Genomic DNA, 67122 nt, shown 5'->3' with positions numbered 1-67122 from the left:
TTTTTATGCCCCACATCACTAATGTGGTAAAGGGTATTATAACTTATTGCATTAGGTCTTTTCCTGGACCCAGAATCACGGATCGGCTCATAATCACTTCCTGATTTGATTTTGCTACGTACGTCTGCCTATCCATGTTAAATTGTATATAAAGTACAGATCGCAATATTCAACCAATCATCTCCAACTTTTGCACAAACATTTTTTTGAGCTAGAGCCTTATGAAATTGTAAGACTTCGGTTCGTATTTGGATACAGCTCCAATATAGAGGTTTTGAGTAATATTGCAACTATGAAGTTTTTTTTACAGATTTACATATATCCCTAATATATTTAAATGTTTCTCCGATTTTTGTGTAATATTGGTCCCTTTTTTAACCCATCCTTACGAAATGCTCTTTTTGTAAGAAATTTTCTGAAATTTTATACCCAATTTACACTTATGGGGTCGTTTCCGCCCCATTCACAGTGGGATGGGAAAAAATTAGTGGAAATAAGTATGTCATGAACGGATAAATATATTTTCCCAAAATTTTATATGGTTATAGCTGAGGTGTTATCCAATCTTTGTGTTATTAGGGACTGGAAGGCCCGGGGCCCATTGGAGGACCTGAAAAGTTGGTCACCTCGACTCTACTTAAATAGTCTCGACTCTACTTAATAAATCCATCCCACTGTGCGGCTATTGCCTTTCATTACTTGCAATTATTAATTATAATAAATGCAAGTTTCGAAATATAAATAGCAACCTGTGTAATTAGAGAAAAATTATTTGCTTCGATTTGCTGAGAGTGCAACCCTGCATTCAGTTTACAATCTTCGATGATTTGGGTTTAAACTCAATAAACAAGCTACTCGTCAGTCAACCATCATAACCATAACCCAATGTAGGCAGACCATGTTACAGTTTCTGATGTGACCTAATATCAGTGCTTCCGACCCATGCGACTTATTGGGTATTCCCACAATTGTGGTTTAGTGTAAAAACAGCTGGAAAAGTGATTCATGATCCGGCCAAATTTATGATAATTTTCTACAAAATTTTTCGTCATCGACGAAGATGTGAAAAATAGACAAAAAACACAAATGCCATCCATTCGATTGATCTGTCACAAAATTTGTATTCCGCAACACAAGTTTATGTTGTTTCTGTTGAGTAGAGCTCAATTAAATTGAAATAAAACTCGCACTAGAGTAATTAAATTCAGCAACAAAATTTAAATAAAAAGTGAGATTAATCTCTACGAACGAAGCAACCAGCCCATCAATTGTATAGGACGACGAGCTGCATAAAAACATTGTAGAAAATTTGTTTGCACTATGTTTGAATTCAACATGGGCTTTTTGTTCAGGCTTTGTCTGCGTATGCTTAATTTTAGATGCTTGCTAACATGTCTAGAGTAAATCGAACATGTTTGTAATGCAAAGTCGATTCATTACGAGGCTATTTTCAATGTTAATAAAGTGCTTTAATTACTTCATACGTGGAGGAAGCAGCTTAAAAAAAAAGTTGTCCAAAGTATAGATTTCATGTTTTTTATTATTATTATTATTTTTTTTAATTTCTAAAATTTACAATGATTCTCTTGTTAAAATTGAAAATTTAATGAGATTTTTTATATGTACAAAATATGTTAAGATGAACTAGATTTTATTATGAAATTATAATAATGAAAAGTTCGACTGTCCTCAGTTGCCCCAATTTTTTTACGGTTGCATCTATTCTGCGTGGGTGCGCCCATAGTTCTATGCGACTCGCAATGATGCCGAAAGACATTATAACCTCCATCCGCTTCCTCTCAGTAATAGCTTCGTCTACTTACGCTTCTGATCCCCTCATAGAGATTTTGTCGCTCTACCGACCATTTCACCGTTCCACAGTGCACATGCGCGCTCGATGTGCACCCCTTAAACCCCTCGATTCTCTCCTTCTGAACACCTCGATTCTCTCACAGATCTTACCATTTCTCTCTTCTTTGTACGAAATAAACGTTTTTCCTCTTACAATTTCTCACGACACCTACCCTTCGCTTTGTTACTAATTGCAGGTGTTATGCGGCTGTTGTTGATGCTCTAAGATTTGTTATTAAGGTATCCAACTTTAAGCAAACGGAGCGTCGTTTGTGCCTGGACTCATAAGTGAGTAACAGAACCTACCGTTCAAACAAAGCAGGGTGTTTCTCCGTCTGTAATGTTGCCTCTCATGGCATAGGCGAATATGACATCTTTCGGAGGGTCGGTACCACACCACAGAGCTACCGAACTCAGCAGTAAATTGTTTTATGCTGGTTATTTCGGCATACTTAGTAGTACCTCCATTGGGTTCCATGGGGAAGGCTTTTGTTACTATAATATCAAAGTGGTCAAGCATCCAGCTTGGGTGCAGTGTTAGGTTTTATGTTTCTCATTATGCTTAGACAAGTGCTAACCTCTGCTGCGACAAGGTATTGGGTAGCCCAAAAAGTAATTGCGGATTTTTTAAAAGAAAGTAAATGCATATTTAGTAAAACTTAGAATGAACTTTAATCAAATATACGTTTTTTACACTTTTACACCGACTATATGAAAAATCCGCAATTACTTTTTGGGCAACCCTCTTTGCTTGGGGCACAAACAGGTGGCCTTGTGAATATCACGGTGTTGAAATCTGATGGTGCCAACTACCGTATTTTTTTGCCGCGACGAGGTCGATTAGAGGCTTATTGATAGGGTGCGGGTAAGAGCGTATCGGGGTTAGAGGAAAGAGATTTAGAACAAATAAAACACGCCGATGACTAGTTTTTTTCTATGAAAGGGATTGTCTTTTTGGTGTGTGATTTTGCAACGCAGGCGATAATTACCCTAAAGACAAAGGGTGGGAGATGCGCGATGTCTGCGGTATGAGACGGTAGAAAACGAGAGATGTCTGCTGTATAAGACTTAGAAAAACGAAGGAAAATTAACTGAAGTTGCTGCGTGGCGTCGTTTGCTATTGGAAGTCTCTCTCTACATCCGAACAAGCTCCTAAGCAAAGAGCGTAAAAAAGAATAAGAACTGGCATTAGAGCCCTATTCGGAATGACGAGTGACAAAGTTTAAAGACACAACATGTTTAAATTGCTTAAGATATTTCGTTTTTCCTTTTATTCCAACTTTAGGTTGCAAAGAAATAGAGGAAAATACGAAAAATTGTTCGAACGAATGCCCGAATCAAAACAGCAAAACCCGAAAATGTGGCAACCCTTAATGTGACTTCAATTGGAATACATGAAAAATGTTGTGTCTTTAACGGGAGTTATTTTACGTTATGGAAAGACAAAGCAGAAACCCTCTCTTCTATTTCTTATGCTCTTTGCTCCTAAGAGCGGTGAAGAAAGAGAAAGTGCTACAGTCCGGCTGAGCGAACAAGGCCAAGAAAAGGTTGTAAGGGAAACTCCTCGAATGGGACGAATCCTCCTACGGTTGGAGCTCGCAATCAAGTTCAAATCTCATCACGTGATCGTGCGTGAGCGTGATTGAATTAAAATTCTTCTTGCGTGAACGTGAATCACAACTCACGAGAAAATCAAGAACCACGAGATATCACGAATCAACAGAAAATCAGGACTTAGGGTTGGTATTTTTTTCGGCTTTCAGAAAAGTCGCAAAAATGTTTAGTTGTTTCGTAAGCGAAATTTACCAGCAATCAAATGTTTTTGTTTCCATGCCTAAACACTTTTTTTATCTCCATTTATTGTTTTCTATGTTTAATTTATTTTTTTATTTTTAAACCAATACAAAAATTATGCCGGCAATGGTAGCCATAATGGTTTTAAGGGTTGCTAATGTAATTGTGTATGCCATTTTCATCACTATAAGAATATTACTACTTTTTCACCTATATTTCTCCAGTTTTCGTCGACGTTTGCAAAAAAAAAAAAATATTATTTTCTTCATGGAACAATATTTTTTCAACCGTGATTCAGGAGTTTTTCGAGATTCGTGATTTTTCTCGTGAGTCGTGCGTGAGTAAAATTTTTGTTTTTTTAACCTCCACCATAGGATGGGGGTACACTAATTTCGTCATTCTGTTTGTGACTCCTCGACATATTCCTCTGAGACCCCATAAGGTATATTGTATATTCTTGATCGTCATGTCATTTTAAGTCGATCTTGCTATGTCTGTTCGTCTGTCTATCGAAAGCACGCTAACTTTCGAAGGAGTAAAGACAGCCGCTTGAAATTTTGCACGCATACTTCTTAGTAGTGTAGGCCGATTGGGACTATAAATGGGCCATATCGGTCCATGTTTTGATATAGCTGCTATATAAACTTGACTTCTTAAGCCACTAGAGGGCGCAATTCTTATCCGATTTGTTATGGTATGATTTCCAACAACTATGCTAAGCATGGTTCAAATCGGTCTGTAACCTGATATAGCTGCCATATAAACCGATCTGGTATCTTGACTTCTTGATATCAATATAATTATTTCCTTTTATCATATGTTTGCCTTAAAAGAGATACCGGGAGAATAACTCGACAAATACGATCCATGGTGGAGTATATATAAGATTCGGCCGTCCAGATAGCAGAGTTGGTAGTTTGTTTGAATCGTTTATAAACTATATTAAGTATGTCTGATTTCAGACTGCCTCTATAACCAAACCTAACCAATCAGACACCTATCTAGTTACCTTAAATTTTTTCTATTCCTTTCTTCCACATTCAATTTAAGCTTAATGATAAGTGCATCCCTAGGTTGGAACAGTGCATAGCCTGGTTTGAACAGTGTGCCAATGTTATACCTCCTCCACCCCCGACATGGTATACTTAACTATGTTTTAAACATGGTATTACTAAACTATGCGATTGTACTGAATAGACTACGCAATTCCAGAAGTGTAATCTTAAAAAACTGCCTTCCCAGATCTCAACCCTAAAGTAGAGTACTATTTTTCCGAATAGTTGTGAAAAACTTGAACAATGTATTTATTTTATATGGAGTTTGACAGTTGCTTACGAGAAAAGACAAACAAACCCCAAGGAGGTCAATGTTTTTTTGTAAATTATAAAAAAACTCACTCGTACTGCTATATTTATTTTGCGATTTGCGACTTTAATAGTGATTGTGGTGACCTAAGGAAAGTTTTGTTATTTTTCTTGTTTTGGATTTAAGTTGAATAACCATCAGTACCTGATAAAAAATGTAACTGCAAAATCTTGTTGAGCATAGTGTCGCAGCATTGGTTTACTATTTCCTCAACGCAGAACGCAAAACCGCTGAGTGATAATGCAGAAGAATGCCAATGCTGATGGCACTGGCTTAGCTCAAGAAAAAAAGATGATGAGGCGACGTCGAGACTGATATTGTATTTTGTTTTGAGAAACGGAAATGATTGAACATTAGGTCAAGAGTATTACATGGTGCGACGAAGGAAAACAAAATGAAAGTGAAACAAAACATTAGGGTTGCCATTGAGTTTTAGACGACAATATCGGTGGGATTGATGCAAAAGAAAATAAAAACTAAGAAAAAATAAACTTTTTGACTTCAATAGCTTTAAATTGTTGACTTTGAATGATTCTTGCAAATGCAAATTTTGCCAATGAACATTCCACTAAGGAACAGGGGGAAACTTCTCACATATCAATAAAAGCAGTCCGATTCAAGTTTAAGCTCAATGATAAGGGGCCTCCTTTTTATAGCCGAGTCCGAACGGCGTGCCGCAGTGCGACACCTCTTTGGAGAGAAGTTTTATATGGCATAATACCTCACAAATGTTGCCAACATTAGGAGGGGAAAGCCACCGCTGAAAAATTTTTCTGATGGTCTCGCTAGGATTCGAACCCAGGCGTTCAGCGTCATAGGCGGACATGCTAACCTCTATGCTACGGTGGCCTCCTGAATGATTCTTATTTCAACAAATAAAAAGGCTTTAAGTTCGGCCGGACCAGTGCAAAATGCATAATTAATGCCCCCATAACATCCATTTCGAAATACGGTCCGATTTGGACCAAATTTGGCACGGACATTGAGTGGTTTAGTGGTTTAGTAAGTACAATACATTGTTCAATTTTGTAGAACAAAATATTGGTCTTTTTGGTAGCTATATCCAAAATTGCACAAACCAAGGCTCAGTGGCTTCTGTTTCTGATCGATACTGGTCTGAACGATGGCAACTTAGGTCACCGGAGCGAAGGAGAAGGCGGTTGGAACTGGGTAAAACGATGCTTTATCAAGTTACCGACACGTGATTCTCTATTGGAGTGATCGAGGCACTGTCATCGGCACTCGGCTATGGATGGTTATAACAAACGATGGTTATAACAAACAATCAATGGTTCCTGTGTCACAGGGCGAAACGCTGGCTGCGTGATTCACTCACAGCGCATCTGACGCATTCGGATAATAAGGTCTCGGGTGTGGGGGGAAACGCTGGCTACTTAGGTTACCGACACGTGATTCACTCAAGGCAAGATCGAGACACTTGGTCAATAGCTCCTTCGCTCTTGTGTTTGCGGTACATTTGGCGAAACGCTGGCCATTCTCTTATGGAGTGATCGAGTCACTTTGTAACCGGCACTCGGGTGTGGATGGTTATAACAAACGATTAATCAATGGTTCCTATGTCTCTGGGCGAAATGTTGGCTACTTATGCTACCGAGACGTGATTCACTCACAGCGCATCTGATGCTTTCCGGTAATCAGGTCTCGGGTGTGGAGGAAAGTCTGGATACTTAAGTTACCGAGACGTGATTCACTCACGTCGAGATCGAGGCACTTGATCACCTTAGTTTGGGAGGAAGCGGTTGACACTGAGCGAAACGCTGGCTATTAAGGTAACCGGGACGTGATTCATTCATGGAGTAATCGAGGCACTTGGTCTCCGGGACGCAGGACTAAGAGTTTGAATCGATACGTAATACACTCGCGGAGCTATTAAGGCACTTGGTCACCGGGACTGGACCGTGGCTCGTGTGTCAGCAAGACACTGGACAAAATGCTAGCTACTTAGATTTTCAAAACGTGATTCACTCCTGGCGTGATCGAGATACTTGGTAGGTATAAGGTATCTCGATAAAGGTAGGTATTAAGTTCGTTAACTGTGGAAATTTTTCACAAAACATTGTTTCCCTTAGCGTTGGTATTATATTCTGTTTCGGAATATATGCTAAAACTGTTAACTGTTCCGCGAGCGGATAAATAAAGAAAAACGAACCATTGAAACCAATAAAACATACAAAAATTATGCCCGCAATAGTTTCAAGTGTTGCCATTTCGATTTTTTTTCTGTCATTTTCCTCACTATAAGCAGAGTACTACTTTTCCGCATATTTTTAGCCAATATTTCGCCGACGTTTTCTTTATATGGAGTTTAGACAGCAATCTGCTTGATAAGCTGAACAGAATACTCAGCTTTATTGTAGAAATATTAAAAAAAAACGTTCTTGCAATAAAAAGACGCATAGGCAACCCTCCCATCATCTGTTTTACCAACAGCATTATTTTGTTATCACGAAAAATTTAAAGTGGAAGAGCGAGATTTTCTAACAATAGTTAATGTATAATGTCATTACGACGATTAGCATATATATCTTCTCAGACAGCCATTAAATACCTGAAGAACGTATTTCTGAACATGAAAACCGCCCTCGACTGTCGCAGATCTCTCAACGAGATGGCTGAACAGTTCAAAATTCACCTGTTCTGGATGGCGGGCCACAGAGATATCCCAGGGAATTGTAAAGCGGATGAGCTTGCGAGACTGGGAACTACCCTACATATTCCAGGGATACTGGAATATGTAGGTATGCCTCCAGCAACATGTAAGCAAAGTTTTCAGGACCAGGCCCGAAGGACAACGAATAATAGATGGTCACAAATAGGGGGCTGTGAGCATTACAAAACTATATGGCCTAAACTATCCAAAACTATGTGGCCTAGTTTCAGTCATTGTGTCTGTCATGACAGGGCACTGTCTAATCGGAAAACATGCTGACAGACTGAAGGTTGCCAGCAACGACTTTTGCAGAAGCTGTGAGGACATCGAAGAAGAATAGACTATAGAACACCTCCTGTGTGTGTCGTTCACTAGCAGTTAGAAGGAGTTCCACTTTAGGTTCTTATTTCTTTGAGAACCCGTCTAATTTAGCGGATGTGAGCATTCGCAAGTTATTGGGCTTTTTAAAGCGATCTGGATGGATCAACGGTAGGAACTAGAAGGCATCTTCCTTCTTCTGTTCCTGTGGTATCACAATGGACGAAAACGTCTAAGTGAGTCTGATGGCAGGCTGCCACTTAAACCTAATCTAACAATAGTTATTTATTTAAAAGACGGCAATTTTTTTATAATGTTGGCCCAAGTTGAAAAACGTTTTGTCCACGCTTTTAATGAATATCAAATTTCCAATCAGTGAAGAACTTATTACCGCAAATGAACATGTTTTCATAGATTTTTTTTCACTATTTTCTTTTTTAATATGGAGTTTCACTGCGTGAACTGAACTTAATACCCACCACAACACGGTTCGGTACCATTGAAAATTCGACATTTAAAATAAATTGTAAGAAAAACATCGCGCAAGGTTTGCTAAAACTGCAGTTATATCTGTTTTCCCTTACTCAGCAGACAAATAATTGTTGTAATATTTTTTTGCCACTTTGAATAACAAATTTCGTTATTTGTACTATAAGAAAAAAAATTAATCTTTAATCGTTTCACCCATCTGCGAAATCTGGCATTTTCGAAAATTGGGGTAGGTACAAAATACTGTATTTTAACCATGTAAGCATTTTACAAAAGGGGTGGAAATTTGATGCTGAACTTAACATACACACAAACAAACACAAATTGAGATAAGAGTAGGCTCACGTTGGCATGACAAAAATAATATAATCTTCATGGATGGATGAGGGCCCTTTCACGTTTCTGAATAGGTGAATAGTGTATATAAATATGTTATCAATATTATCTACATCCTAAGTTGAAGAGTGTTCATATTCTGAAAGAATATGGATGCCCACTCCTCAAGCACTCTTATTGCGTTTCCAACTACTATATTTACTGTTATTATATAAGTATATGTTTTGGCAACACTGGTTGCAATAGCAACAAAGTCATCTGAAGCTGGCCTGATGAGACAAGAACAAAACACATTGAAAAAGCCGGTTGCCGGTGATGTCGGTGGCAACGACTTTGTGCATACATAACATATGCACGTACACACATATGTATGAATGTATCCATGCTGTTGTGAATCCAAGACTCAGATAAATAAGCATATATTAAGAATATGTTAATAAAATGTGTTTTATTTGTTGTTATAAATTTGAAAACAACAAAAAAAAAAAAAAAACGAATAAAAAAACAGTGACGCTTGATTTGGTGTAAATGTTGGTTGGTTTAAACGATAATACAGCGCGAATCGAGCAAACAGTTGTGAGAAACACGTGAACGAGAACGCCTAGCCATTCATCCCACAACGATCGACGGACTGGTCGACCGATCGATCGGTCTCAAGTCTATAGTAAACACTGATGGTTGGCAAATGGTGACAATTGCGGCGCGCTATTAAAAGTGTTATTTTTGCCGCTGATCTGATTTGTGGATCTGCATTCAATACTTGCACTAAGTAACTATTTAATCGTTCTTGTTGTTGCCGTCGACGTTATCATAGTCGTGGTCGTCAACTAACTAACGTCACTTTTACTTTTTTTAAGAACGATCGGGCAGGCTTTCCCGATGTCTCTCCAGCCTCAAAGTCTATAAATACAATTGGCAGTTTAGGAACATGTTTCAGTCTATCGACCGATGCTGGAGAATAAAAATAACTCAAGCGTTTTAATAAATTCTAATGGACCAGCAGTAACTTAAAAATTTTGGAAAAAAAAGAATTCTTCCTTTACTGTTGAGTGAAAGGCCATTAAATATAAGTGACACGCAATTTATAGAACGGTGATTTCTCAATAAAAAACGAAACTTTTTAGCAATCAAAGATTAGTAGAAAAGGAAGAAGAAGAGAAAGATAGACAACTTTTTTTTGTCAAGTGCCGTTTATTTTTAAATTATTCGAAAAAATTCGGAAACAACAAAAAGCACTTTCATTAAAACGGAGAACTGCGTGTGTGGCGAACTTGTCGAAATTAAAATCAAAATCAAATCAATAATTCCCCTCCCCAATAATCAAGTAAGTCTGAAGTATAATCTGAAATCTCTTTTAGATAAACCTCAAGTGGGGCACAAAAGAAACGCGAATGCGAAATACCACCACCAACAACATGGCACATTACCTCTCTTGAAATGTTTGTTTTTTTCTTTGGCTTGCATAAAAATATTGATGTGGCCGAGTACGAAGTTAGTTTCGTGTCAATTTCAATCATGTGAAAACATTAATCAGCATAAACAACTAATGACATAAAATCTAAAGTGTGGCAAACAAAAAAATCTCATTAATAGCCAATAATTGGGGTTCAAAGAAAGAAAAAAAAACATATGACATCTACAATAAGCACTTAACCAAAAAAAAAAAACAAAAATTAAAAAACGTGCTAGAATAAGTTATGATGCTTTAAGAAAAAGAAAGAAAAATGGCGCAAAAAAGAATTTCGTTTGCATACCAAAACTTTGTTTGGCCTTTGTTACCCTTGCTTTAGTGTTAGTGCTTTTACAAGAATGGAAAACAGCTGTTTTAGTAAATTTCCGTTTGTCGTAAATGGTGATGCCAAAGGATTCATACTAAATACCAAGTGACTTAGTTAAAACATTAAAATATTATTAAAAATTCCTATTCACATTTGTAATTTAAATGAAAATTTTAAACTACGATATAATTGTCTACTTTTATAAAAATATTCGCGACAATTGGAATAATTCAAACTAATAGTAAGTTATATGCAGATGTGTAAAGGTAGAGGTTTTATGTGAAGAAAGAGCCACGAAGAGGGTTTATAACCTCTAAAGACAGACCATTTTTCTTATATTTATATTTCTTATATTTCTCTTAAAAAAATATGTTATTTGTACTTTTTATAACCTTTTATCTCCGATATGGTTTATTAAATATCAGTAACACAAAACTAGGGTCATCAGCTAGGTTTAAAACCCGGGTTGTCAGTTCGGGTTTAAAATCCGATTAGTCTGGTTTTTTTTGTTAGAATATAGTAATTGGTTTGTTAAAATTTCGAATTTCCATTAAGTTGAATTTTAGAAAAAATTCTTGTAAATTTTGTTTTTTTAGAAAAAATTCTATCGATAATTTGTTTTTAGGAAAATGTTTTTTTTATGTTAATTTCTTTGGGAAATTTTCATTAATATTTTCCCTGATTTTTTATAACCACCAACGATGGGTAGTGGATTAGCAACACATTAAAACATTCATTTCCTACCCAATAAAGTATTTATATATATTGGGTTGCCCAAAAAGTAATTGCGGATTTTTCATATAGTCGGCGTTGACAAATTTTTTCACAGCTTGTGACTCTGTAATTGCATTCTTTTATCTATCAGTTATCAGCTATTACTTTTAGCTTGCTTCAGAAAAAAAGTGTAAAAAAGTATATTTGTTTAAAGTTTATTCTAAGTTTTATTAAAAATGCATTTACTTTCTTTTAAAAAATTCGCAATTACTTTTTGGGCAACTCAATATATTCTTGATAGTCGTAAAAATCTATGATCTAACCATGTCCGTCCGTCCGTCTATCCGTTTGTCTGTTAAAATATCGCTACAGTCTTTAAAAATAGAGATATTGAGCTGGAACTTCGCACAGATTCTTTTTTTGTCCATGAGCAAGTTAAGTTCGAACATGGACTACAACGGACTATATCTTTATATAGCCCTCATATAGACCTATCTGCCGATTTTGGGTCTTAGACCCATAAAAGCCACATTTATTATCCGATTTTTCTGAAATTTGAGACATTGAGTTGTGTTATACTAGTTGACATCCTTATTCAGTTTGGCTGCAGCTGGATACAGCTGCCATATGGACCGATTTCTCGATTTTTTGTCTAATTTCGCTGAAATTTAGGACAGTGAGTTGTGAAGCCCCTAGATAGAAATCCTTCTTGAAGATGACCCAGATCGGTCCAGATTTGAATATAGCTGCCATGTAGACCGATCTCTCGATGAAATTTGGCACAGTGACTTATAAAGGGTGATTTTTTTGAGGTTAGGATTTTCATGCATTAGTATTTGACAGATCACGTTGGATTTCAGACATGGTGTCAAAGAGAAAGATGCTCAGTATGCTTTGACATTTCATCATGAATAGACTTACTAACGAGCAACGCTTGCAAATCATTGAATTTTATTACCAAAATCAGTGTTCGGTTCGAAATGTGTTCATTCACCGTAACGTTGCGTCCAACAGCATCTTTGAAAAAATACGGTCCAATGATTCCACCAGCGTACAAACCACACCAAACAGTGCATTTTTCGGGATGCATGGGCAGTTCTTGAACGGCTTCTGGTTGCTCTTCACTCCAAATGCGGCAATTTTGCTTATTTACGTAGCCATTCAACCAGAAATGAGCCTCATCGCTGAACAAAATTTGTCAAAATTTCGAACCGAACACTGATTTTGGTAATAAAATTCAATGATTTGCAAGCGTTGCTCGTTAGTAAGTCTATTCATGATGAAATGTCAAAGCATACTGAGCATCTTTCTCTTTGACACCATGTCTGAAATCCCACGTGATCTGTCAAATACTAATGCATGAAAATCCTAACCTCAAAAAAATCACCCTTTATTAGGCTTTTCGACATCCGTGTCCTATATGGTTCAGATCGGTCTATATTTGGATATAATTGTCAAAAAGGCCAATATTGAGTCAAATTTGAACATTGACTTGTATTTTTTAGACCACCCAATGTCCGTGCTGAATTTTGTCCAAATCGAACCATATTTGGATATAGCGTACAAAGTACAGGTCGCAATTTTTATCCGATCGTCTTCAAAATTGACACAAGCATTTTCTTGGGCCTAATTGAAATTAGAAAGAATCGGTTCGGATTTTAATATAGCTCCCATATATATTCCGTCCGATTTTAACTAAAATTGCAATTATATCGTCATTTGTAGACCGATTATCATGATATTTTACACGAGGGGTTCTCTTATAAGTCTCGACATTATTGATGAATTTCATATAAATCGGCCTAGATTTAGATATAGCTCCCATATATATGTTCGTCCGATTTGGACTAAATTTACAATTATATCGTCATTTGTAAAACGATTCTCACGAAATTTTGCACTAGTGATTCTTTTATAAGTCTCGATATTATTAGACAGAACACATTTGAAGAAGAGTAGTTGTAAAATATAGTTTATTTCTAAAACCACTTTGACATTTCAATTTACGGCATTTGCCATTCAAGGTAGTTTCGTTGGGGGTAGATTTTTATTGTTGTGCTAATGACACTACCTCTTAATTGTATCATGCCTTGCACCTAGCGCATTTGGAAAGAGTCGCAAAGTACATCTTTATATATTGAACATCTGTGTGTAGCATGCAGCGAGTTCAATGCATTCATTCTTTGCTTCTTTCTTTTTGTTATTTTGTTGTTCACTCAAATTTGGGTAATGGTTTAGAGTTCCTATTGAGATTTAACCATGCATTGTAATGAATCATAGTTTTGACCAATGGGAATGAAGAATATCCGAATAGTAGATTCTTAGAGTGAGGCAATGAATGAAATTATGAGTGACTTAACATTAATGTATGACAACATATATGTGTATTAGTATGTAAGTTTGATTGTAATATTGAACTGTTTTCCTATTGGTTAAGAGTTGATTCATATTGAGTATTTTTGTAATAGAGAATAATGGATTGTACTCAATGCTAGAACTCAATGTGAGAATAAGATTTTTCATGTAACTAGTTGCGGAAAAATTAAGAAATCTGACTAGTTCCAAAACTTGTCTGCAACTGAACACCACAAAGAATCGCTCTCAATCATTACATTATAAAATGGTTCAACCTATTTAAAATCCCTGACGACCTATATCAATGAAAAATGTGTACGCATAGTTTTTATCGAATAACTTCGATTCTACAGAAGATAGCATATCTTTTACTGATGAACGGACGGACAGCACCATATCAACTTAGAATGTTATGGAAATCAATACATACGCTATATATGGTTCTAGATCAATAATACAAGGTGTTGCAAACGGAACGATGAATTTTGTATACAGGCTCTTCTAATAGTGAAAGAAATAAAGAGGTTAAATTTTTCAAAAAAAAAAAACGATCTCGATTATTTATCCCATTTGGTTATATCGTACCATAAACAGCCTTGACGTGTGGCGAGTAAGTAAGATCAAAAGAAAATGAGATCAAAACAAAATGTGATAAATGAGGAATTTTAATGGGAATTAATATATTCGTCGAATATAAAATAAAAATAGCTTAATAACAATTAACTAAATTAGATTCCAAATGTTCAAACCTATGCGTCAAAGATCATCCCATAACTTCCCATCTAAAACTACCGCTTGGTCGTTATAGTTACATATATACTCACAAAGGGGATTTTTAAAACATTAACATTCAGTAAGAGTAAGAAGCTTTCCGTTCGTTTGGTTCTTATTTCCCCAAGAAATATGCATGGATGGACGAGAATAACATTGAATGACACGTAATAAAATCTATTAAAAACTTGGTATTTATTCGTATAAGACAGACATTTGTTTTTGTTTTCTCTTCCAGGTTATCATAGGTAAAACACAAAAATAAACTAATCTCATTTAAAACTCGATTTTATATTCGGTGGTATTTGGAACACTATTTGACAATACAGTAGGTTAGAAAGAAAGTTAATTTTTCGAAATGTATATAATTCAACACTACTGTTTAATGCAATTGATTTACAAGTAGGAGCAGTTGCCCAACAACAAAAAATTAAGTGCACTATCTGTCAAAATCAGTGATTAGTGCAACTCTGATTTTGAGTAGGTTCGCGTCATTTTTCGTTGTTAATAGTAAATCTATACTGACTTACTATTGACTTTCTCACCAGGAGCAAAGACAAATTGTACCCAAGCCCATGATTTTTGCTTTGGACATTTTATATGACCTTGTCATTCAGAAGTCAGTAGTGACATTGTCAATAGTAAGTCATTAGGGAGTACATAGAGACATTGTGGGATATATGGGGCATTGTCAATAGGGACATTATATACATAGATATTTTTAATCATTTAGTCTGTAATTTTCGAACTTTTCACTAAATTTCAAAACTAGCTGAATAAGCCCTCAAAATTTATTTATTTGTTTAAAATATATATTTAGCAAAGAAAACAAGTAAAAAGGCGTTAAGTTCGGCCGGGCTGAAATTTGGATACCCACCACCTCGCGCATATATGTTAACCACCGGTGAAATAAATCCGATGAAAAATGCATTATTTATGCCTCCATAGTAGCTTTATCGATATATGGTCCGATATGGACCAAATTCGACATGGATATTGAGAGGTCTAATAAGCACAAGACATTGTTCAATTTTGTACAACAAAATATTGGTCTTTTTGGAAGCCATATCCAAATATAGGCCGATCTGAATCATATACGACACGGATGTCGAAAAGCCTAACATAAGTCACTGTCCCAAATTTCAGCGAAATCGGATTATGAATGTGCTTTTTATGGGGCAAAGAGTTTAAATCGAGAGATCGGTCTATATAGCAGCTATATCCAAATCTGAGCCGATCTGGGCTAAATTGAAGAGAGCTAACGAAGGACCTAACATAACTCACTGTCTCAAATTTCGCCGACATCGCACAATGAAAGCGCCTTTTATGGCCCCAATACCTTAGACCGAGATATCTGTCTATATGGCAGCTATATCCAAATCTGGACCGATCTGTGCCATATTGCAGAAAGATGTCGAGGGTTCTAACTTAACACACTGTCCCAAATTTTGGCGACATCGGACAATAAATGCGCCTTTTATGGGCCCAAAACCTTAAATCAAGAGATCGGTCTATATGGCAGCTATATCCAAATCTGGACCGATCTGGTCCAAATTGAAGAACTGCCGTATCCAAATTACTGATGTTAGTTGCGTTCAGCATTATCACCAAGAATTGTCGTCATCTGCCGTGTCTATTGAGTACAAACAAGAAGTTTAAAATTGTTTCTAGAGTTTGTACTACAGTAAAGTTATCTACTTACATATGGGTCAGCTTATGTCGCTATATAGCGTCACATGCTAAATTTATGAACCGCCAAAATTATTTTAAACAAAACAATTGAGAAAACGAGTAAAAATAAAATAAATTATAGTTGTACACAATTTGGTGACAATGTCAAATACATGGTTGATAAAAAAGCTGACTTGAGACACTTAACCCCAGACTTCCGAAAGGGTAGTTAATGCACACACACAACCAAAAATCGTTAAAAAATAGTAAACTTCGCGAAAAAAATTGTACTCAGCTGTTTTCTGTACACTACCTGGGTTAATATGGCTTGGTTCCATGACATAATTATCAGGTAGTGTATCGTAAACAGCTGAGTAGAATTTTTTTCGCGAAGTGCACTATCTGTCAACGAGATTTGGTTGTGTGTGTGTATTATAATTAAGAACCATACACGAACGAAAACGGAAAAATGGCGCGAACTAATGACATACACAAAATTAGAGTTGCACTAATCACTGATTTTGACAGATAGTGCACTCAATTTTTTGTTGTTGGGCAACTGCCACTACCTGTTAAAGAATATATCTAGCTTGGTTCCAGGGAATGCATATTAGGGTGGGATAATTTTGGTGTTTGTGAAAATCATAAACGTCTTTAAATTTCAAGAAAAACGATTGTCGTTAACACCCGGAAAATTCGGTTTTTAGTTTAAACCCATGGTTTCTTGGACAAAATATCGAAGTGGGATTTTTGACTTCACAAATTCATTCATTCTATTAGACATACATGCATGTATATAATGTGGTTCGATTGGGATTTTAAAGGGGACAAATGGGTCCGAGTTTAGAAGAAGTTCCAAATTTGGTCAAAATTAAGCATTCAATGTTCTGTTATGACTTCCAACATACAGTCCAAGTATAGTTGGACTAATCTCCAATGAAAATGGGAGTAATCTATGAAGTAAAATTAAGATCATTCATATCATGGTTTGTGAGGGTGGAAAAATTCCAAATTATAGTGATGGTATTAGGAGGCCACCGTGGCGCAGAGGTTAGCATGTCCGCCTATTGCGCCGAACGCTTGGGTTCAAATTACACCGTGAACATCAGAAACATTTTCGGCTGTGGTTTTCCCTCTACTAATGAAGGCTACATTTGTGGGATATCCTGCCATGTTAAAACTTCTCTCCACCAAGTGGTGTCGCTATGCGGCACGCCGTTCGTACTCGTCAATAAAAAGGAGGCCCCTTATCATTAAGCTTAAACATGAATCGGACTGCACTTATTGATATGAGGGAAGTATCCCCTGTGACTTAATGGAATGTTCATGAGAAATTTATTCTAGTTGATAGTGACCCCTAATTTGTATATCATATTAGTACTGTATTTTTAAATACGTTTTATTTAAATCGAATGTTGTTCTTTTCGGTCTATGTGGCCGTTTTGGGCGTGCGGCGAGCACCAGGACACTTGGCTCGCAATTTTTAAATCAGAAGGAATTCTATCTTTTCTTTAAATTTCATATTGTCTCGAAGCGTCTATATACCAGTTTGGAAAGGTTTTTGGGTGGGGCGTTCCCCCTAGGTAGTTCAGCCTAAATAAAAATATCTTATTTGTGTTTTTGGGTTACTATTAAGGTATAAACAAAAGTTTGCAGAAATCGGTCTACGCATCTCCGATATAGCTCAAGTATATCGCATATATATAAAGGGAACCTTTGTCTTCATTTAAGGTTATTTAGAAAATGGATTAACCTATTATTTAGAAAAAGGATTAACCAATGGTATCAACCTAACTTGGAATTTCTCACTGCCTCAGATTGGCTATTGCACTGTGTTTGTTATACCAACCGATCTGCAGTTTAAGCAATATTTTCTTTAAAAATCTTTTTCTTTGTTTTCAACCACTGTCCATGGTGCGAAGAGCATTATGAAAAAATTCCAAGATCCAATGATGGGTAATAAGTTGAAATTTTTACGATATGCAAAATTTGGTAAATGACGAATTTGAATATTTTTTTTGCGGATTTGTTTTCTTTGAATTTTATGCGATGAGAATTAATAAGATTGAAATGTAAATAAATAAAAATCAATAATTAGCAAACAACTGACTTGTAGAGAATGTGAACTCGAACTTCTTTAAAGAGATTTGCATGAATATGAAAAGTGTTAAATAGAGACATAAATTTGTGCTTATTGGTATCAATTATCGATGTGTTTTATACCCTCTAAAATAGGACTAATTTTGTCATCCCGTTTGTAACTCATCGAAATATTGATCTGAGATCCAACAAAGTACATATATTCTTGATTGTCTTGAAATTCCAAGTCTATTTAGCCATGTCCGTCCTTCCGTCTGTCGAAAGCACAATAACTTTCGACCGATTAAAGCTAGGCTCTGGAAATTTTACACAAATACACAAATATTATTGGCTGAAATTTCGAACGTGGTTTTTTATGACTTTTAAAGGCCACGAAAAGAACGGCCCACCTCGGTCTATAACTTGATAAAGCACCTATACTCCTACGGAGGCCACCGTAGCACAGCGGTAAGCATGTCCGCCTATGACGCTGAATGCCTGGGTTCGAATCCTGGCAGGAACATCGGAAAATTTTTCAGCGGTGGTTTTCCCCTCCTATTGCTGGCGACATTTGTGAGGTACTTTGCCATGTAAAAACTTCTCCCCATATAGGTGTCGCTCTGCGGTACGCCTTTCGGACTCAGCTATAAAAAGGAAGTCCCTTGTCTTTGAACTTTAAATTGAATCGGACAGCACTCATTGATTTGTGAGAAATTTGTCCCAGTTCCTTAATGGAATGTTTATGGGCAAATTTTCATATTTGAAAAGTCCTTACAAGAACATATGCAATCCCATGGCAGCCGGTTGTACGTACTGGATTGACCCGATGGAGTTCTTGATCAGCAAGGGCTGCCGCCTCAGTGTCTAACACACTGTAACAACAACAACATGTGATCCATGCAGGAGGGTATATAAGATTCGGCCCGGCCTAGCTTGACGCGCTGTTGCTTGTTTTTGTATGAAAATTATGGCAAACCTATTTTAAATCTACAAAGCCTATAAGATATCCAATTTAAAGCCGCTACATAAACAAATGATCTTGAGATCTGATACAAATATGTAAAATAAAATTCAAAATTTGAAGCAAGTTATGCTAGTTTGTTAAAAGAAATCAAAAGGCATTGATTAAAATATAAAAAAAATTCCAGTCATTAAATTCATCCTAGAATTTTTATCAAATCGGTAAAAAATGTAAATTTCCACTAAATTAGAAATTAAGATATTTGTTTTTATAAATGGGATAATAATGAGTTCAAATCTAATTTAAAATTAGTAAAGATGGGTAAAAATCGATTGGAGCTGACTAAAATAAAATATCCTACATTGCATTATACGCGAAATAAGGCGTTAAGCTCGGCCGGCCCGAACTTTGGATACCCACCACCTCGGGTATATATGTTAACCACCTTTAGTCATAATCCGGTGAAAATGCATAATTTATGCCCCCATAATAGTTATATCGAAATATGGTCCGATTTGGACCAAATTCGGTACGGAAAATGAGTGGTTTAATACATACGTACAAGTCATTGTTCAATTTTGTAGATCAAAATATTGGTCTTTTTGGTAGCTATACCCAAATATGGACCGATCTGAACCATATACCACACGGATGTCGAAAAGCCTAACATAAGTCACCGTGTCAAATTTCAGCGAAATCGGACAATAAATGCGCCTTTGATGGGACCAATATTTTAAATCGAGAGATCGGTCTATATGACAGCTATATCCAAATCTAAACCGACCTGGACCAAATTGAAGAGGGATGACAAAGGGCCTAGTATAACTCATTGTCCCAAGTTTCAACGAAATCGGATATTAAATTCGGCTTTTATGGCCCCAAGACCTTAAATCGATCCAATCCAATCCAAATCTAAACCGATCTGAGCCAAATTGAAGAGGGATGTCGAAGGGCCCAACACCACTCACTCTCCCAAGTTTCGGCGAAGTCGGACAATAAATGCGGCTTTTATGGGCCAAATACCTTAATTCGAGAGATCGGTCTATATGACAGCTAAATCCAAACCTGGACCGACCTGGGCCAAATTGAAGAAGGATGTCAAAGGGCCCAACACAACTCACTGTCTCAAATTTCGGCGAAATCGGATAATAAATGTGGTTTTTATGAGCCTAAGACCAAAAATCGGCGGATCGGTCTATATGGGGGCTGCATCAAGATATAATCTGGTAAAGCCAATCTTGGAACTTAACCAGCTTATGAAAAAAAAAAAAAGAATCTGTGCAAAGTTCCAGCTCAATATCTCTATTTTTAAAGACTGTGCGTGATTTCAACAGTCAGACGGACGGACATGGCTAGATCGTCATAGATTTTTACGACGATCAAGAATATATATACTTTATAGGGTCGGAAATGAATATTTTAATGTGTTGCAAACGGAGTGACAAAATGAATATACCTCCATCCTTTACAATTAAATCGGTGCAGTAGATCGAAAATTATGTGCATTTAAGTATTAAAGAAATCACTTTCTGGGTTATAGTAGGCCTATAACCCAGAATAGCACACCCTATATTATAAACATAGTGGCCAATTCATGCATTTTCTGAAAGCTTATATCCTCGACTTTTTGAGGAAACAACTCCTAACGTAGGGGGAATCGTCTACGACGTAAAGGGTGATTTTTTCAGAGCTATAGGAAAGTTTTTCAAGAAAAAACAGATAAAATTAAAATAAAGACTGCATGAAATCTTTACTAGAATCGATAGTAACGTCCATATAAATTAATGATGATTATTTCATGTTGACCGTGATTGCGCCTCAAATGGTTTATCCGCTTAATCCAATTTTGGCATATTCTTTGCAACATTTCGGACGGTATCTCACGAATACATGCTTCAATGTTGTCGTCCAATGCGTCAATTGTAGCGGGCTTGTCTGTATAGACATCTTTAACATAGCCCCACAAAAAATTGTCTTAAGGAGTTAAATCGCACAATCAAGGCGGCCAATTGACCGATCCCGAACGTGAAATAAAATGTTCATCGAGCTCGCCTGTCAATAAGTTCATTGTTACGATATGTGACACCGTATTGTTGAAACCACATGTCATGCAAGTCAAGCTCTTGCATTTTGGCCAAAAAAAAAGTTGGATGTCATCTCACGGTAGCGCCCACCACTCACAGTTACGATACGATTCGCATTATCTTTGAAGAAGTACGTTTCAATGATGCCACCAACCCATAAACCGCACCAAACTGTGACTTTTTCTGGATGCATTGATATCTTTGCAATGCTTCTGACTGATCTTCACTCCAAAATCGGCAATTCTGCCTTTTTTCGTACCTAATATGAGCTTGGTCTATAAAATAGAAGAGGCGCGCCATTACCTCTTTAACAGAGCACGCATTTTGATAATAAAATTCAATAATTTACAAGCGTTGTTCATTTGTAAGACATCTCATGGTTAAATTATAGACCAAACTGAAGATGTTTGACACTGAAACAAAACACGAAAACGTGCGTCAGCTGTTTAAACCAGTGTTGGCAAAAAGATAAAAGCTAAAAAATCATCCTTTCAAATACCTTTCATTTGAGCCACATATTGACTCGATCTGTCTGAGTCAGTTTGGGGTGCAGCGTTCCTCCAATAGTTTGATCGGAATTTATTTTGCAGATTCGTGTTTTTGGGTTACTTTTATAGAGCAAACAAAAAATCTCTTAAGTCATTTCAACCATATTCTATATTTGGCATTTTTAATGTCAAAAAATATGCAAACATATGCAAAATGCACAAAACATGCAAAAATTTCTTATCGGTTTCTTAAAGTACCTTCAATGGAACGAGTTTCTGTGTTTTTCAATTTTTTTCCAATTCTATGCATTTGCATACGTTTCCTACGTCTACTTATGAGGGAAAAAGTATTTTTATATTCACCACTATAGAAGTTGAGTTGAGATTTTGACTATCCACATTTTAACCACACTTTGAGAAAATGGTTTTTAGTTATAAATTTATAATAAATCGCAAACAGGTTAACCACCATCGAACAGTAATTATTTATCACTTCTATTTAAATTTTATACTATGGCAAAAAGTAGTTTACATTAATCAAATATACATTTTGCAATCGCCACCGATTTGAACTTAATTTTTTTGTCAAACTTTAGCTACATTTCTTATATTATAGTTTGTTTACCTCTCTGCCGAGTCGAGTGATTTATGTATTGTATATTGTTAAAAAGAATACATTTGTGAAAATCGAGTGTGTTTTGTTTCTGACATAGAAACTAGCGAATAAATCCAAAACTGCCACAAACTAACTCAAAAACTACTGAGAGGGCTATGAGTTCGGTTGGTCCGAATCTTATACACCCTCCATCACAAATTGATGAACGATTTTATCATAGACAGATATTTACCTTATTGCACAAACCGTTTGATTCATTAGTTGAACTCAGTATACATAAATTTTTAAGCGCTTCTTCAATTTTTGACACCTAGTTTCGAGATGCTATTATTTCCTTGGGCTTTCTATAGGACACTAGATCTCCCTTAGCTGGGGCTTTTTCTTTCGTTCTAGCAACATGATCTAGCCAATGTAAAGTTTGCAAATCAAAAAATCTGAAAAGAGTATATTTTTGAAATTTTGCACACGATCCCCTACAGATCAGTTCTAACCATTCCAAATTTGAAAGAAATACATAGTTACCCGTTCTCACACGGTATATTTTTTACAAGTTTTTTTCGATTTTCTCCCACTGTGCGGCGTCCATATTCTTCATAAACCTAAATGTGTTATGGATCGCTGACATGCAACGCGTACACGGTACATCACGATGGAGTTGTCAGTCATGTACGGTCTGCGAATACATTTACATAGGTAGTAGGCTGGCATTCCTTGATAAAGGGCAGTATACACCTCTAGCAAAGTTTTCGTTACCATAAGAAATGCATTGACATATTCTAAGTGAAATTTTCGTTGCCGATACCGTTACCGAAAATTTAGCTTGCAGGTACGCAGCTCAAATGATATTTTCGATGCGTAACAGGGTGACATAATAAGCATTGGAAAATTTTTTCTTGCAATTTCAAATAAAAATCAGGCCCATGCAATATGAAATTTAGCCACCGATGTTTGTCGTCATCTTGTATTCTACACAACTATTTTTTAGTGGCTAAACGAAATTTTTCATACCGAACGGTATCGGTATTTTCTCGCAGATCACATGAAATTTTCTTTGCATAACAGGGTGACATAATGGGTAATGGTGAATTTTTTTACAACTACGAATGAAAATGTAGCTTCATGCAACTTGAAATAAAGTTATTTGCAAATAAAAACGAGAGTTACAACACATACATATGTACTTTATTGGCCAAAAATGATTAAAAATCAGACAAAATAATAAATCGATGTCTGTCGCCATCTTGTAACTATTCTACATAACTATGTTCCAGTGGCGACATAAATATTTTAGCTGTGATCGAAAATTTCGCTAGACGTGTATACGCAGCTTAAGTTGAAAATTTCATTTCCAAACCATTCTTGAAATATTTTCTAATTAGTACATTAGGTGTTAATTCTGTATTCGGCCCACTCTAGGGCATAATATGTATTTGACCATTCCGAATATTAGCCAATTATGCATTCCCTTTCATCCAGCATTCATTTTTAATTAGAAAATTACGTTGTTAATATTTAAATTTGTAACTAAAATTAATGTTTTTACGGTGAATTTAAAACAAAAACTTACAGAAAAATTATAACATTTGAATATGCTAATACATTTTTAGCATATTAAACGAAAGCTTTCTAAAGGATTGAAACCAATAAATTCGAAAGAAACAAAAATAAAAATTTTTAATTAGAAGACGTCCATAAAACGTTAATTCTTTCTATATTGTAACTTTGATTGCTTGTAATAAAAACAAGTAAACAGGCGTTAAGTTCGGCCGGGCCGAACTTTGGATACCCATCACCTCGGGTATATAAGTAAACCACCTTTCGCAATAATCCGGTGATAGCATAGCAGTTATATCGAAATATGGTCCGATTAAAACCAAGTTCGACACGGACATTGCGTGGTCTAATAAATAAAAGCTATTGTTAAATTTTATAGAACAAAATATTGGCCTTTTTGGCATCCAAATATAGCTCGATTGGAACCATATACGACATGGATGTCGAAAAGCCTTACATAAGTCACCATGTCAAATTTCAGCGAAATTGGATTATAAATTCCCCTTTAAATTTTAGATCGGTTTATATGGCAGCTATATCCAAATCTGAACCGATCTTAGCCAACTAGAAGAGTGATGTCGATGAGCATAACACAACTAACTGAGCATAACACACTGTCCCAAGTTTTGGCGATATCGGACAATAAATGCGCCTTTTATGCGCCCAAGACCTTAATCGGCGGATCGGTCTATAAGGCAGCTACATCCAAATTTTGACCGATCTGGGCCAAATTAAAGATGGATGTCGAAGGGCCTAACACAACTCACTGCCCCAAAATTTCAGCAAAAGCGGATAATGAATGTGGCTTTTATTGGCCTTAGACCCTAATTCGGCGGATCGATCTATTTGAAGATATAGTCCGATATAGCCCATTTTCGAACTTAACCTGCTTAGGGACGAAGAAAGAATCTGTCAAAGTTTCTGCTCAATATCTCTATTTTTAAAGACTGTAGCGTGATTTCAACAGACAGATGAACAGACGGACGGACATGGCTAGATTGTCTTGGATTTTTACTTTATAGGGTTGGAAATTGATATTTAGATGTGTTGCAAACGAAATGACAAAATGAATATACCCCGGAATGACAAAATAAAAAAACCAAATTGAGAGAGGGGTTTTTATGGGTGCTGTATGAGGTTATATACCGATTTGGACTGTTGTTGGCATGGTTGTTAGAAGTCGTAATAAAACACCGTGCTAAATTTTAGCCAAGTCGGATAAAAATTGCGGTTTCTATGGGCTCAAGAAGTCAGAATAAAGAACCGCTTTATATGGAAGCTATATCCAAATCTGAACGGATATGACCCATTTGTAATCCCCAATGAGCTATATCAATAAGAAGTATTTGTGCAAAATTTTAAGTGGCTATTTTTATGCGTTCGACCATTATCGTGATTCCGACAAACGGATAGACGAACGGACATTGCTTTATCTACTTAGAATGTGAAGACGATAAAGAATATACATATATACTTTATGATGTTGCAGATCTATATTTCAAGGTGTTACATACGGCATCACTAGCTTAGTATACCCCTCCCGGCAAGGGATAGCTGTAAACAACACACAAGCTGGAACATTGAGGTCCGATCTGTGTGGTGTTCATTGCTGTCACGAGAAGCTAAGGTGCGAGCTAATGGTGCGTCCACAGGTTGCGAATAGTGCAGTCGCGGACCCGCTGATTGTCCGCGATATCGAGCGGAGAGTTTCAGTGAGGGGTCGGATGGCACCGGCTCTTGCACAAATACTGAGTGCCTATGATGCTCGATATGACAAGGCGAGTTATTGGCGCCTTTAAATAACTAATGGCCACCCGGTTCCCCCGGCGATCACCTACATCGATCATCTTGCTCACCTACAGGAGCTTGACGAGGATCGCCAACTCCACATGAAAATGTGGTTACAACAACAATAAAAGTATAACCCCTATCCTGTGGGGATGAGTATAAAAACGAACAGAGACTATAAACCCTAGGAATTTGTGTGAGGCAACTCTGATGAGCACTGTAAAACAAAAATAGGAAGATACTAGTTAATACACGTTTCTCATGCCCATTTGTGGGTTTTTATTTGGGGTGGGGCGGTCCCCGGATGCTTGAGTCCTAATTTTTATGTCAGATTTGAATTTAACTCTCAAATACTTTTAATTTAAATCCCTTAATGTCCCGATCGATGACTGTTTGTGGTTTTGATGGTGAATCGTTCCCTTTACTTAAGTTAGAGTGGCAGTCTATTTTCTACACAGACTCGCTTAAACGGTTTTATTTCATTATGATACTAAAATAGCGATAGACCAGGCATCTGCAGGGAATCAAAACCACAACCCCCTCAATGGCAAACGGAGCACAATACCAACTCGGCTACCGGGGTAACCTGACCAAAAAAAAACTTAAAATGCTTATATCTCCTTAACTTTGGATAAACAACAAAAAATGTACAAAATAGCCTGTGTGTCAACTTAAATTTGGTTATGGGATCTGTGTTTTTTTGGGCTGCTTAAATCAGTACCTCATCTACGATAAATCTCATTTGCAAAAATTGTAGAGTGTTTTGGGTTTGTAAATTTTTTCTTATTTACCATTGGTGTAGAATATTTGTAAAAGTTTTTATTCACCCATTTTTTTCAGTGTAGTGTAGAAAGCTTTTATTAATTTGTTTTGGCTTACGCTTTACAATTTAATATTCTAATACAAATAAATAATTCATATGTATTTAATTAAAAATGGGAGGTTAGTAATATTTATCTTTTAAATTGACATTTATCTTAATCTAAGAGATCAAAGAAAAGAAAAAAACGATATATGCGGATAAACTGAGCTTATTTTGTATCACCAGTGGTATTAGCATTAGTAATTTAATCTTGAAAGTATTTCATTTGCAACTCATAAACTCTGAAGGTAGTCCAGGATGCACTGAATAAGGTTAAGCCAAGCGATCAGACGACATACAAGTTTTTTCATTTTTGGCAGTACTTGACATTTAGGATGACAACTTATTCTCTTTTAACATTCACTCTTTGTTTGCATTTTCTCCTATTTGATGATTTTTTCAATCGACAGATTTTACATCCTCAATGATGTTTATGGGGCCTATCCACTTTATATTTTCGTACGCCGGGATTTGAACGCAGCCGTTCGGCATCACAGGCGGACATGCTAACCTCTGCATCACGGTGGCCTCTAATGGGTGCTATATCTATATCTGATACGATTTAAGTGAAATTTCGCTCACGTATGGGGACTTGAAATAAAACATCTCGACCAAAATTTTGTAAAGATAGGACCAAAAGACCTTTAAAGGCCATATAGGTTGAAAGATATATATGGGAGCTATATCTACATCTAAGACGTCAGATAAAAAATCTAATTACAATTTTTAAAAGATTCAGCATTAAATGCCATATCTGCTGAAAGATATATACGGGAGCTATATCTTAATCTTATCCGATTTTAATGAAAGTTTGCACACCTTTTAGGACGACATGACATGCAAAGATCGGACCAAAATTGTGGCAACCACGACCTTGAAAAGCCATATTGGAAGAAAAATATATTGGTTGCCCAAAAAGTAATTGCGATTTTTCATATTGGAAGAAAAATATATTGGTTGCCCAAAAAGTAATTGCGATTTTTCATATAGTCGGCGTTGACAAATTTTTTCACAGCTTGTGACTCTGTAATTGCATTCTTTCTTCTGTCAGTTATCAGCTGTTACTTTTAGCTTGCTTTAGAAAAAAAGTGTAAAAAAAGTATATTTGATTAAAGTTCATTCTAAGTTTTATTAAAAATGCATTTACTTTCTTTTAAAAAATCCGCAATTACTTTTTGGGCAACCCAATTTGTGAATCCTGAAGGTAGTCGTTGGACAAGGAGTTACGAACTGAATAGAGAAAAGAAGAAATAAAAGCGTGTGTTCTGCAGGGCAGAATCTTATAAGGTTCCGTTGACAAAAGGGAACAATTTGATCATCATGCTTCATTCAATTGTGAGCTTACATTTCTAATGGTTTAGTTACACTTTATAATTGAAAGTTCATTTGAGTTTATGTTCATCTTAAACTACGCTAGAAAGTTGAAATGTTGCCAAAGTGCTTATCAGTAATGTTGCCAAAGACTCCACATACCTACATATACTACAATAAAACTAGAACCTGTAAACTTAAATCGAGTATTTACTATATCTCCTACAAATTCTTTTTCTACACTTTTTAGTTTACCACGCTGTCAAAGTGTCGATACACTTATCTTGCCACTTCTTTCATAATTCGTTTAAATTTTCTTGTTGATTTTTTTGCATTCTACAATGTTATCTTCTCTTTCAATTCCGTATTAGTTGTAATTGTAGATGCAGACAATTCCCTTTTGATTTATACATTTGAATAGGTTTAGTAACTGTCAATTATAATTTAATGAGAAGGGTTATACAGGGTGGCTGATGAATATTGCTACAATGATGAATATTGCTACATTTTTTTTTCGGTGTATGGAATACATTTTTCTTTTATTCATGTTAAATTAAATTATTAAATTAATTATTAAATTATTATTAATTAAATTAATTAATTAATTAATTAAATTAATTATTAAATTATTATTATTAAATAGAAAAAAAGTTATTACATTTTTTTTTGGTAGCGGCTTTCATCAGCCACCCTGTATATGGTTGCAAGTTGCAACTTTGTATACATTAATAATTGGTAATTTAATCAGTTTTCGAATAAGTGAGAAGACTAATCCGTATTTAAATTGTAATAAAACAATTATCTATTGTTACAACGTGCTTTTACTCGGGTTATACTTGTTTGTAAATCTAAAAGTTCTGACATAACGAAATTAGTTGGAGTTCTTGTAAAGTCCCTGTATTCAATACTGACATCATATTTATCACCATATCAAAATTTAATGCAATGTAATTAAGGTTTGAGATGCAATTATTAAACTGAAAGGCGGCAAGCCTTCAAAATTAAATTTTTAATTAATAGAAATATTGGTGGGCGTAATTTGGTGGGTTAAAAGCATCTCGGTCTAGTCCCCATTTACAACATAACTCAGTGACCTTACCATTATTAATCATTTATTTAATCTATTACGACATTTCGGAGAATCGGCGAATAAGCCTGAGGAACAAAATAAATCTTTTAAAAAATTACAAAAATGTATGAAAGTTTATTCATAAGGTAGTTTAGGGAAGTTGACCAAAAATGAGGCAGGCCTTAAAAAAATTAGAAATATTAAAGATGACACTGCTAATAATAATTTTGAGAAACATTTCAACTATCAAGCGACTCTTTAAAAGGATCTTGTCGGCCTTTTTTCAATTAAAAGAAAAAAATTAAGAACTATTTTAAATGGACTTTGTAACTTATTTACTTAGTTTGCTTCATAAGTCCAACTTAGAATAGATTTTCAAGATCCTCGAGCTTCTGCGCTTCTTCTACAATTTCGTGGCCCTAGTTTAGAGATGTGTTTGTCCAATTGAGCTTTCCAACGGAATTTCGGTCTTCTCCCCTTCTGCGTTTACCATCAGGTTCATTTTCAAATACCTCTTTTAGCTAGAGCTTTTTCATTCAACCGGACAACATAAACAACGTGCTTATACAGCTCGTAGTTTATACGACCCCAATAATCTCCATCAACGCAGATTGACCCGTAAGAACGAAGAATGTTTCTCTCAAATACACCAAGTACTGTATCAATACTTGGGAACTATATAACAATCTAGTTCGAAACTTTATAACATAGAATGTATTGTCTAGAAAGAGACGGTTTTGTTTTTCAACGGCCTGTTTAATTCAAAGAAGCATGTATTAGCCACTATTATACTTCGTTTTATTTCGAAACTTGTGTTGTTAGCTTCATATATGAAGGTGTTAATCACATTATTGCAGAACACCTACGTTCACTTTCATTTAGTGCAATTTTTAAAAATTCTTTAGGTCTTTTTCAAAAATCATATATAGAATAATTTACCATTGACTATACGAAATATCTTATTTTACAAATTCTCTAAAAAATAAATTTTTTTTCTGGTTTAGCTGGCCTATTTGAGATGAATTTTGGATCATATCTGGGTAGCTTTCCTCGAGCGCAGTAGGAAAAAAAAGTTATTCAGCAATCACTTTTTTTCAGATTACTTCATTTTAGAAGCATAGTAAATGGTGATTTTTAAGAGTTTTTTAAAATTCAGAAAAATGCATGAAATCTTTATTTGAATCGATAGTACAGTCGATATTATTTAATGTTTGAAGATTATTTTATGCAAATGTTGACCGTGACTGCGCCTCAAATGGTCCATCCGATTAGTCCAACTTTGGAATACTCTTTCCAACATTTCGGCCGGTAGCTCACGAATAAATGCTTCAATGTTGTCTTCCAATGCGTCAATTGAAGCGAACTTGTCGTTATAGACATGAGTTTTAACATAGGCGCACAAAAAATAGTCTGAAAGCGTTTAATCGCAAGATCTAGGTGGCCAATTGACCGGTCCTCTCGATAAGTCCATTTGAAGAAGTACGGTCCAATGATGCCACCAGACCATAAACTGCACTAAACTGTGATTTTTTCTGAATCCATTGTTAGCTCTTCAATTACTTCTGGCTAATCTTCACTCCACGACCGACAATTCTGCTTATTTACGTACCCATTGAGCCAAAAAATGAGCTTCGTCGCTGAATGGAAGAAGCGCGCGATTACATATCTTAACAGAGCACGCATTTTGATAATGAAGTTCTTTAATTTGCAAGCGTTGTTCGTTTGTAAGACGATGCATGGTTAAGTTATAGACCAAACTGAATGTGTTTGACAGTGAAACAAAACACGAAATGTGCGTGAGCTGTTTAAACCAGTATTGCCAAAAAGATAATAGCTAAAAAGGTCACCCTTTATTATAGCACGAAATATTCTTCATTAAATTTCATATTAGTCACCGAAAAAAATAAATCTGTTGACATAATATATTTCAATTGAATTCTGCCACCATTTCAGTTAATTTACTACGTTGCATGCTATCCCAAAAATCTACATTAGGAGATTATACTGGTAAACAAAGAAAACAAATCTTTAGTTGTTTGACAGCTATATTTGTTGATGTTATTTGTTCACTTTCAAAAAGCCAACTACAGACAATGCAATTTTGATAACGAATTTGTATACCATCTACTATAGGGTATACTAATTTTGTCATTCTGTTTGTAACACATCGAAATATTGAACTGAGGCCCCACATTTATGCTATTTTATAGATCGTCTTCATATTCTAAGTCGATTTAGCACTGCCTATCCGTCTGTCCCTCTGTCGGTCGAAAGCATGCTAACTTTCGAAGTAATAAAACTAGGCGCTTGAAATGTTGCACAAATACTTGTTCTTAGTGTAGGTAGGCTGAAATTGTAAATGGGCCATATCGGCCCATGTTGTGATATATAACCGATCGGGTGTTTTAACTTCTTTAGTCCCTAAAGGTCGTAATTCTTATCCGATGTGGCTGGAATTTTGTATGTGCCATTTTGTTTTAACTTTAAATAACAGTGCAGAGTATGGTTTAAAACGGTTCATAACCTGATATAGAAATAACTTTTTATAGCCTGGTATAGCTGCCATATAAACCGATCTCCCGATTGCACATCTTGAGCTTCTAGAGGGCGCAATTCTTATCCGATTTGGGGGAAATTTTGCACGTGTCATTTTATTTTCACTCTCAACAACTGTGCTTAGTATGACCTAAATCGTTTCATAACCTGCACAGATGAAATAATTTTGAAAAACAACAACTTTGGTTGAAAAAACAACTACGAAAGTTGGCAATTTTCCTGCAACAATTTATTTTGAATATCATCGACCCAAAGTACGAATTTGTTGTTGAAAGGCACTCTTTGCAACAACAATATATCCATAAGAAAGACAAAATATCATCTAACCAGCCGCAGCATGTGCTTTACTTCGGGTGGTGGTGTGTTCATTTTCTTTGTTCGGCTCGCGCTGCTTTGTCTCGTTCGTTTTAGGAGTACTGCTGCTCTCGGAGTTTTCTCTGTCACTCTTACTACTAAATATTCGCACTAAAACAAATTTTAATAATTTTGGTGCTGGAGAGGATTGAACTCATGAGCCTACCGACATCATCTTCTTTATGATGAAATAACTCAATAAGTACTGTAAATATAAATTTTTTCTGACTACGAAATTCATATTTTTTATGCCGAATTTTCGAAAATAAGTTTAATGAATTTTTTTTGACCGATCGGGGGTCTCGAACCTGGGTTTGCAAGTCATAAATGGCATGGGAGTTTTTGAGAATTTAAAGTTTCGCTTACAAATTTGGTAGTTGATTTTTTCTAAGAGTTATTTTTTTTGTGATTGTGAAAAACTTGTCACATGCGATCCATAATGGAGGGTTTATAAGGTTCGGCCCGGCCGAATTTAACGCTCTTTTACTTGTTAAGTGTATCTATGGTACCACAATACTCTTAGCATATTGAAACAATTAGCACACTTAAACCTCTTCTAACGGTAGGTGTGAATATTTTGATTCTATCACAAAAAATTCCCCTAGACATCTAAGGTTTTTCCGTTTTCATTAGAGCCTTCATAACAAGGGGAATTTAGATGAATAAAATCCAGTTTTTTATACAATCCAGAGAAAGTTTAGCTTTTCGCATTTGTTTTTCAAAAGCTAGTGAACCCTTTAGATAATAAATTGCTTTATAAAATTGCATTTGAACTGAATAATAAATACGAAATTAATTGAAAAGTTATTGTTGCACACATAGTAGTTGAATTCTCCTCGTAAAGCACAGCGAGGAGATACATTTTTGAAGCAAATTCGTTCGAAGGAGTTTAATCAACCAAGAGTTATTCAAATTAAGAATATTTAAGGTATGTTCAATTATATTACTTTACTTATTTTAATATTCCAAACATGTTTTTAATTTAACAAAATTTATGTTTTCAAATTATAAAGTTGTTAAAAAACAAAAAAAAAAAAAAACAACTCAGAAAATAAACCACAGTACAATTAAGAAAAATTGTTTTGAAAAAGTAATTCGTATTCTTGTGGGCTTGAAGAAAATTCCAAAAGGTTAAGATAACGGAACAAACCATAATTCAAATTAATATAAACGATTAAAAGTTATTCAACTGAAGTATATTAAAAATATGTTCAATTATATTTTCATATTCCAAACATGTTTTTAATTTAACAAAATTTATGATATCAAAGTTTAAGGTTATTAAAAATCAAAAAGAAAATAACTCATAAAATAAATCACAATACAAAAAGTTGTTTCGCAAATGCAAATCGTATTCTGATAGGCTTGAAGAAAATACCAAAAGGTTAAGGCGACGTAACAAATCATAATTCAAATTAAATTGAAAATTAATATAAAACCAATAAAAATTCCGAGAATTCTTTTAAAATATTTCAATTTATGAGCATGGAGTTTTAATTTCTATTATCCATCATATTTTACCAAAACTCGAAGATAAAACTATTCTCCATCATAGTTTACCAACAAATAAAAGTATGCTAAGGGTCGAATCTTATATAGCCTTCACCATTGATCGCATTTGACGAATTCTTTCCCGGTATCTCTTTTAAGACAAACAAAGGATAAAAGAAAAGAATTGCTATGCTAATTGAATTGAGTGTTGTTGACAACAGTAGAAGTCTATTTCTAAAATTTCAGCCAAATCGAATAAGAATTGGGACTTCTAGGGGCTCAAGAAGAAAATTTGGGAGATCGGTTTATAGGTGAGCTGTATCAGGCTTAAGACCGATTCAGACCTTATATGACACGTATATTGAATAATAATTTTTATAATTACGCCCTCTTTAGGCCCAAGAAGTCAAGATCCCAGATCGGTTTATATGGCAGCTATATCAGGTTATGGACCGATTTGAACCATATTTGGCACGGTTGTTGGAACATCTTATGCAAAATTTCAGCCAAATCATATATGAATTGCGCCCTCTAGTGGGTCAAGAAGTCAAGATTCAAGATCGGTCTATATGGCACCTATATTAGGTTATGGACCGATTTAAACCGTACTTGGCACAGTTGTTAGACGTCATAACGAAACACGTCCTGCGAAATTTCAGCCAAATGGGATATGAATTGCGCCCAGATTGGTTTAGGTGGCAGCTATATCAGGTTATGGACCGATTTGAACCATATTTGGCACCGTTGTTGGAAGTCATAACTAAACATTTCATGCAAAATTTCAGCATAAGAATTGCGTCCTCTGCACAGATACTTCTAATTTATGTAGGTCGTTGGGAATTGCAAATGGGCAATATCGGTTCAGATTTGGATATAGCCCCCATATAAACCGAACCCCCGATTTGACCGCTTGAAAATTGAGAAGTCTCAATTTTTATCCGATTTGGCTGAAATTTACTCATGTCAGGTATAATCCGAATCGGTCTATAAACAGATATGGCCCCCATATAAACCGATCTCGGGATTTGATTTCTCCAGCCCTTAGAAACCTCAATTTTCATTCGAATTGGCTGAAATCTAGAACAAAGACTTGAGTTATGACTTCCAACATCCATGTCAAGTATCCTGATCGGTCTATAAACAGATATGCCCCCCATATAAACCGATCTCCGGATTTGACTTCTTCAGCCATTAGAAGCCTCAATTTTCATCCGATTTGACTGGAATTTGGAATAAAGACTTGAGTTCTGACTTCCAACATCCATGTCAAGTATCCTGATCGGTCTATAAACAGATATGGCCCCCATATAAACCGATCTCCGGATTTGACTTCTTCAGCCATTAGAAGCCTCAATTTTCATCCGATTTGGCTGAAATTTAGAACAAGGATTTGAGTTATATCTTCCAACACTTATGTCAAGTTTGATCCAAATCGGTCAATAAACAGATATAGCCTCCATATAAACCGATCCACGGATTTGACTTTTTGAGCCCTTAGAAGCCTCAATTTTCATCCGATTTGGCTGGAATTTGGAATAAAGACTTGAGTTATGACTTCCAACATCCATGTCAAGTATGATCCAAATCGGTCTATAAACAGATATAGCCCCCATACAAACCGATCCCCGGATTTGACTTCTTCAGCCATTAGAAGCTTCAATTTTCATCTGATTTGGCTGAAATTCGGACTTGAGTTATGACTTTCAACATCCATGCCAAGTATGAGCCGAATCGGTTTTTAAATACATATAGCCCCTATATAAGCCAATCCCCGGATTTGTCTTCTTAAGCCCTTAGAAGCCTAAATTTTCAACTGATTTGGCTGAAATTTGGCCCAAAAACCTATCATATGGCTTACAACATCAGTGCTGAGTTTTATTCGAATCGATCAATATGGTGATATAGGCCGCCTAAGTACCCATTTCATGATATGACTTCTTAAAACCAAAATTATAACAACTCAATTAATAAGGGTACATTTTTAACGGAATGCATGGTGGTGGTTACCCAAGATTCGGCCCGGCCAAACTTAGCACGCTTTTACTTGTTTTTTTTTAAACATCACAGCCAGACTTAATGGCACCATAGATAGAATTTTAGAATTTTAATTTGAGATAACCAAGTTAGAAACAATGTATAAATACGAGTATATAACTATTAACATATATTCGCCCATCTATCATACTTATTGAAACTTTTTAACTCTGAACAAAATACTATTAAAAACTGGTTTTTAATCGTTAATTAGCCAAACAATTAGTTTTAGTGTCTTAATCCCCTTAATCTATGGTATTCTAGCATACCCTTTACCTCTTTCCAACTTTGCTTGTATATAGAGAAACAATGTAGTGGCTTATTTTCACCTATCAATGGCGATACTATTCCCTCTATAATTACTGCCCACAATCACTGGCCACCAAGCGTGAGGCATGTGATGAATGAATTTTCTGTAGGATATGTCTAGACAATGTTTAAGTTAAATTAACATTGCCAATAGTAATAGTAGGCTTATGAAATAATCACATCTTCATGATTTAAAAAGAAATTCAATTAATTACAGATAAGTGTAATAGAAAAGAATTAATATTACCATTTTAATTGTGTAAAATTGGGATGATTTTAAACAATGTAACAACAAAAATAAATAAAACAAAATATGTATGTAACAAAAAAATAAAACTAAATTTAACGAATTTATCGAATATCATGAATAGAACCAATAGATTTCATCATTGCCAGTAAGTTCTATTTTAAGTTAAAACGCATTCATTTTGGCCGGGCCTTACTTTGGATACCAAATTTTTCGTAGATACTTCCTACTGATGAAGGTCGTTCGCCGTTACAAATGGGTCGTTTGATCCCGATTGATTAAAAAAAACTTAAATTTTTTTTTGCACTACGTTTCTGAGTATGGACATTCCAACTGTTCGAAAACAGAGCTTATTCAAAAAACAGGTGCAAGTTTTTTGATTCTTATTCACTACACCACTACTGTCGAAGTGGTGTAGCAAGGAAGTGAGATAGACCTCTTAACAAGCATAACTTTAATCACTTTATCACGATTAACTCAGAATCACTTTCTGATTCGGTTTAGCTTTGTCCGTCTGTCAGTCCGTCTGTCAGTCCGTCTGTCAGTCCGTCCATCTGTCGATTTGTTTGTGTGTCTGTCTGTCTTTCTGTCCATGTTATTTTATGTACACATTTATTACAGGTATCTTTTTTGAGATGAAACTTATTGATATTAGAAGAAATTGGATCAGATTTGGATATAGCTCCAATATAATGCTGCAATAAATTCGTGATTTGTCAATATCATCTCATATGACTCTTCTAAATTCACTTATGAATTTCATAGAAACCGGCTCAGATTTAGATATAGCGCCCATGTTGTAGCCAGTTGTCGATATAGCGCCAATGTTGTATATATAGCGCCCATGTTGTAGATATAGCGCCCATGTTGCCCCTGTTCCTTAGTGGAATGTTCATGGTCAAAATTTGCATTGCCCATGTTGTATTTAGAACTAGCTCCCTGGGTACCCCGATTTTTTTTTTATTATTTGTTTATTCATTTTTTCAGGCACTACAAGATAAAGATCTTATAAATTATAGTGCAGGACAACAAGTATCAAAAGTATATCCAACTTAATCTAATACAAAAAATATATAATTTTTAATAAAGATTGCGAACAACATATGTATGTAAATAAAATCAAAAATTGAGTGAATGAATAAGGAAAATAAAAAGAATAAAATGAGAATGTGTAATGTAACCGTTTCCAAATTAAAAAAATTTGTAAGCCTTTTTAGATTAATTGGTAGGGTATTCCAAAGACGAATGGATCCAATAAAGAATTGCCATTCGCATGACTACTTCTACGCCTTAGAGGAATAATCGTATTACGACTATTAGGTAAGGTTAGGTTGAAAAGAGGGTGCAGATATTAATCCGCCCCATGCCACTATGGACATACACCTAAGCCAGTAATCGGCTTGTTGTGCGCTCCAAAAACTATAAAGTAATCTCTAAAAAGAAAATTTTAAGTCAAGAATTCCGTTCTGACAAAATTAATTTAATTAATTGTTTTCAATACCACTCCCCTAAGTTGGTTCATGTCTGGTCTCCATCTAAATGCCGGTATCTGTTAGACGCGAAAGCCAGGCAATGACAAAGAAAATGCTCCAACGTCTCATCATCTTCCCCGCATGCCCTATACATGCTATCACTTTCCGCGCCGATTTTACATAAGTGAGATCGTAGTCCTATGTGTCCCGTTATGATACCAATAGCTATACTGACCTCCTTCTTGCTTCCTTTCAGTAATAGCCTTGTCTTCTCATGATCTGGATCCCCCCTAGGATTTTCGCCGTTCTACCGACCATTTCGCTGTTCCACAATCTTGCATGCGCATTCGTCGCCCACTCCCTCAACTCGAACTTCGTCGACCCGAAAGGCTTCGGGTTAACCAAATTTATTGACGGTCTTCACCGCCAAATCGTCTGTCCTTTAATTTCCCCTTACTCCTTTATGGCCCTTCTGGATCCTTCAGTGCTATGAAGCGATCAGCATGCTTACACTCAGAGTTGGTTCATAATGTGGTTGGCTACATTGAAGGGAATTTGGATGTGGGCGACCCCGCTTTTTGAAAACAGTTGGAGTCTATACATGGCGCTTTGGTGAACATGGATGTGCCCCACTATTTTAGTAAATTATGTTGATACGATACTGAAAGTTCGGATTATCAAGGCACCACTAGCAGAGGACTCAATTAGAAAAGTCCCGGCTTCGGGTTAACCAAGTTAATTGACAGCAGTCCTCTGGCCTTCACCGCCAAATCGTCTGCCCTTTCATTTCCCCTTACTCCGTTATGGCACCTAAACTATGCGGATTTTGCCATCCTCAGAGAAGGCGTTAATCTCCTTCATACACGCCAAGACTGTTCGTGACCTTACCGTCCTGGTTATTAGTTCCCTTATGGCACGACTGTCGGTAAAGATGTTATACTCGACGTCCTCGCTTTAGCACCACACCACTTCACGCCCGGATCTCCGCTTGCAGGACCGTATTATGGTCAGACAGTCTAAAACAGATCTCCGTCCCTGGGTTCTCAATGTAAACCCCCACTCTGTCCTCTAGCTTTGTTCCGTCCGTGTCAATCCAGCACTGCATGTGACTTTACCGCTCTGGCTGTTATCACCTTAATCGCAGGTCTCGTGTAAGTGCATGCATTCCCTAATCAGTTTCAGTGGTCACGTGTAATTGTGTTTCTTCTGCTTGTTTCCAGATAGTATCGATGTCTCTCTGACAGAACATAGTGCTGGGTCATTGTAAAGGTGCTATTACAGGACATGTGATTTACAAATGAGCTATCACTTTCTGTTTTCTCAAGACTTTCCTTATGTACGTCACTTGTGCTCTAATCGGTACGCCGGGTCACTGTAAAGGTGCGATTACACAGCATAGACTTTACAAATGTGCTATCACTTTCTGTATTTTCATGACTTTCTTTATGTACGTCACGTGCGCTCTAATCGGCTTGTATTCTCATATGTATTGTACATGTTTTTTATTGACATAAGCCAACCTGTATGTTTGATGAAATAAGAAAGAATTTCATATTTATTACAAAATATATTTTACGTATTAAATTTTTCCTACATATTTGGCCTTGTGCCTTAATGGAATGTTCATGGGCAAATTTGCATTTGCCTAATACGATGTGTACAACTTTCAGAGTTGCCACTTTTGAAAATACATACCTACATACATATCGTCCAATATGTGTATATGTATTTTATGGTCGAGGGCATGATAGCGAAAGAGAGGTTAGTCAGGGGGTGAATTCGTTTGAGCCCTACTAATAAACGAAACCGGGTAGCATACTATTGCAAATACTGGCAGTGTATGCCATCGACTCTTTGAGATGATGTTTAGGAGCTACCTTATGAATCTTGAGATGATGAGATACTATACTAATCCTAGAGATGTTTTTGGGAGCTGTTTTATCATGTGCAACGTACCAACTTGTTGGCGGGCGGTTCGGGTGGTTTTCATCCCCAAAAGACCCAAGAACTAAAGGCCAATCAGTCTCTCATCCTTCATTTTGAAAACCGTGAAGAGACTAAGCATGTCCTGGTATGATGCCGGACACCTGGATTCGAATCCTAGCGAGAACATCAGAAAAAATTTTAAATTTTCCCCTCTAGTGCTTCTTCTTACCAAACAGGTGGTGCACTGCGTTACCCCGTTAGGACTTGGCTATGAAAAGGAGGTCCCTTATCATTGAGCTTAAACTTGAATCAGGCAGCACTAATTGACATGTGGGAAGTTTTCCCTTGCTCATGTGCAAGTTCTAATTGGAGAGACTAATTGACACATGTATAAGGGATCTTCTGGATTCTTCAGTGCTATGGGGCGATCAGCATGCTTACACTCAGAGTTGGTCGGCTGATAGTGCCCTTCATAATGTGGTTGGCTGCATTGAAGGAAATTTGGGTGTGGGCGACTCTGCTTTGTTGGCATTCCTGGAAACAGTTGGAGTCTTTACATGGCGCTTTGGTGGACATGGAAGTCCCCCTAATTTAGTAAATTGGGTTGATACGATACTGAAAGTTCTGATTATCGAGGCAACACTAGCAGACGACTCGATTAGAAAAATCCCGGGACCGGGATTAGAACCGGGAGATCGGTTTATATGGTGGCCATATCAGGTCATAGACATATTTGCACCATCCTTGGCACAGTTGTTGGAAGTCATACCAAAACGACATATGCAAAATTTCAACCAAATTGGATAACAATTGCGCCCTCTAGAGGTCTAATCGGGATATGGACTGATTTAGACCCTACATGACACAGTGTTTGGAAGTCATACCAAAACGATATGTGCCAAATTTCTGCCAAATCGGATTAGATTTGCGCACTCTAGAAGATCAAGAATTTAAGACCCCAAATCGGTTTATATGGCAGCTATATCAGGTTATGGACTGATGAAGTATGGTCTAATACTTTGCACAGTTGTTGGAGGTTATAACAAAACACATTTAAACATTTAAGCCAATTCGGATTAGAATTCCGCCTTGTAGAAACTCAAGAAGTCAAGACCCAATATCGGTTGTCGGTATATGGCAGCTATATCAAAACATGGACCGATTTGGCCCATTTCCAATTCCAACTGACCCACACTAATAAGAAGTATTTGTACACAATTTCAGGCGCTTAGCTTTACTCCTTCTAAAGTTAGCGTGCCTTTGACAGGCAGAATGTCATGACTATCAAGAATATGCTTTATGGGGTCTTAGACGAATATTTCGAAGTGTTACAAACGGAATGACGGTACAAATGATTGAAGTCTTGATAAAAAATACAATAAGTTGTACAAAATACGAAACGTTGTAAACGTAAGAAATCGTACGTTTAGTACCGCATTTGGTACCATTTTGTACTTTCTTTACAGAGCTCTAAATTTTGGCAAGTAGGAACAAGTAGAAAGTGTATGTTGGGTGAATAAATGATTTTTTCACAAATCGATCATTTTGGAACCAAGAAGTAGTAATTGGTACAAAATAACTTATTTGCATTTGCAACAAAAGGAGACAGGTAAAATTAAAAATTGTCAATAAAAAATCATGGTAGGATTGACGTAAATACGAAAAGTTGTAGCGAAAACTAAATCCTGTAAATGGGGAAAACCGAACGTCTAGTACAGCATTTGGTACCATTTCGTACTTTCTTTACGGACTGAGCTGATTTTCGGGAAATTTATATTCATTTTTGGGACAAAGTCCCTGGGGTCCACCACATTCACAAACACAACTTATTTACCGATCATGCCATTATGGGACTCATGAAATGTTTTTGAAAGTAGAGCACGAATCTTATATTTACTTTAATGGCCAAGTGACCACCCCTGAAATACCCCCTAAACCGGAATACGATAATATAGGACTCAATACGGTAATATAGGACTCAAAAGAAAGGTATTTGGGAGTAGAGTAAAAATTTGCCCAGGAACCTAGCAGGGGAAAACGTCTCACAATCAATGATAAGGGATTTTTTTTTATAGCCGAGTTCGAACGTTGTGCCGCAGAGCGACACCTCTTTGGGGAGAATTTTTTACATGACCATGCATGTCATGGTACCTTGCAAATGTCGCCACCATTAAGAGGGGATAACCACCGCTTTAAATTTGGTTCTCGCCAGATTTCGAACGCAGACGTTCAGCTTGATAGGCGGATATAGGCTACAGTGGCACAAATTCGATATCTACAGGGCGAAGTGTCCCCACCATAAAATGATATAAGAGAGTTAAAGAAGGCGCAGCGAAGCGGGCCCGGTTCGGCTAGTAAATAAATAATTATTATGCAGCTGTTTTGTTACAATAACTAGCACTACGTATTTAAAATCTCATTTTATAACTCTTGATTTATTCTTTATAAAAGTGAAGCAAACGATTTACATCCATTTAAAAGCTATTAACTAAATAGTGGCAACAGTTTACTGTTTTTCTTTGTGCCAAATTTCTGCCAAATCGGATTAGATTTGCGCACTCTAGAAGATCAAGAATTTAAGACCCCAAATCGGTTTATATGGCAGCTATATCAGGTTATGGACTGATGAAGTATGGTCTAATACTTTGCACAGTTGTTGGAGGTTATAACAAAACACATTTAAACATTTAAGCCAATTCGGATTAGAATTCCGCCTTGTAGAAACTCAAGAAGTCAAGACCCAATATCGGTTGTCGGTATATGGCAGCTATATCAAAACATGGACCGATTTGGCCCATTTCCAATTCCAACTGACCCACACTAATAAGAAGTATTTGTACACAATTTCAGGCGCTTAGCTTTACTCCTTCTAAAGTTAGAGTGCCTTTGACAGGCAGAATGTCATGACTATCAAGAATATGCTTTATGGGGTCTTAGACGAATATTTCGAAGTGTTACAAACGGAATGACGGTACAAATGATTGAAGTCTTGATAAAAAATACAATAAGTTGTACAAAATACGAAACGTTGTAAACGTAAGAAATCGTACGTTTAGTACCGCATTTGGTACCATTTTGTACTTTCTTTACAGAGCTCTAAATTTTGGCAAGTAGGAACAAGTAGAAAGTGTATGTTGGGTGAATAAATGATTTTTTCACAAATCGATCATTTTGGAACCAAGAAGTAGTAATTGGTACAAAATAACTTACATATTTGCATTTGCAACAAAAGGAGACAGGTAAAATTAAAAATTGTTAATAAAAAATCATGGTAGGATTGACGTAAATACGAAAAGTTGTAGCGAAAACTAAATCCTGTAAATGGGGGAAACCGAACGTCTAGTACAGCATTTGGTACCATTTCGTACTTTCTTTACGGACTGAGCTGATTTTCGGGAAATTTATATTCATTTTTGGGACAAAGTCCCTGGGGTCCACCACATTCACAAACACAACTTATTTACCGATCATGCCATTATGGGACTCATGAAATGTTTTTGAAAGTAGAGCACGAATCTTATATTTACTTTAATGGCCAAGTGACCACCCCTGAAATACCCCCTAAACCGGAATACGATAATATAGGACTCAATACGGTAATATAGGACTCAAAAGAAAGGTATTTGGGAGTAGAGTAAAAATTTGCCCAGGAACCTAGCAGGGGAAAACGTCTCACAATCAATGATAAGGGATTTTTTTTTATAGCCGAGTTCGAACGTTGTGCCGCAGTGTGACACCTCTTTGGAGAGAATTTTTTACATGACCATGCATGTCATGGTACCTTGCAAATGTCGCCAGCATTAAGAGGGGATAACCACCGCTTTAAATTTGGTTCTCGCCAGGTTTCGAACGCAGACGTTCAGCATCATAGGCGGACATAGGCTACAGTGACACGAATTCGATATCTCCATTAGGGCGAAGTGTCTCCACCCTAAATTGATATTAAAGAGTTAAAGAAAGCGCAGCAAGCAGGCCTGGTTAGGCTAGTAAATAAATAATTATTATGCAGTTGTTTTGTTACAATAACTAGCACTACGTATTTAAAATCTCATTTTATAACTCTTGATTTATTCTTTATAAAAGTGAAGCAAACGATTTACATCCATTTAAAAGCTATTAACTAAATAGTGGCAACAGTTTACTGTTTTTCTTTTATTTTTTGACCCTAATTCCCGGTGTAAATTGTCGATTTCCTATTCTATGCATTTAATTTTAATTAAACTTAGTCTAATGGCGAAAAAAACATGCATTTATCTGGTAAATATTCATTAAATATGAATATGCTTAGGTAAACAAAAAATACAAATTAAATTATATAAATTGTTACCCTTAAAGATATACTCTGCAATGCACTGGACAGGGAAATGGACTAGGCACCTTTTGACTTTCAACGTGTCATATTGTTTTACGACGCAAGCATATGATAGGAGATAATTAGAAATTATCACCTTCAATGAAAAATAACAAACGCAATTTTTTTTCAGAAACACTTTATATTTTCACGTTTACTACTACAGATTGATTCCTTCCTAGTCTAAGTGATTCATAAGTAGTATAAGTGATTAGTAATTATTAACTTATTTTGCTACTTAAATCTTTGATTAAGTAATTTTAATAAGACTTACAGAGGTTTAGTAATTCTAGACACACTTTTGTAAATGTCAAAAGATTGCAAGTTAAGTTTTATAATAGCACACAAATTAGCCACCATGTGTCTAACATTAAAAAAAGGTTTCAATTAAAGTTGTACATTGCATTATTCCATGCGGAGTGAAGTCAAAGAGCCTCAAGTTCGGCTGGGCCAAATCTTATTTAGTGATTACGATGGACAGCATTTGACAGGTTCCTTTGGTCATTATTATTAAATAATAATGAAACCCTCGAATTGTTCAAGAAATCAATATGGAAGCTGCATAAGGTTCTAGATCGATTTGAACTATACTTGACTTTGAAGTTAGAAGCCATTACAGAATTTCACTTGAATAATTGCAGCCAAATTTTAATTTATAACAAAGAAAACATTTTTTTGTTTACCCTTTTAACAGTTTTTTTTTTCTAAGTGTATTTTGTATTTTATGCAAAAAAAACAATTTTAAATAATTCACATTACCAGAAATTGTTTAACATATCATACATTTACGCTACAGAGATTTTAAGTTTGTCATTATTGTGGCAAACCGCAAAAGGGGTGCCCCTCAGGGGAGTAAAAAATTCCTAACAAGTCTTAAATAGTTGCATATTCGTATATTTTTTCAGTATTAAACGATGACCAGTTTGCTAAGGCCCCTCTACTAGAAGTCATGTTTATAAATATATTTATATAATTTAAATTAATTGCAATTCTAGTTAGATAGATAAAAACAAATGTTTGCTTTGTTATAATCTAATGCAAAGTGACAATTTTTATGGACAGAGATTGACAGTAAATAATTGTTGGAATGACCATAATTTGTTATCATTTATTTGTGAGGTTAATATGAATTCTAAAGTTAATAGGTGTACCACTAAAGAAGGGCGCCCCGGAAGCCGAGTTGGTAGCGTGCTTGAATAACTAGTGCTGGAGTCATGATTTCGATTCCCGCCAGAAGCCTTGATCTGTTGCTACTGTGGTATCACAATGGACCAAAAATTGTCTTAGTGTGTCTATAAAGGACTGCTACTCTTACCTAACCTAACCAATCACTAAGGAGGGAGTTAAGAATTGGGATGTTTAAGAGGTCGAATCTGAAGATCGATTTACATGACAGCTATTGGAAATCATAGCACAATACAGAGAAGATCAAGGCGAACGGAAGGACTAAATTAGTAGAACCTTTCACAAGTAGCGTTTTGAAAAAGAGCGCTCTGTCTTCAGTCCTTTTCCTATCGCTCCTGTCTCCCTACACTGATTCCCTGGCTTAGGGAGATATACTCTGCTTGTATCTGCATTTCATATATACCTGTGGGATGGAGGGACACGAAGGTCATTTTCATTCCGTAGGCATGAAAACACTTCCACACTAAGGCGAAAGATTTTCGTCCTATTAGTCGGTCATCCTTTATGCTGAAGACTCTTGAGAGGTTGATAGAAACATATCTTATGGCAAACATTCCTGGAGATCGCCTGTCGCGGCAGCAGCTCAAGTAGCCTTCGTTAGTCTAATCGGATGAAAATTGCGCCCTCTATAGGCGCAATGTCTCTTAAAGGATACAGTCAGTGTCGAATTGCTTATTTTTGTTTAGTTTTGCCAAAAATTAACTTTTGCGATAGTATCCATGGGGAAAATATTAATCCATATTCAGCCGATAAATAAAATGTCTATAGTGCCATCGATATTTTGCCAGCTCTACTCGTTGCTTTCTAACTTTACAGCCGTTTTAAACTTCTTAGAAGGACATTCAAGAAGACCGATCAATTAAATCCGCAGGCAGGAATCCTATAACATATATGTATTGCTGAAAGCTATGATACGACTATCGGAATTGCTTTCTAAGTGGCCCCAAAAAATTTCATAACCAACAGCATTGTAGTCAATTTCATGGCAGCCGGTTGTACGTACCGGATTGACCCGATGAAGTCCTTCATCGGCAACGGCTGCGCCTCAGTGTACAACACACTGCTGCAACAACAACAACAACCATCAATGTAGTCAACTTAAAACTCTGATTTAGAGATAAGATACAGGAACTTGTAACTGGAAGCATTTAATCCTTCCATAAAAATTTCTTGATCAGATCTATAAAATAAAAGTTGTGAACAGAACATTAGCTAACACAAAGAACTTGTTCTAACCTTTGTTGAGCCTGCTTGATTATATATAATTTGTGATCATCTATGATATATAATCAAGGGTGCTCTTAATGATTTATTTGCAATATTATTTAATAATTTGCTATCAATAACTTGAACTGGTCATTGACTTGTTTTAATTGAGGACTCGACGATCTAAAATTATATAAAAAAAGGAAATTATTATTAATTGACAATCAATTATTATCCATAAATTACACTATGATGACTTGTAGTGATCGTTGACCATTTGATCGTTTAACTACAGAGGAATAGTAAATATAGGTAACAACTGATCTCTGCTGGTGGTGGCCTGTCGTAATGGATATGATGTGTTATATAACGAGGAGTTCATTCTATGAATGCGAAAACGACAGAAAATTTTTTACCTTTTCTATACATCATGGCACTCGGACCCTTATCACTGAACTTAAACTTGCATCGAACATCACTAATTGATATAAAAGAAGTATCCCTGGTGTTACTTTGAAAAACATGGGCAAATCTGCATATGGAAATACATAACAATACTTATAATATGTCACCATTTACACAATTTCATTTAATAACTTCGTCATTTAATAAAATTGTATTTAAAAGGCATTGTAGACGCTAGAATTGCTACAATTGCTTTCATAACTCATACGTATTTATTTGCATTTATTAAATGTTGATGTTAATGGCTGGCAATAATGGGGGAAACATTAACAACAATGTTTAGTAACTATTGTTGAGTTTTAATTTATCTGCGCTGCAGAATAAAAACCCGCCTTGCAATTAATCCAGAAGCTTGTAGATACGAAGAGTAGGTGTAGCTCCTTTGATTCGATCTAGTAAAATATCAGTTCATTTGTTTTTTTGTATTGTCATCACTATAGCGGCTTTGTGTAAGCCCCCTAACCCCTCCCACCTATCAAGTTAGGCAGGTGAGGAACCACTGATTGATGTCGTTGACATAAAACAATTATAAATGATATGTAAGGTTAAAGACAATCATTTCAACATGAACTCTCAATGAGCTCTTAACTAGAATTAAAAGGTGTAAATGAGCTGTCATAATAGGTTTCGCAATTTTATTGCCATCATAAGTGCTGTATTCTCCATGTTTGAGACAGCTAGAATTATGCAATTAATTTGAAACTGATGTGCGCGCATGAGATGAGTGTTGCTCTTCTGAGACAAATAATCGGATGAGTTAATAATACGCAGCAAACGCGTATTAACAATTATAACAGCTTGTGGGCCATGCTATGGAAAACCTATTGCAATTATTCTCATTACGAAAACTAACCTTTCCATTGTAGACGGGCCGTAGGCTCGAAATGGGGCCTGAATCCTAGAATAGTCCACTGACTCTACAGGAGCCTGATTAGACCAATACCTACTTACGCCTCAGTAGTTTGGTGGACTGCTATGGAGAAAAAGTGCAATAAAAGGACCATACAACAGGTACAGAGAACATGTTCTCTTGGCATAGGCGGAGCGATGAGGTCCACGCCCACTAGGGCACTGGAGACTATTCTAGATATCCGACCCTTACTTAACCTACCTTTCTCCAAGGGAAAGGGTGCCAAAACTACTCATCCCAAAGGGAAAGGGTACCATAGCTACCCTTCCCAATGGGAAACGGTACCAAAACTACCTCTCTCCAAGAGAAAGGGTACCAAAATTACACTTATCCAAGAAAAATGGTCCCAAAACTATTTTTTACCAAGAGAAACGGTACCTAAGCTACCCTTCTCCAAGAGAAAGGGTACCAAAACTAACTTTCTCCTAGAGAAATGATACCAAAATTATCCCTCTCCAAGAGAAAGGATTCTTAACAAGGGTAATTAACCTAAACTTTTCCAAGAGGAAAAGCACTTAACCTAAACTTCTCCAAGAGAAAGGGTACATAACCTATCTTTCTCCAAGAGTAAGAGTACTAAAAATATCCTTCTTCAAGAGAAAGAGTACTTAATTAAACCTTATCCAATAGAAAGGTTACCAAAACTAACCTTCCCTAGGGAAAAGGGAACCAAAACTACCCTTCTCCAAGTGAAAAGGAACCAAAACTAACCTTCTCCAAGGAAAAGGATACCAAAACTAACCTTCTCCAAGGAAAAGGATACCAAAACTAACCTTCTCTAAGGAAAATGATACTAAAACTAGGCCTCACCTTTCCCATTAGATATCATTTACTATGAAAGTTCTCAAAGATAGGTTGAAGACCTTGATGAGGTAATGGATTTACGATTATTCCATATTCTTCAGTATCAGTGCAGAGATTTCGTGGGCCCATTGCCCCTTATTCAGCTTAGCGCTTCTGATGAAATTTGTAAGTTCGTTCACTATAAATTGAGGTGGTTGTTCATCGACAAGAAGACTTAGAATGTCGTTCTTTTTTCCTCTATAACACTCACAATGCCCAATTAATTGGCGGTTGAACAACCTGGCGCATCCTTTCCGAATAGTCAGTTTTACCTCGCCAAAAGTGTATGAGGTCATCTTATCTACTCAACTGGAATTCGAGAGTGAACAGTAAACCACTTGCTCTTGAGTAGCAATGCTTCCAGTGCTCTAGCCATAATTTCTGCTAATATTTCTTGATCATCCTAATACTTTCCAAATTAAGGTCCCTGATTCTCACCAGAATGAAGCAGCGAGTCCCCTAAAGCCACAAATTAGGAGCTGTGAAAGTTTAAAAATGGTTGAGCCCAGCCTTAACAAGAAAAGGTCTAACACTTTTTTTTGTCGTTTTTTAGAACTTAACACATGTGGAATCCTAATACGTATGGTTGTAATAATTTAGCCTGATGCTGTATACACTTACGAATGTTGATGATTATATTCGTCACAAGCCTACGCTATAAAAATCTCTGGGTGCATAAATAAATCAAGAAGACAGTGACTTTTAGAGGCAATTTAAGGCAACAAAATTTCAAATTCAGATAATCCTTTATAGCTTAAATCTGAAAAGTGATGCTCAACATCAAAATCACACTCTTCCCTTGATAAAGATAAGAGAATGTATTAAAGTTTTTCATTTTGTGTAGATACTAAAGGACTGTTGAAGACATCCCAAGTTGTTGTACAGATCTCTTAAATTTTAATTTTATTTATTCTTTGGTAAAAATTTTTTATCGCCTAGGAGTTTTTTTGCGAAATTTTTCTTTATCCGAAGGACAGACAGATCAGAACGACAGACGAGTAAAACGAAAAATCCCATGAAATGGTTTGTGTGATTCATTGTGATTGAATCGGACTCGTAAGTATGGGAATTGATAATTTAAAAACAACTTCGATTTCTGAGGAACCTTGTAACCATAATTACGAAAACTATGACCAAAGAGAAGTGTGGGGTGAACTGATACAAAAATAGCTAATAGAGTAGAAATTAATCTGAGAATGTTGTAACAGTTTAACTGTTACTGTTATAATGGTTTTACCCCCATTATGTCACTCAACTCGGCCACTCGGCCGTTAACGAATACAGAAACAATTTAAAGCACTGAATAATTTATTAAGTTCAAATTCTAATATGTGTCCCCAATTCCTTTTGTTTATTTTTGTTCTTAAATTCTATCGGGAAAATTAATAATTAAATGATATGTTAACAAGCATACAATTTATTGCAATTATCTAAAAAAAAAAATCCTGATGAAAATTAATTCAAATTTATTCAGTTCGCATTCGTCACAGCGAAAGAAGTAATTTTCATATCTAAATCACTGTGGCCAGTCAGAACGTGCTGACCCCAAGTTTACCCCCTAATAATTATAACAAGTCATAATACAGTCAGCAATACTAACAAGTCGTAATAAAGTCAGCAGTACTGCTTTGTAGCCCATCGAAATTATAAATCTTGGCTAAGTCTTTCACATCACTTTCGATCAAACCAAAAGATTTGGCTAGTCGCTGACTGACGTTCGTCAAAGCTAGAGTGATATTAACTTATAATTGGATTCTGCTAACTGCAGCCTTACAAAGTAGGCAGTTGTTTTAATCAATTCTCCATACGACTTTTCTTCGCGTTCTAGATCTAGCACCACCTGCAACAGTCCCTGAAAGCGGTTTGAATTGACAAGATGCCACATCGATCTTCCAAAATGATATTGAAAACAACACGAAAGTATATGAACTCCTGCTATGTGGTCCTGGGAGTTATCATTGCAGCACTGGGTAGTATTTGTCTGGTATTTGCGAGGCCGTTTATTGAACGTTTCATAGATTATGTAAGTAGGAACTTTTTCTAGTTGATCAAACATTTTCTAATTTTTAATTTCCTTTATTAGAACCTGCAACTAAGACCCAATGCTGAAATTACCAAAATGTGGAGCCATCCAGATGTCAATGTATCCATAGATTTTTATTTTTTCAATTGGACCAATTCCGAGGAGTTCTATTACATGAAAACAAAACCCAAGGTAAATCAAATTGGGCCCATCAGCTACACTGAGGTGCCAGTGAAGAAAATCTTCAAATGGCATCCTGAGAACAATACCATGGACTATGGCAAAACCCATTATTATTATCTTGATGAGAAGAGAACGGTGGTTTCTCTAAATGATACCCTGATATCCATTAATGCTCTTATGGCGGTAAGTACAGATCTTTTGTGGTTTTAGTTTTTTGTTTTCGAAAATTTCAAAAATGTATTTCGTTGCAGGCGGCTGCTTCTAAATCAAGAAACTGGGCCTATCTGAAGCGCACCTTAATCGATATGGCTTTGAAATTCTATAAAAATGGTGCGATCTGGAAGAGAACTGTAGATGAATTCTTTTTCAAGGGTTTCAACGATGACATTGTTAATCTATTGGCAGTATTGCCTACATCCATGCGCACCTCTTTGGGCCTATTTATGCCATGGGACCGAATTGGTTATGCCTATGCGGTAAGTGATTGTCAGTTTTTGAATTTTTTTTTGTCCTTAGAAATGAAAATCAAAGAATTGGTATTTAAATTTAAATAACTTAAAATGCAAGTATCTCCTTAAATTGATCGCTTCGGTAGCCAAGTTGGTAGCGTGCGGTTAATCGATTCCCACTAGAGGCCTGGTCTGGACTAAAATAGTCTAAGTGAGTCTGTTAAGGAAATAGAACGTCAATCTATCCTAACCTTAGCAAGCCTTTATGCATAAATTATGTGTAACTGAATAACAATATTGAACTGGCCAACTCCTTATCCATAGTTCGCAAATTGCAAATTTTGCACATGAACATTCCACTAAGAAAAAAGGGTAAACTTGTGCAGTTCGATTTAAGTTTAAGTTCAACGACAAAGGGCCTCCTTTTAATAGCCAAGTTCGAACAGCGTGCCGCAATGCGATACCTCTTTGGAGAGAAGTTTTACATGGCATAGTAGCTCACAAATGTTGACAGCATTAGGAGCGGAAAACCACCGCTGAAAATTTTTTCTGGTGGTCTCGCCAGGATTCGAACCCAGGCGTTCAGCGTCATAGGCGGACATGCTAACCTCTGCGCTACGGTGGCCTCCATAGTTTATAATTACTTTACAAGCCACCACCATATGTCAAGGCATTGCGCTATGCATAAGAACACAATGCGTTTATTTTGTTTCGATTTTATATTTTTTTAGTCCTTAACAATGGAAAAAAAAATCATGTGAACCCTTAACAACGATTTGTTAATGTCAGGGCTTTATGAAAACATGAAATTATGCTGATATTTCGGGTCTGTGTAGTTGCGAGCTTAAAACAAATAAAAATGTTTTAATTTCGACTGAAGTTAATATATCGTACATCATAGATCTCGGTAGTTAAATCCTCTGGAAGATTCAAAATTTTATAATAAAAGGCAAGAATTGTGTCCTGTAGGTTTTCAAGATGTCAAATGAGGATATCTATACTAGGGTGATGACTTTTTTATAACCTAATATCCCTGTATCCTATTTTGCTGTTGGGCAGTAATTCAGAGCTTGAGATAGTGCTTCAATATCTTCAGAGCGAAACATTTAACCACTGAACCAATGATCACCCCATGAGTAAGAAATTAATGAACAGGTTTTGCGCAACCGATTCATGGTTTCAGGCATCAGAATAAATGCAAGAAGAGCTAGAATGCCACGAGAGTTCGTGCATTGCCGATGTTTGGAATCTGGTTAAACTTCACAAAAAGGAATTTAGACCTCTCGGTGAAGTGACAGAAGACACGAGTGAAGTGGAAGATAAACTTCATGTCGTCTCTCCAGCCGCCTGTTTCCTTAATCTGAGTTTTACCATTTCTGAAGGCAGCTTTCAATTTACCATAATTGCTTATCAATTCCTGCAAAAAGAAGTACTCGATGTAGTCGACCCATAAAGCTCATCGTGCGAGACAACGTAAAGAGCACGAAGCAGCACATGATGTTAGCAACTGATGAAGTTGGGTGTGGCATGACTTCTCTATTCTAACATTTGCTGCAATCGAACTTCAACGCCTGTCTTTTTGTCGTTATTCTCGTTTGTTGTACTGGCAACAATCATCACAATTGATACCCACAGGTTGAACTCATCTAACCCAATCTGGGGTCCTACTGCAATAGTTTGAGCTATCCCATATTTTAATTTGAGTGCATTCAACTTTATTTCTTTGGATTCATTCTTCAAGACTACGGCCTGATATTCAAAGCTCTCCAGGTATTTGCCGTCAAGGTGCTTGCTCCCCTTCTCCAGATAGAGGGTGCTTAGCAAATCTTCACCCAAGCAGTTTCCTTGCATATACCCTTGTGGATTCCTGACTGACTGGAATTTCCATGCCCTCAGCGAAAAGCTGGTGGCAGACCTTTGTTGCTACGTGAGACGGCACCTTTGAGCTTGTAACAAGGCGTTTAGCAATGCCTGTTGGGGTTTGCTTCCTTCTTCTCGTTGATGATGCATTGTAATCCTCCCAAGAACTATCTGTACTGTTGTCGAATAGGTCCGTGTGACTTTGGGAATAATCAAGTATCGCTGAGTTGGTAAATGGAAAAAGTCGCTACGGGCAATGGTGTTTGCTTGCATGGGTGGATGGTATTAGCACAAGCAGTTTTGCCGCTGAAAAAGCCAACGTGGACTTTGTTCTCAACTTTTAAATCGTGGAAGTTCTCATCTTCTTTGCACATCTATTCTATTTGGTTATGTCAAATAATTCAAAGTTATATTTTTTCTGCAGCGATCGTTGTCTTTCAGAAGTTTTACACAAATGGCTTGATCATATATGCAGGAAGTTCAAAACCTTGCTCCATAGGGACTTAGGCTCTATATCAATTACATCGATCCTCTCTTCGTTATTTTGTATTGGTCTTAAGAAGTTTAAAGCGTCCAGTGACGCGATTTTTCATGGGCATATCACTTCGTTCACCTAATGGTCCATTAACAATTGTCGCGTTGCATTCTTCTTGCCTCAGGTTTCCTTGTTCTTATCCGTCTTAAAAGAGATCTTTTCCAATGAAATCTTGTTCGTATTAAATAACTTGAATGCAAAAGACCTTACCATTATTCAGGTTTCTCTCAATTGGTTGAATGACACAAATTGTTCAATGAACACCAGTTTATACTAGATATTTTCAATGTTTTACTAACAGGTATATACGAATGGGAGCATCTCATTATACTATGGCCATATACCTGAGTTAGCACGTGTAGCTTGCAAATTTGTCGAAGCTTCTAAGTTTATGGCCCCTGAAAAATGTGGTTTCTGTAACAAAATCATTCGCACAGGTAGCCAAAGGAAAAACACTCATCATTAAAGAATTCGCTTTACTTTTCCTCCTTAAATTGAATGTAAACGACGTATGTATAATAAAAAACCAAAGGGCAAGAGTTTATTAGTTACTTATCACAATCATAAAAAATAGCACAATCTCAATAATTTTCTTTAAATCTGAGACTAAAAAAGTCGTCAACGAATGATGAATACAAATGAGATAGATTCTATACACTAATTCTAAACATTTATGTTACATAAATATTTGAAATCATTTTACAACTCTGCCAGGCAGATGCTCAAAAGTGAAATCGGTTTAAATGGGAGTTCATATCATATCATAAATTGGTAAATTGGATCTCCGCCTGCAGGGCCGTATTATGATCAGGCAATCGAAACCAAATCTCAGTCCCTGAGTTTAGAATGTAGACCCCAGGCCAACTTTATCCAGTATAAGTTGCCGTGTTGCAATATAAAGATCTGTGATATTAAAATTTAAGTTGTCTCCAATATAAATAATGTCGTTAATGAATGTTCTTTTGACGAAAAAATTCTTGTGAATATATCCTAATTTATAACGTATCCCCTGAAGATGTCAATCAAAAATTGACGAAACATTGGGACAATTGAAATAAAAAGGAATTTCTATTTACGGAACTTAGCTCTAAAGAGCTTAAGATAAAATTTAATCTGTCCTCTGGCTTTGATCTATCTCTGTAGCATGAGCTTCCAGATGGCAATACCAGAGTTTCGTCAGTCCAAGACTGTGCCGCTACCAATAGTGCCTCGCACTCGAACTCAATTGTTTCCGACCGGAAACTTCTTTTTTCAACACGATGGTATGACCTGCACCAATTCTCCTGCATCAAATATCCATTCTCCTATCACCTTTAGTCTCATGTATTTAAAATCCCCGTTTTTTTGTTAGTAGTCTTTTCACTGCACAATTTTCTGTATCAATCCCCATAAATATGTATTTCTTCTTCCTCAATAACTGAATAACAAATCCCTTGGCAACCAACAGAGAAAATGTAAATTCTCCGTTTAGTAGTATTCAGCACGACCTCACAACATTAAGTTCCTTTTCTTTTTACACTTTCTATAGAAGTTCGCATTGCAGACATAGAATCATCTCTTTTCGCTTGCTTTCAGGCCTCAATATTTTGAGATATCATATACCAATTAAGCGGAACTCTTCTTATACATAACGCCTATTATTTTTGTTCCATTCACTAATATTTGTCCTAATCTCAGCGTGGCACAAGTTATTAGCGCTAAACTAATTTCTCTATCCAGTTTTTACTCGTAATAAGGTAACAATTTTGAGAATTCAGTGAAGTTTTATTATTTGAACAGTGCTATCTACCATAGTAGAAATCTACTATTGAATCAAGAACTTTAAAAGAATGAAATTTGTTGCCAAAGCCTTATTCACAAAACTTAATAAAGCCATCAAATTGGTTAATTCGACAGTTCTATAGAGGAAACCTGTCAAATAAACCTATTTGAAATCTATATTAAGTTTGGTGAATACCGCCGTTAGTCCAAACATTAAAGATCCGCTTTCATGCTTCGATTTTTTTTTACTATACATCAATAAATGGTTCCCACTTGTCTAGAAAACTTTCAATCGAAATTATCAACGAATTTGGGTTCGTTATAACCGGTCTTATATGTCATATGTGTGTCATTATGTCACAGATATTTGTTTAAAAATAAAACAAAGCGTGCGCTAAACAAATGAAGCAAATTTGTTAGACTTTTTTTGAATAACTGATTTTAGTTATTGTGGTAGGCCGCCTTAAAACTTACAATCAAAGATTAATTAAAAAATGTATACCCTGTAAACTATGGACATTTTAAACTACAAGAGTTAAAGCATCGACGATGTGTTTCACACTTTCTTGTATTTAGTTATGCATGAAGATTAATAATCATTATGATATAATTCCGGACCACAGTGGCTCAAATACTATAAACATTTTTCGGAGTTTTGAAACCAATTGCTTCGACCAATCAGAGCAAAAAGAAAGAAGTTTATTAAATTTTGAGTATCAAGCAAAAAAAAAAACTAATTTAAAAATGTTCAAAATTCCTATTAGCTCCAGACCTGATCATTAAGATGGAAGGTTCAAATAGTTTTCACTAGATTGCTGCAGTAGTAAACTAGCTACCAAGAATGCATTTACCCTTCCACAGTAGACCCGGGTAGTTCTAGCTCAATTCCAAGGGGGCTGGGATTGATTCCAAAAACATAGACGTTTGTCTCTTTTAAAACCAGGCACCACACATCAAATGTGTCAAATGCATGATACTCTGGTTGATATGAGGATTCCTCTTGAATTGAGTTCATACGATGTTGATGGGCAGGATAATAAGCGTACCACTAGCAAAGGGCTCCAATAGGAATATTGTGACTAGGGCTCAAGGACGGGTTTTTTGGGGCTATTGAATAATTGTGGGATTTTTAGGTTATTTGGGAGGCCACTGTAACGCAGACGTTAGCATGTCCGCCTATGACGCAGAAAGCCTGGGTTCGAATCCTGGCGAGACCATCAAAAAATATACTCAGCGGTGGTTTTCCCCTGCTAATGCTGGTAACATTTGTGAGGTACTATGCCATGTAAAACGTCTCTCCAAAGAGGTGTCACATTGCGGCACGCCGTTCAAACACGGCCATAAAAAGGAGGCCCCTTATCATTGAGCTTAAATTTGAATCGGACTGCACTCATTGATATGTGAGAAGTTTGCCCCTATTCCTTAGTGGAATGTTCATGGGCAAAATTTGCAATTTGCATTTAAAATTATTTGAGAAGGAGGGAGCTCAAGTTTGTTAGCTTCGAGGATGACGCTTTAATCTTGGTGTGTGACCGTGCAAAGAGCATATAGTATGCTGCCAAGATTGGCCAATCCCCGAAAGATATATATGAAATAATTTGGTGAGTTCAGGGGACCTCTCCTAGATGAGGTCGCTCTCACTACAGATAGGGCTTTTAACAAGCATTTTGCAATGTAAGGACTTTGAATTTGATTTGAAACAATAGGACGAAAATATTTGTAAAATTTGCAAAACATATTTGGGCATAGAAGTCAAATAAAATTTATTAAGATTTGTGCATGCAGTTTCGTAGATTAGGTTAGGCTGAAAAGAGGGTGCAGATATTAATCCGCCCCATGCCACTATGGATATACACCTAAGCCAGTAATCGGCTTATTGTGCGCTCTAAAAACTATAAAGTATCCTCTAAAAAGAAAATCTTAAGTTAGGAATATTGTACTAAAATAAAGCCCATCTATTGTTTCCCTAAGCCCAGCACTGCGTCACTTTCTCCATCACACAGAAAAGACCTACACAGAATGAGCGTCACATAGGCCTAAACGTTGAGGAGCGTGGCGTTGAAAAATGCAACTCTGCAAACAAATGTTAAAAATCAACTCGCAAAAGTTAAACCATTTTCGACTTTGACGACCAAAAACGTGTGGCAACACAGAACGGCGATGGCTTTCAAGACTCAAAGTTGAAAATGTTTTAACTTTTCCGCCTTTCTTTCGGGACTTTGCGTGCAGAGTTGCATTTTTCCAACGCGACTCTTTAAATCAAAGCTCTCATTCTGTTTTGGCCTAAAGATGGAGTTACATACTATGCATGCGCATTAAAAATGCAACTCTGCTAACAAATCCCACAAAAGCAATGAGCAAAAGTCAAAGAATTTTTAACTTTGACAATTGAATTCGAGCCTCAATTTGTGTTGCCATAAGTGAATTAGTGTTTTTGGGTGTCAGGGCTAAAAATTGCCAACTATTGTGAATGATCATAGTCATATGGTTACTACACGCAAAAAACATTTTAAATATTTTGGCATTAAACAAATCAGTTTATTGGGGACGAACAATTTTTTATAGTAACAGTGCAATATTTCACTCCACTGTTGAACGTTAGGCGGGAATTTGCCACTTATGGCAACATTTTTATGAACATAAGTGCATAGCTTATGTCATCCGCTTTCATCATTTCGTTTACTTTTCCTAGAGTTATCTTGACTTCCTTTTAAGTAACATGCAATAAGAGTTGTGTCTTTTTTTTTTGCTGCCTTTGAAAGAGAGCAAAGTGTCCAGGAATGGTGAACGAATTTATTTAAGGTCTGTTTGTGCACTTTTCCAGTAAAAACTTGCAGCAGGTTAAAAATAGCCATTACTCTCTTTTGCTATTTATTTGAATTTAACAGCTGGTTTTCGTAAAGCAGCTGTTCGATGCTGCAAATTTCTGCTGTTAAAAAGACTTCTTAGAGATTTACAAGCTCTTAATTACCAAACTTCCAAAATTTTTCTAGCTCTCACGCATTTTCCCGCTCTCTTCTGCTGGCAAATAAAGTAAGCGAACGACTTCCAATAACAATTTGTGCAAATTTGCACAACTTTTTGAGTACAATCATCTGTTTTCCCTTTGTAACAGCAGCTGACGAGAGTCTTAAATCCGGATTTAATGAGCAGTGTTAACGGAGTTATAGCCGAAAATTATTCAATTCTCAAATATTGATTTGTTTTTTTCTCTCTTTTTTTTCAGCGCAATGCTACCTCAGAATTCCTAGGCAAGCATAGTATTCACACCGGCGTTGGAGATATCGACCGTTTAGGGGAATTGATGCTATGGAAGGGTAAAAATTATTCCGAAGCCTTTTCCGAAGGATGCAATGCTGTACACGGTTCCCCGGGGGAATTCCAACGTACACATCTGAAAAAGCATGAATCCATTGATTATTTTTTCACCGACTTTTGTCGGGCCCTAAAAATGGATTACTTGGATGAGGTTTACATTGATGGAATACGAGGCTATCGCTACATCATATCACCAAGTGTCTTTGATAATGGCACATTGTATCCGGAATCTAAATGTTATTGCAATGGTGAATGTGTACCATATGGAGTTTTCAATATAACCAGCTGTTATTTTGGTTTGCCAGTGTTGGTATCGAAACCACATTTTTTGGGTGCTGATCCTTACTATGCCCAACAAGTGGAGGGCATGGAGCCGAATAAGACATGGCATGAGACTTTAATAACTTTGGAGCCGAGAACCGGTTTGATGATAGAAATAAAGGGGCGCTTGCAATTGAATATTTATGTCAGACCCACCAGCCATATAATGTAAGGAAATGCTTTTTACAATCAAAAAAATCTTCAAAAAAATTATTCTTTTCTTTTTATCTTTAACAGTTCCTTTCCCACCAAACGAAAAATGGCCTTCCCTGTGGTATGGTTTGACATGTACGCCGGCATATCCAAGGACAGTGCCCGCATACTCAGCATGGTACAAAATGCTCCCTTCTACGCCAATATCATGGGATTGTGCTTAATGTTGCTGGGTATAGTCATAGCATGTTGGCAGCCCTGCAGGGATATGTGGAACCGACGCTCTGTACAGCATATGGAAATCAATCGCCTCAACCATGATGATGACTATGATGAGGAAATGGATCATGTAGATGTTAATCTCAAGTCCGGTACTATAGGCAAGCAGGTGGGCAGAAAGATTCTTAGCAGGGAGAATTTATTCGGTCTACGCTCTAATTTCCCCTCACTTGTCTACATCACTACACATCCGCGACGAAGTTTACCCATAATCATTTCACATTTGGATGGTGATGAGGAGGCATGGAAGTCCTGCCTGGAAGATGAAATGAGGCAGCAATCTGAGCTGGCCTTGGACGAGGGCAGCAGCAGTTAATGACCGCCGCTGGTTGCCCCAGTACAAATGAAGACTTTTTCACACCTGCTTGCCCAGTTTTTTAGTTTTTCTTTAGCTATACTCACTAGCAACCTTTGAAGATTTGCATAAGTCTAGGTTAAGGGGTATTTTCTTAGAATAGTCTAGCATACCAAATGTACTTCACTACGCCACACCCCATTGTATTCCATTGCTTTTGTAGTCGTTGTATACCATCCTTCATCTAATTTAAGATTTTTAGGGTTTTTTTATAACTTTGTATTATATCAAATGCCTTTGCATTTGAACATTCGTGATATTAACAAATATACATAACATACATATGTATAGAATAATTTAAATTTCGGAGTTTTTTTTTTCAAAAAAAAAAATGGATGAAAAAAATATATAAAATAAAACAAGTAAGAGCGTGCTAAGTTCGGCCGGGCCGATCTTATATACTCTCCACCATGGATCGCATTTGTCGAGTTCTATGGGCGGTATCTCTATTTAGGCAAACAAAGAATATTAAATAAGAACTGTTATGCCATTGGAGCTATATCAAGTTATAGTCCGATTCTGACTATATTCGGACATTGTAGAAGTCGTTGTGTAATATTTCAGTTCATTCGGATAAGAATTGCGCCTTGTAGGGGCTCAAGAAGCAAAATCGGGAGATAGGTTTATATGGGAGCTATATCAAACGATTGATCGATTCAGACCATATTAGACACGTATGTTGAAGGTTATGAGAGAAGCCGTTGTACAAAATTTCAGCCAAATCGGATGAGAACTGCGCCCTCTAAAGGCTCAAGAAATCAAGATCCCAGATCGGTTTATATGGCAGCTGTATCAGGTTCTATACCGATTTACGCCATACTTAGCACAGTTAATGGAAGTCATAACAAAATACCTCATGCAAAATTTTAGCCAATTCGGATGAGAATTGCGCGCTTTATTGGCTCAAGAAGTCAAGATCCCAGATCGGTTTATATGACAGCTATACCAGATTATGAACCGATTTGAATCATACACAGCATTGTTGTTGAAGATGATACCAAAACACTACGTGCAAAATTTCAGTTAAAATGGACGAGAATTCCCCCACTAGAGGCTCAGGAAGTCAAGACCCAAGATCGGTTAATGTGGCAGCTATATCAAAATATGGACCGATTTGAACCATACTTAGCGCAGTTGTTGGAACTGATACCAAAACATCACGTGCAAAATTACAGTCAAATCGGGCGAGAATTGCGCCCTCTAGAGGCTCAAGAAGTCAAGACCCAAGATCGGTTTATATGGCAGCTATATCAAAACATGGACCGATTTGGCCCATTTACAATACCAACCGGACAGATGGACGGACATGGCTAGATTGACTTAAAATGACATGACGATCAAGAATATATATACTAAATGGACTCTCAGACGCATATTTCGAGGTGTTACAAACAGAATGACGAAACTAGTACACCCCCATCCTATGGTGGAGGGTATAAAAACATATGAAGAGTTTTATAAATGAAAGGTTACAAAATTTCTTCTGGTTGTTTTCCCCGCAGAAGTTTCTTACTCGTTTGCAAATTTGTATTGGCAAATTGTTACTAGATAAGTACGCGAACACACCATATATTATGCAGCAATCGGTAAACAAAACACAGCTGTATTTATCCGGACATTCATTCGCTTACCGGTACCCATCTGCCTGTTAAGGTTTATCGTTAGGATAATCAATAAGCATTTATTTAGAAAACCAAATTCCATGGCGCAGATGAAACATGTCCGCCTATGACGCCGAGAGCCTGGGTTCAAATTCAGACGTGAACATCAACCAAATTTTCAGCGGTGGTTATCCCCTTACTAACCCTGTCTACATTTGTAAGGCATCTTGCCATGGTAAAACTTCTCTATCAAGTGGAGTCGCTATACGGCACATCGTACGGACCCGGGATAAAATAGGAGGTCCCTTATCATAGAGCTTAAACTTTAACCGCACTAATTGTGTAAAAAATTCCTTCAACTAGAAGAATATCGATGCGCTAAATTGTAACCGGAGAATGAGAAACTCGGCCTTAGTCTCCAACAAATAAATGACTGTGACCAGAGTCAACATGTTTGCGGTATTTATGTTATTCCCAGATTATCCTTTGAGGGAAAAGGTGTTTTGAAGGGTAAAAGATTTATCTTGCTGTAGCCAGCCTCTTTCAGGGTGCACTAATAAAACTGACTAGAGGACATGGAACAAAAGCTAAAACAAAAAACTGAGAAGAAGATAGAAGAATACAATTTTTGGGAGTCCAATCCTGGACAGGATGGAGCAGCCTCTGTCTAGAAAGTCCAAGTAAATAACGATACATAATGGCCAGAGATAGGAATGTAGATGGAACATTGAGGAGTGGAACAAAAAGAGATTGAATGCGCTCTACTCGTATCGTAATTCGATGGGTAGGACATTGGGGGTTTAGGACGGGGATGATAAACTCGGTATTTACTGCTGTCATTTGACCTATGAGAAGTTGCTGTCTGTTTTCGACTGCCCGACCATAATACAGTGCAGCAGGTGGATATCTGGGCAATCACGGAATGTGTGAGGTGGTGTGGTCTAACGCGGGGACGTGCAATGTAAACATCTTTACAGACAGTAGACTGAGCATCAGAGCAATAACAACCAGGATGGTTTGGTCACGAACAGTTTTGGAGTGTAAGAAGGTGATTAACGCATTCCCTGAGAATGACATAATCCGCATCGTTTGGGTGCCAGGTCATAGCGGAGTAAGGGGGAATGAAAGAGCAGACGATTTGGTAGTGAAAGCCAGAGGACTTCTATCAATAAACTTGGTTAACCCAAAGCCTTTCGGATGGAAGCAGTCGAGTTAAGGGCATAGGCGATGAACGCGCATGTAACTCTGTGGAACAGCGAAATAGCGGTAGGACGTCGAAAATCCTATGGGGAGATCCGGATCATGAGAAGACGAGGCTATTACTTAAAAGAAGGAAGAAGGAGATTAGTATAGCTTTCCATATGATAACGGGACACATAGGACTACAAGCTCACGTATTCAACATCAGTGTGGCAAGTAATGGCATGTATAGGGCATGTGGGGAAGATGATGAGACGTTGGAGCATTTCCTATGCATTGCCCGGCTTTCGAGGCTAACTGACACCGGTATTTAGGTGGTCACACAATACCAGACATGAACCAACTTTGGCGCGTGGAAAACAATTAAGAATTTTGTAAGTAGCACAAAATTCATAAATAAGACTTTCTTTTTTGAAGGTTCTTTGTAGTATTTAGAGCGCACAACAAGCCGATTACTGGCTTAGGTATGTGTCCATAGTGACATGGCACAGATTAATATCCCACCCACTTTTCAACATAATCTATGCAGTCGTAAATAAATATTTTTCAACTTCTAGAGTTTTTTTTACCAAATGAATGAACTTTAATCAAATATACTTTTTTTTACACTTTTTTTCTAAAGCAAGCTAAAATTAACAGCTGATAACTGACAGAAGAAAGAATGCAATTACAGAGTCACAAGCTGTGAATAAATTTGTCAACGCCGACTATATGAAAAATCCGCAATTACTTTTTGGGCAACCCAATAATTCGCACAACTAAAAATTTGTTAAAAACACATCTTTATTACCAATAATATGCCAACGTTCAATGGAAAATATAATTTCAATGTCAAAAATTATCAATTAATCACTTTGTTAAAAATGTTTTTAACAAGCAATACCAAGTTCAAGTTGATCCTTGAACAAAACCACGATACAACATTTTCTTCTCCCATCTGCCTGAAATATGGCAGACTTCAGACTGGACCTTCCAGATATATATTGAGCCATATTTTTATACCCTCCACCATAAGATGGAGGGTATAATATTGATCTGAGACCCAACAAAGTAATGGGTGATTTTTTAAGAGCTATAAGTTTTTCGAAAAAATCACAAGTTCAGAAAATGCATAAAATATTTATTTTAATCGATAGAACGGTCCATATAATTTATGGTTTGAAGATTATTTCATGCAAATGTTGATCGTGACTGCGCCTCAAAGGGTCCATCCGCTTAGTCCAACATTTCGGCGTCAATTAAAGCGGTCTTGCCTTTGAGGTTTGACATTGGCCCACAAATAATAGTCTAAAGGCGTTGAATCGCACGATCTAGACGGCCAATTGACTGATCCCGAACGTAAAATTTGGGCAAAAGAGTTTGATATCATCTCACGATATCGCTCAACATTCACAGTTACGTTGCGATTCGAATCATTTTTGAAGAAGTACGGTCTAATGATGGCACCAGCCCATAAACCGCACCAAACTGTGACCTTTTCTGGATGCATTGGTAGCTTTTGTAATGCTTCTGGCTGATCTTCACTCCAAATTCGACAACTCCACTTATTTACGTACTCATTAACTAAAAATGAGCTTCGCTATAAAAAGGAAGAAGCGCGCGATGAACTTTCATAACAGGGCAAGCATTTTGATAACAAACTTCAATAATTTGCAAGCATTGTTCGTTTGAAAGACGATAAATGAACTGTAGACCAAACTGAAGATGTTTGACAATGAAACAAAACACGAAACGTGCGTGAGCTGTTTAAACCAATTTTGTTAAAAAGATTATAGCTAAAAATTCACCCTATATATATTCATGATCGTCTTGACATTCGTTTTAGATATGTCCGTCTGTCTGGCTGTCGAAAGCACGCTTACTTTCCAAGGAGTGAAGCTAGGTGCAGGTCAATTGTGATTGTAAATGGGCCATCTCGTTCCATGTATTGGTATAGCTTCCATATAAACCGATTTTGGAGCTTGATTTATTGAGCCGCTAGAGGGCGGAATTTTTATCATATTTAGCTGAAATTTTGCACAAATTGTTTTATTGTGAATTCCAACAACTCTGAAGTAGGGTCCAAATCGGGTTTTAACCTAATATAGCTCCCATATAAACTGATCTCGGATCTTAACTTCTTAAGCCGCTAGAGGGCGCAATTTTTATCAGATTTAGCTGAAATTTTGCAAGCATTGTTTTGGTATGACCATCAACAACTATGCCAAGTATGGTTCTGATCTTTTCATAAAATGATATAGCTTCCATATAATCCGATCTAGGATCTTGATTTCATAAGCCGCTAGAGGGTGCAATTTTTATTCGATTTTGCTGAAATTGTTTTGGTTTGATCATCAACAACTGTGTCAAGTATGGTCGAAATCGGTTTATAACCTGATATAGCTCCCATACAAACTGATTTGGGATCTTGATTTCTTGAGCCTCTAGAGGGCGCAATTATTGTCCAATATGGCTGAAATTTTGCATGAAGTGTTTTTTTCTAACTTCTTACAACTGCGCAAAATATTATTCAAATAAGTTCATAACCTCATATAGCTCCCACATAATTCGATTTCGGATCTTGGCTTAGTGAGCCTCTAGAGGGCGCTGTTATTGCCCAATATAGCTGAAATTTTCTATTAAGTGTTTTATTATGAATTCCAACATCTCTGCCAAGTAAGGTCCACATCGGTTCATAACCTTATATAGCTCCCATATAAACCGATTTGGGATCTTGATTTCTTGAGCCTCTAGAGGGTGTAATTATTGTCCAATATTGCTGAAATTTTGCACCATGTGTTTTGTTCTAACTTCTAATAACTGCGCAAAGTATGGTTCAAATAGGTTCAAATCCGATGTAGTTCCCATATAAACCGATTCGGATCTTGATTTCGTGAGCCTCTAGAGGGCGCAATTATTGTCCGATTTGGCTGAAATTTTGTATAAAGTGTTTAGTTTTAACTTCTAACAACAGCACCAAGTAAGGCAGGTTTACAACCTGATATAGCTCCCATATAATTCGATCTCGGATCTTTAATCTTCGTGAGCCTCTAGAGGGCGCTATTTTTGTCCGATTTGGCTGAAATTTTGCATGAAGTGTTTTGTTCTAAGTTCTAACAACTTCACCAAGCAAGCCCCAAATTGGTTAACAACCTGTTAAAGCTCCCATATAAACCGATCTCCCGGTTATACTTCTTGAGCTTCTAGATGAAGCTATTCTTATCCGATTTGCATGAAATTTTCTACAATGAATTCTACTTTGGTCTCTAACAGCCCAATCAAGTATAGTAAAAATCGGTTCATAACTTGGTGTAGCTGAAATAGCATAGCAATTCTTATCCATTATCCTTTGTTTGCCTTTAAATCGATGTCGGCCAAAGAACTTGACAAATGCGATTCGTGGTGGAGGGTATGTAAGATTCGGCCTGGCCGAACTTGGAACGCTTTTATTTGTTTATTATTAATCCAAACATCTCATTCCTCATTGGCAAATACAAATCCCGTTTTCATATCCGACTTGTCGGTAGACGATTTATTAAACTATGCCTCCAAAGTTTACAATTGCAGAAAATTATCACCTATTATGAATAATGACTTTAAGAGCAAATGACTGTCAATACAAATATTATTATGACATAAATAAAAATAAGGGATATTAGTAATGAATGATAAGGCAGAAAGATAGGTTTAACATCAATGGCTAGAACATGTTCTTAATCATATGGGGGCATGTCTGAGGAATTCCCTGTCTTGCATTTACTTTTGCTACAATGTCAGTATTATTGAGTGATGACGATTTCCTATGTAGGAATTCAGACATATAGAAACAAATATTTATTTTATACGAATTAGCGTTGATTTGGTGGTTTCTATTCAAACCAGAAATCTAAAAATAAACAATATTTATAAACAAATTTGTATTTAATTGGTAACAAAACAACGATGATTTAATAATGGCAATACACCCCGAAAAATGACGAAACTGAATTTAAATAAATAGAAAAATAATGATAGTTGGTGGTATTAATACAAGTTTAATGAAAATTGTTTCGAGTAAGCTAACTTTTGTCTTAGCAGAACAAAGTTTCGTTGAAATAGTTCATAATGGGGTTTAGGTTCTCAATTGTATACCCTACGCCACCACCATGATACAGGGTGTGCACGATATTTGTTTGCAACGCTACGAAGGTAAGGTGAATGACATAACTTAAAGTAAACCGATCGACTCAGAATCACTACCTGATTTAATTTAGCCATGTCCATCTGTGAGTCCATGTATGCATTAATCAGGTTACAGATCATATTTGTAATCCATATAATGGTATCTACCAAGTTCCACTTGTAGGGTAAATCTATGGTATTATATAGTCCGCTTCGTCTGAATTTTGTGTTTTTAAATTAACGTTGCAATTATTTTAAATATAAACCGGAAATCTATAAATAAACCAACTTTCGGCGTAGAGTATTAATAAAGAAACAAATCTACAATTGGCGGTAATTAAAAACACAGAAGTAAATTAATGATGACAATATACTTCGAAAAATGACTAAACTGCATTTGAAATTAATGCATATTAAAGGTTAGTTGTTAGTATTAAAACAAGTTTAGTTTAAATTGTTTCGAGAAAACGGATTTAGTTATCGTGAGAAATAGTTCATAACGAGGTTTAGATAAGTAACTTGTATACTCAGTAGAATAGGATGGAAGTGTATACCAGTCATTCCGTTGGTAACAACTCGAAATAATGATATGCAACTCCATAAAGTATTTTTTTTTGAGCAATATTCTAAGTCGATCCAGCCATGTCCTTCCGTTAGTGGATATCATTAT

General features: G+C 36.4%; 1 protein-coding gene and 1 long non-coding RNA gene across 2 annotated transcripts; one reads left to right on the top strand and one right to left on the bottom strand.

The window, feature by feature from the left end:
- The first annotated feature begins 9408 nt into the window (after positions 1–9408).
- On the top strand, positions 9409–59801 carry LOC106091860 (protein peste). The gene is made up of 7 exons (XM_059364499.1): positions 9409–9593; positions 9682–10148; positions 50103–50297; positions 50358–50663; positions 50732–50956; positions 58312–58892; positions 58962–59801. The coding sequence occupies exons 3-7, from the start codon at positions 50151–50153 to the stop codon at positions 59470–59472; spliced, it is 1770 nt and encodes a 589-aa protein (XP_059220482.1). The 5' UTR covers positions 9409–9593; positions 9682–10148; positions 50103–50150; the 3' UTR covers positions 59473–59801.
- LOC131995663 (uncharacterized) lies at positions 11813–16071 on the bottom strand. Its single transcript, XR_009397534.1, has 2 exons — positions 16023–16071; positions 11813–11977 (listed from the first exon to the last, which is right to left on the bottom strand). It is a non-coding gene; the product is annotated as an uncharacterized LOC131995663 (long non-coding RNA).
- Positions 59802–67122: the final 7321 nt, after the last annotated feature.

Source organism: Stomoxys calcitrans, chromosome 3 (genome assembly GCF_963082655.1).
Source record: "Stomoxys calcitrans chromosome 3, idStoCalc2.1, whole genome shotgun sequence".
NCBI lineage: Eukaryota > Metazoa > Arthropoda > Insecta > Diptera > Muscidae > Stomoxys > Stomoxys calcitrans.
This window is presented reverse-complemented; position numbering and strand designations above follow the sequence as displayed.

Bases quoted from the DNA above. Each gene is read 5' to 3' on its own strand.
- LOC106091860 (XM_059364499.1), top strand. From the start codon at position 50,151: ATGCCACATCGATCTTCCAAAATGATATTGAAAACAACACGAAAGTAT. The intron at 50,298-50,357 runs GTAAGTAGGAAC...TTCCTTTATTAG, and splicing joins TTGAACGTTTCATAGATTAT to AACCTGCAACTAAGACCCAA. The intron at 50,957-58,311 runs GTAAGTGATTGT...CTTTTTTTTCAG, and splicing joins GAATTGGTTATGCCTATGCG to CGCAATGCTACCTCAGAATT.